The sequence below is a fragment of the Halictus rubicundus genome, unplaced genomic scaffold (genome assembly GCF_050948215.1).
Source record: "Halictus rubicundus isolate RS-2024b unplaced genomic scaffold, iyHalRubi1_principal scaffold0075, whole genome shotgun sequence".
NCBI lineage: Eukaryota > Metazoa > Arthropoda > Insecta > Hymenoptera > Halictidae > Halictus > Halictus rubicundus.
The window spans coordinates 75,769-147,857 of record NW_027488616.1 but is presented as its reverse complement, the minus strand read 5'-3'; positions in this window follow the sequence as shown (position 1 = coordinate 147,857).

The following is a 72,089-nucleotide window of genomic DNA, read 5'->3' as shown; positions in this document are numbered from 1 at the left end:
CCTATGGTATCCTCTCTTTTATCCAATCCTCTATCCCAACCGATCCTCTAACCTATCCTATCCTCTATCCTACCCTATCCTCTATCCTATCCTATCCTCTATCCTATCCTATCCTCTATCCTATCCTCTATCCTATCCTATCCTCTATACTATCCTATTCAATATCCTATCCTATCTTCTATCCTATCCTATCCTCTATCCCATCCTATTCTCTATCCAATCCTATCCTATCCTGTAGCGTATCCTATTCTCTATCCTATCCAATCCTCTATCCTATCCTATCCTCTATCCTATCCTATCCTGTATCCTATCCTATTTTCTAGCCTATCCTATCCTCTATCCTATCCTAACCTCTTTCCTATCCTATCCTGTATCCTATCCTATCCTCTATCCTATCCTATCCTCTATCCTATCCTATCCTTTATCCTATCCTATCCGCTATCCTATCCTATCCTCTATCCTATAATATCCCCTATCCTATCCTATCCTCTATAATATCCTATCCTATCCTCTATCCTATCCTATCCTCTATCCTATCCTCTTTCCTATCCTATCCTGTATCCTATCCTATCCTCTATCCTATCCTATCCTCTATCCTCTCCTATCCTGTATCCTATCCTATCCTCTATCCTATCCTATCCTCTATCCTATCCTATCCTCTATCCTATCCTATCCTCTATCCTATCCTATCCTATCCTCTATCCTATCCTATCCTCTATTCTATCCTATCCTCTATCCTATCCTATCCTCTTTCCTATCCTATTCTATATCATATCCTATCCTCTATCCTATCCTATCCTCTATCCCATCCTATTCTCTATCCAATCCTATCCTATCCAGTAGCGTATCCTATTCTCTATCCTATCCAATCCTATGTCCTGTCCTCTATCCTATCCTATCCTATCCTCTATCCTATCCAATCCTCTATCCTATCCTATCCTCTATTCTATCCTATCCTGTATCCTATCCTATTTTCTAGCCTATCCTATCCTCTATCCTATCCTAACCTCTTTCCTATCCTATCCTGTATCCTATCCTATCCTCTATCCTATCCTATCCTCCATCCTATCCTATCCTATATCCTATTCTATCCTCTATCCTATCCTATCCTCTATCCGATCCTATCCTCTATCCTATCCTATCCCCTATCCTATCCTATCCTCTATCCTATCCTATCCTGTATCCTATCCTATCCTCTATCCTATCCCCTATCCTATCCTATAACTTATCCTATCCTCTATCCTATCCTATCCTCTATCCTATCCTATCCTCTATCCTATCCTATCCTCTATCCTATCCTATCCTCTATCCTATCCTATCCTATCCTCTATCCTATCCTATCCTGTATCCTATCCTATCCTATCCTCTATCCTATCCTATCCTCTATCCTATCCTATCCTCTATCCCATCCAATCATCTATCTTATCCTCTATCCTATCCTATCCTCTGTCCTATCCTATCCTCTATCCTATCCTATCCTCTATCCTATCCTATCCTCCATTCTATCCTATCCTATATCCTATTCTATCCTCTATCCTATCCTATCCTCTATCCTATCCTATCCTCTATCCTATCCTAATCCCCATCCTATCCTATCCTGTATCCTATCCTATCCTCTATCCTATCCCCTATCCTATCCTATAACTTATCCTATCCTCTATCCTATCCTATCCTCTACCCTATCCTATCCTCTATCCTATCCTATCCTCTATCGCCTCGTGTACTCTATCCTATCCAATCCCCTATCCTACCCTCTATCGTCTCCTATCCTCTATCCTATCCAATCCCCTATCCTATCCTCTATGCGATACTATCCTGTATCCTATCCTATCACCTATAATATCGTATCTTGTGTCCTATCCAATCCTCTATCCTATCATATCCTCTATCCTATCCTATCCTGTATCCTATCCTATCCTCTATCCTATCCTATCCTCTATCGCCTCGTGTACTCTATCCTATCCAATCCCCTATCCTACCCTCTATCGTCTCCTATCCTCTATCCTATCCAATCCCCTATCCTATCCTCTAAGCGATACTATCCTCTATCCTATCCTATCACCTATAATATCGTATCCTGTGTCCTATCCTATCCTCTATCCTATCCTATCCTCTATCCTATCCTATCCTCTATCCTATCCTATCCTCTATCCTATCCTATCCTCTATCCTATCCTATCCTCTATCCTATCCTATCCTCTATCCTATCCTCTTTCCTATCCTATCCTGTATCCTATATTATCATCTATCCTATCCTATCCTCTATCCTCTCCTATCCTGTATCCTATCCTATCCTCTATCCTATCCTATCCTCTATCCTATCCTATCCTCTATCCTATCCTATCCTCTATCCTACCCTATCCTCTATCCTATCCTATCCTCTATCCTATCCTATCCTCTATCCTATCCTCTATCCTATCCTATCCTCTATACTATCCTATTCAATATCCTATCCTATCTTCTATCCTATCCTATCCTCTATCCCATCCTATTCTCTATCCAATCCTATCCTATCCTGTAGCGTATCCTATTCTCTATCCTATCCAATCCTCTATCCTATCCTATCCTCTATCCTATCCTATCCTGTATCCTATCCTATTTTCTAGCCTATCCTATCCTCTATCCTATCCTAACCTCTTTCCTATCCTATCCTGTATCCTATCCTATCCTCTATCCTATCCTATCCTCTATCCTATCCTATCCTTTATCCTATCCTATCCGCTATCCTATCCTATCCTCTATCCTATAATATCCCCTATCCTATCCTATCCTCTATAATATCCTATCCTATCCTCTATCCTATCCTATCCTCTATCCTATCCTCTTTCCTATCCTATCCTGTATCCTATCCTATCCTCTATCCTATCCTATCCTCTATCCTCTCCTATCCTGTATCCTATCCTATCCTCTATCCTATCCTATCCTCTATCCTATCCTATCCTCTATCCTATCCTATCCTCTATCCTATCCTATCCTATCCTCTATCCTATCCTATCCTCTATCCTATCCTATCCTCTATCCTATCCTATCCTCTTTCCTATCCTATTCTATATCATATCCTATCCTCTATCCTATCCTATCCTCTATCCCATCCTATTCTCTATCCAATCCTATCCTATCCAGTAGCGTATCCTATTCTCTATCCTATCCAATCCTATGTCCTGTCCTCTATCCTATCCTATCCTATCCTCTATCCTATCCAATCCTCTATCCTATCCTATCCTCTATTCTATCCTATCCTGTATCCTATCCTATTTTCTAGCCTATCCTATCCTCTATCCTATCCTAACCTCTTTCCTATCCTATCCTGTATCCTATCCTATACTCTATCCTATCCTATCCTCTATCCTAACCTATCCTGTATCCTATCCTATCGGCTATCCTATCCTATCCTATCCCCTACCCTATCCTATCCTCTATCCTATCCTATTATCTATCCTATCCTATCCGCTATCCTATCCTATCCTCTATCCTATCCTATCCTCCATCCTATCCTATCCTATATCCTATTCTATCCTCTATCCTATCCTATCCTCTATCCTATCCTATCCTCTATCCTATCCTATCCTCCATCCTATCCTATCCTATATCCATTCTATCCTCTATCCTATCCTATCCTCTATCCTATCCTATCCTCTATCCTATCCTATCCCCTATCCTATCCTATCCTCTATCCTATCCTATCCTGTATCCTATCCTATCCTCTATCCTATCCCCTATCCTATCCTATAACTTATCCTATCCTCTATCCTATCCTATCCTCTATCCTATCCTATCCTCTATCCTATCCTATCCTCTATCCTATCCTATCCTCTATCGCCTCGTGTACTCTATCCTATTCAATCCCCTATCCTACCCTCTATCGTCTCCTATCCTCTATCCTATCCAATCCCCTATCCTATCCTCTATGCGATACTATCCTCTATCCTATCCTATCAACTATAATATCGTATTCTGTGTCCTATCCTATGCTCTATCCTATCCTATCCTCTATAATATCCTATCCTATCCTCTATCCTATCCCATCCTCTATCCTATCCTCTATGCGATACTATCCTCTATCCTATCCTATCCTCTATCCTATCCTATCCTCTATCCTATCCTATCCTCTATCCTATCCTATCCCCTATCCTATCCTATCCTCTATCCTATACTATCCTGTATCCTATCCGATCCTCTATCCTATCCTATCCTCTATAATATCCTATCCTCTATCCTATCCTATCCTCTATCCTATCCTATCCTCTATCCCATCCAATCATCTATCCTATCCTCTATCCTATCCTATCCTCTGTCCTATCCTATTGTCTATCCTATCCACTATCCTATGGTATCCTCTCTTTTATCCAATCCTCTATCCCAACCGATCCTCTAACCTATCCTATCCTCTATCCTACCCTATCCTCTATCCTATCCTATCCTCTATCCTATCCTATCCTCTATCCTATCCTCTATCCTATCCTATCCTCTATACTATCCTATTCAATATCCTATCCTATCTTCTATCCTATCCTATCCTCTATCCCATCCTATTCTCTATCCAATCCTATCCTATCCTGTAGCGTTTCCTATTCTCTATCCTATCCAATCCTCTATCCTATCCTATCCTCTATCCTATCCTATCCTGTATCCTATCCTATTTTCTAGCCTATCCTATCCTCTATCCTATCCTAACCTCTTTCCTATCCTATCCTGTATCCTATCCTATCCTCTATCCTATCCTATCCTCTATCCTATCCTATCCTTTATCCTATCCTATCCGCTATCCTATCCTATCCTCTATCCTATAATATCCCCTATCCTATCCTATCCTCTATAATATCCTATCCTATCCTCTATCCTATCCTATCCTCTATCCTATCCTCTTTCCTATCCTATCCTGTATCCTATCCTATCCTCTATCCTATCCTATCCTCTATCCTCTCCTATCCTGTATCCTATCCTATCCTCTATCCTATCCTATCCTCTATCCTATCCTATCCTCTATCCTATCCTATCCTCTATCCTATCCTATCCTATCCTCTATCCTATCCTATCCTCTATTCTATCCTATCCTCTATCCTATCCTATCCTCTTTCCTATCCTATTCTATATCATATCCTATCCTCTATCCTATCCTATCCTCTATCCCATCCTATTCTCTATCCAATCCTATCCTATCCAGTAGCGTATCCTATTCTCTATCCTATCCAATCCTATGTCCTGTCCTCTATCCTATCCTATCCTATCCTCTATCCTATCCAATCCTCTATCCTATCCTATCCTCTATTCTATCCTATCCTGTATCCTATCCTATTTTCTAGCCTATCCTATCCTCTATCCTATCCTAACCTCTTTCCTATCCTATCCTGTATCCTATCCTATACTCTATCCTATCCTATCCTCTATCCTATCCTATCCTGTATCCTATCCTATCGGCTATCCTATCCTATCCTATCCCCTACCCTATCCTATCCTCTATCCTATCCTATTATCTATCCTATCCTATCCGCTATCCTATCCTATCCTCTATCCTATCCTATCCTCCATCCTATCCTATCCTATATCCTATTCTATCCTCTATCCTATCCTATCCTCTATCCTATCCTATCCTCTATCCTATCCTATCCTCCATCCTATCCTATCCTATATCCATTCTATCCTCTATCCTATCCTATCCTCTATCCTATCCTATCCTCTATCCTATCCTATCCCCTATCCTATCCTATCCTCTATCCTATCCTATCCTGTATCCTATCCTATCCTCTATCCTATCCCCTATCCTATCCTATAACTTATCCTATCCTCTATCCTATCCTATCCTCTATCCTATCCTATCCTCTATCCTATCCTATCCTCTATCCTATCCTATCCTCTATCCTATCCTATCCTCTATCGCCTCGTGTACTCTATCCTATTCAATCCCCTATCCTACCCTCTATCGTCTCCTATCCTCTATCCTATCCAATCCCCTATCCTATCCTCTATGCGATACTATCCTCTATCCTATCCTATCAACTATAATATCGTATTCTGTGTCCTATCCTATGCTCTATCCTATCCTATCCTCTATAATATCCTATCCTATCCTCTATCCTTTCCCATCCTCTATCCTATCCTCTATGCGATACTATCCTCTATCCTATCCTATCCTCTATCCTATCCTATCCTCTATCCTATCCTATCCTCTATCCTATCCTATCCCCTATCCTATCCTATCCTCTATCCTATACTATCCTGTATCCTATCCGATCCTCTATCCTATCCTATCCTCTATAATATCCTATCCTCTATCCTATCCTATCCTCTATCCTATCCTATCCTCTATCCCATCCAATCATCTATCCTATCCTCTATCCTATCCTATCCTCTGTCCTATCCTATTGTCTATCCTATCCACTATCCTATGGTATCCTCTCTTTTATCCAATCCTCTATCCCAACCGATCCTCTAACCTATCCTATCCTCTATCCTATCCTATCCTCTATCCTATCCTAACCTCTATCCTATCCTATCCTCTATCCCATCCTATCTTCTATCCTATCCTATACTCTATCCTATCCTATCCTCTATCCTATCCTATCCCCTATCCTATCCTCTATCCTATCCTATCCTGTATCCTATCATATCCTCTATAATATCGTATCCTCTATCTTATCCTATCCTCTTTCCTATAATATCATCTATCCTATCCTATTCTCTATCCTATCGTATCCTCTATCCTATCCTATCCTCTATCCTATCCTATCCTCTATCCTATCCTATCCTCTATCCTATCCTATCCTCTATCCTATCCTATCCTATCCTCTATCCTATCCTATCCTCTATCCTATCCTATCCTCTATCCTATCCTATCCTCTATCCTATCCTATCCTCTATCCTATCCACTATCCTATCGTATCCTCTCTCCTATCCAATCCTCTATCCTATCCGATCCTCTATCCTATCCTATCCTCTATAATATCGTATCCTCTATCATATCCTATCCTCTTTCCTATAATATCATCTATCCTATCCTATCTTCTATCCTATCCGATCCTCTATCCTATCCTATCCTGTATCCTATCCTATACTCTATCCCATCCTATCCTCTATCCTATCCTGTATCCTATCCTATACTCTATCCTATCCTATCCTGTATCCTATCCGACCCTCTATCCTATCCGACCCTCTATCCTATCCTATCCTCTATCATATCCTATCCTATCCTCTATCCTATCCTATCCTGTATCCTATCCTATCCTCTATCCTATCCTATCCTCTATCCTATCCTATTCTCTATCCTATCCTATCCTCTATCCTATCCTATCTTCTATCCTATCCTATCCTCTATCCTATCCTATACTCTATCCTATCCTATCCTCTATCATATCCTATCCTCTATCCTATCCGATCCTCTATCCTACCCTATCCTCTATCCTATCCTATCCTCTCCCCTATCCTATCCTCTATCCTATTCTATCCTCTATCCTATCCTATCCTCTATCCTATCCTATCCTCTATCCCATCCAATCTTCTATCCTATCCTCTATCCCATCCTATCCTCTGTCCTGTCCTATTCTCTATCCTATCCACTATCCTATCGTTTCCTCTCTCCTATCCAATCCTCTATCCTATCCTATCCTCTATAATATCGTATCCTCTATCATATCCTATCCTCTTTCCTGTAATATCTTTCCTATCCTATCCTAACCTCTATCCTATCCTATCCTCTATCCTATTCTATCCTCTATCCTATCCTATCCTAACCTCTATCCTATCCTATCCCCTATCCTATCCTATCCTCTATCCTATCCTATCCTGTATCCTATCCTATCCTCTATCCTATCCCCTATCCTCTATCCTATCCTATCCTGTATCCTATCCTATTTTCTATCCTATCCTATCCTCTATCCTATCCTATCCTCTATCCTATCCTATCCTGTATCCTATCCTATCCTCTATCCTATCCTATCCTCTATCCTATCCTATTCTATATCCTATCCTATCCTCTATCCTATCCTATCCTCTATCCTATCCTATCCTCTATCCTATCCTATCCTGTATCCTATCCTATCCTATCTTCTATCCTATCCTATGCTCTTTCCTATCCTATCCTCTATCCTATCCTATTCTATATCCTATCCTATCCTCTATCGTCTCCTATCCTCTATCCTATCCAATCCCCTATCCTATCCTGTATGCGATACTATCATGTATCCTATCCTATCCTCTAACCTATCCTATCCTCTATCCTATCCTATCGTCTATCCTATTCTATCCTGTATCCTATCCTATCCTCTATCCTATCCTATCCTCTATCCTATCCTATCCTCTATCCTATCCTATCCTCTATCCTATCCTATCCTCTATCCTATCCTATCCTCTATCCTATCCTATCCTCTATCCTATCCTATCCTCTATCCTATCCTATCCTCTATCCTATCCTATCCCCTATCCTATCCTATCCTCTATCCTATCCTATCCTCTATCCTATCCTATCCTCTATCCTATCCTATCCTGAATCCTATCCGATCCTCTATCCTATCCTATCCTCTATAATATCCTATCCTCTATCCTATCCTATCCTCTATCCTATCCTATCCTCTATCCCATCCAATCATCTATCCTATCCTCTATCCTATCCTATCCTCTGTCCTATCCTATTCTCTATCCTATCCACTATCCTATGGTATATTCTCTTTTATCCAATCCTCTATCCCAACCGATCCTCTAACCTATCCTATCCTCTATCCTATCCTATCCTCTATCCTATCCTAACCTCTATCCTATCCTATCCTCTATCCTATCCTATCTTCTATCCTATCCTATACTCTATCCTATCCTATCCTCTATCCTATCCTATCCCCTATCCTATCCTCTATCCTATCCTATCCTGTATCCTATCCTATCCTCTATCATATTGTATCCTCTATCCTATCCTATCCTCTCCCATATCCTATCCTCTATCCTATTCTATCCTCTATCCTATCCTATCCTCTATCCTATCCTATCCTCTATCCTATCCTATCCTCTATCCCATCCAATCATCTATCCTATCCTCTATCCTATCCTATCCTCTGTCCTATCCTACTCTCTGTCCTATCCACTATCCTATCGTATCCTCTCTCCTATCCATTCCTCTATCCTATCCGATCCTCTAACCTATCCTATCCTCTATAATATCGTATCCTCTATCTTATCCTATCCTGTATCCTATCCTATACTCTATCCTATCCTATCCTGTATCCTATCCGATCCTCTATCCTATCCTATCCTCTATCATATCCTATCCTATCCTCTATCCTATCCTATCCTGTATCCTATCCTATCCTATATCCTATCCTATCCTCTATCCTATCCTATTCTCTATCCTATCCTATCCTCTATCCTATCCTATCTTCTATCCTATCCTATACTCTATCCTATCCTATCCTGTATCCTATCCTATCCTCTATCCTATCCTATCCTCTATCCTATCCTATCCTCTATCCTATTCTATCCTCCATCCTATCCTATCCTCTATCCTATCCTATCCTCTAACATACCCTATCCTCTATCCTATCCGATCCTCTATCCTAACATATCCTCTATCCCATTGTATCCTCTATCCTATCCTATCCTCTCCCCTATCCTATCCTCTATCCTATTCTATCCTCTATCCTATCCTATCCTCTATCCTATCCTATCCTCTATCCTATCCTATCCTCTATCCTATCTTATCCTCTATCCTATCCTATCCTCTATCCTATCCTATCTTCTATCCTATCCTATACTCTATCCTATCCTATCCTGTATCCTATCCTATCCTCTATCCTATCCTATCCTCTATCCTATCCTATCCTCTATCCTATTCTATCCTCCATCCTATCCTATCCTCTATCCTATCCTATCCTCTAACATATCCTATCCTCTATCCTATCCGATCCTCTATCCTAACATATCCTCTATCCTATTGTATCCTCTATCCTATCCTATCCTCTCCCCTATCCTATCCTCTATCCTATTCTATCCTCTATCCTATCCTATCCTCTATCCTATCCTATCCTCTATCCTATCCTATCCTCTATCCTATCTTATCCTCTATCATATCCTATCCTCTATCCTATCCACTATCCTATCGTATCCTCTCTCCTATTCTATCCTCCATCCTATCCTATCCTCTATCCTATCCTATCCTCTAACATACCCTATCCTCTATCCTATCCGATCCTCTATCCTAACATATCCTCTATCCCATTGTATCCTCTATCCTATCCTATCCTCTCCCCTATCCTATCCTCTATCCTATTCTATCCTCTATCCTATCCTATCCTCTATCCTATCCTATCCTCTATCCTATCCTATCCTCTATCCTATCTTATCCTCTATCCTATCCTATCCTCTATCCTATCCTATCTTCTATCCTATCCTATACTCTATCCTATCCTATCCTGTATCCTATCCTATCCTCTATCCTATCCTATCCTCTATCCTATCCTATCCTCTATCCTATTCTATCCTCCATCCTATCCTATCCTCTATCCTATCCTATCCTCTAACATATCCTATCCTCTATCCTATCCGATCCTCTATCCTAACATATCCTCTATCCTATTGTATCCTCTATCCTATCCTATCCTCTCCCCTATCCTATCCTCTATCCTATTCTATCCTCTATCCTATCCTATCCTCTATCCTATCCTATCCTCTATCCTATCCTATCCTCTATCCTATCTTATCCTCTATCATATCCTATCCTCTATCCTATCCACTATCCTATCGTATCCTCTCTCCTATCCAATCCTCTATCCTATTCTATCCTCTATCCTATCCTATCCTCTATCCTATCCTATCCTCTATCCTATCCTATTCTCTATCCTATCCTATCCTCTATCCTATCCTATCTTCTATCCTATCCTATGCTCTATCCTATCCTATCCTATCCTCTATCCTATCCTATCCCCTATCCTATCCTCTATCCTATCCTATCCTGTATCATATCCTATCCTCTATCCTATTGTATCCTCTATCCTATCCTATCCTCTCCCCTATCCTATCCTCCATCCTATTCTATCCTCTATCCTATCCTATCCTCTATCCTATCCTATCCTCTATCCTATCCTATCCTCTATCCCATCCAATCATCTATCCTATCCTCTATCCCATCCTATCCTCTGTCCTATCCTATTCTCTATCCTATCCACTATCCTATCGTTTCCTCTCTCCTATCCAATCCTCTATCCTATCCTATCCTCTATAATATCGTATCCTCTATCATATCCTATCCTCTTTCCTATAATATCATCTATCCAATCCTATTCTCTATCCTATCCTATCCTCTATCCTATTATATCCTCTATCCTATCCTATCCTCTATCCTATCCTATACTCTATCCTATCATATCCTCTATCATATCCTATCCTCTATCCTATCCGATCCTCTATCCTATCCTATCCTCTCCCCTATCCTATCCTCTATCCTATTCTATCCTCTATCCTATCCTATCCTCTATCCTATCCTATCCTCTATCCCATCCAATCCTCTATCCTATCCTCTATCCCATCCTATCCTCTGTCCTATCCTATTCTCTATCCTATCCACTATCCTATCGTTTCCTCTCTCCTATCCAATCCTCTATCCTACCCTATCCTCTATAATATCGTATCCTCTATCATATCCTATCCTCTTTCCTATAATATCTTTCCTATCCTATCCTAACCTCTATCCTATCCTATCCTCTATCCTATTCAATCCTCTATCCTATCCTATCCTCTATCCTATCCTATCCCCTATCCTATCCTATCCTCTATCCTATCCTATCCTGTATCCTATCCTATCCTCTACCCTATCCTATCCTCTATCCTATCCTATCCTCTATCCTATCCTATCCTCCATCCTATCCTATCCTATATCCTATTCTATCCTCTATCCTATCCTATCCTCTATCCGATCCTATCCTCTATCCTATCCTATCCCCTATCCTATCCTATCCTCTATCCTATCCTATCCTGTATCCTATCCTATCCTCTATCCTATCCCCTATCCTATCCTATAACTTATCCTATCCTCTATCCTATCCTATCCTCTATCCTATCCTATCCTCTATCCTATCCTATCCTCTATCCTATCCTATCCTCTATCCTATCCTATCCTCTATCCTATCCTATCCTCTATCCTATCCTCTATCCTATCCTATCCTCTATCCTATCCTATCCTCTATCCTATCCTATCCTATCCTCTATCCTATCCTATCCTCTATCCTATCCTATCCTCTATCCCATCCAATCATCTATCCTATCCTCTATCCTATCCTATCCTCTGTCCTATCCTATCCTCTATCCTATCCTATCCTCTATCCTATCCTATCCTCCATCCTATCCTATCCTATATCCTATTCTATCCTCTATCCTATCCTATCCTCTATCCTATCCTATCCTCTATCCTATCCTAATCCCCATCCTATCCTATCCTGTATCCTATCCTATCCTCTATCCTATCCCCTATCCTATCCTATAACTTATCCTATCCTCTATCCTATCCTATCCTCTACCCTATCCTATTTTTTTTTTTTTTTTTTTTTTTTTTTTCCGAGGAGGTAATCTCGTTACGGATACCCGAACCCCCCCCGGGGGGGGGTGGTCCGGGTTATGTGGGACTCCTCGGCTGGTTGGTGCAACGCCGAGTATACCCACTAACTCCTCCCCGTCCGTCCCTAGACTCCTGGGGGCACCCGTGCTCTGCGCGCGCATGTCAATCCGGTGTGCCCCCGCCTTAGCATACCACCCAGGGGGGGACGCGGCCCCCTCCCGTACCTACTCTATCCGAAGGCACCACGCAACGGACGACGTGGCGCCTTCCCCCCTGTTAGGCCGCCCGATGGGCATCCGAGCCCCCGCTCGAGATGCCCGGCGGCCTCCGGGGACGCCGTTGGTGACCGAGTGTAAGGGGATATCCGATCCCCCGCCTCGAGATCATCAAGGGCGTCCCCGCTCGCGTCAGAGGCGTCGCAACGGGGGTACGCCCCCGGGGCGTACCCTGCGTCGCCTCCCCCCCCTTCGGCCGGGATCGTGATTACGCTCCCGATCCCGTTCCGCAGCCTCCTTCCGCAGCATAACCCGCTCGCAGAAGGAAGCGAACCCCCTCCACGCCTCCTCGCCGCCGGCTGCCGCAGCGACGACAGCCGGGAGCGAGAGGTCGTGGCCCACCGCGCGCCGCAGGGCACGGCGCTCTCCCCCCCATGCCGGACACTCCTCCAGAGTGTGTTGCGCCGTGTCCCGCGGCTCGCCGCAGTGGTGACACGCCTCCTCGGTCTCCCTCCCGATGCGACACAGGTAGTCGCCGAAGCACCCGTGCCCGCTCATCACCTGCGTCACACGGTAGGAGACCCTATGCCCCATCCATCCCCTGTTCCATTGATCGAACACCGGGAGGATGGCCCGAACGGCCCGCCTCTCGCCCTCCCTCGTCCCGGGAAGGCTATCGCGCCACTCCCGGGCTGCGTGCCGCCGAGCATGTCGCCTGAGCTCATCCACCATGAGCCGCGCCTGATCCGGGGCCACCCCCCGGAGCCGGAGTTCCCTGGAGTGCGTATGCACATCCGCCAACACGCGGGCCTCCAGCTCGAGGGGGATCAGCCCCGACATCACCATCGCCGTCGCGTATGAAATGGTGCGGTACCCCCGCACGATGCCTATGGCCAGCCTGCGCTCGATGCGACGCAGCAGCGACCGTGTGCCGCCACTGCGCCCCCTAGCCAAGACATCGCGCGCCCACACAGGGGCTCCGTACAGGACCAAAACTCGCACCACCACCGCGAACAGACGACGCACCCGTCCACAGGGTCCCCCGAGATTCGGGAGAAGGCGACCGAGCGCAGCGGTCGCCCTCTCCGCCCGGGGCGCCAGCGACTCAAGGTGGCGGTCAAAACGCCACCGGCCGTCAAGCTCGAGTCCCAGGTACCGCATCTGGGACCCGACCTTGACCATCCCCTCCCCCACGCAGATCCAGCACTGGGGAGGCGCCGCCAACCGGGCCGAGCGGAGAAACCACATGGCCCTGGTTTTCTCGACGGACACCTCTAGGCCCAGCGACCGGATCGCGCGCACCGCGCGCCACGCGCCGCGCTCCGCCAGGCAGATGGCCTCCTTCGCATACCTCCCGGTGGCCAATACCAGCGTGTCGTCGGCGTAACACGTCAGGCTGACCCCGGGAGGCATCTCCTCCCGCAGGACGCGATCGTACGCAAGATTCCACAGCAACGGGCCCAACACCGAGCCCTGCGGAACCCCGCGCACGACGCCCCTGCGCACCATCCCGTACCGGCCGGGATACTCTATACCCCTGTCGGAGAGATAGCTCCCGATCACCCTTCTGAGATACAGAGGCACCCGGTGGAAGACCAGGGCCTCCATTATCCGATCCCAGGGGACGGTGTTGAACGCGTTAGCGATATCCAAGGATATCGCCAACGCAACACCGCCCCCCCTCGTACAGGCCTCCGAGAGAGCCCTCACCCGCTGAATAGCGTCGACGGTGGAGAGACCCTCCCGGAAGCCGAATTGAACCCCGCTCAGATCGGGGACCCCTCCCGCCGACAGGTGCCGGACGAGGCGTCCAACGAGTACGCGCTCGAACAACTTCCCCGCCTCGTCCAGCAGACAAATTGGCCGGTACCCTGAGGGCGAGTCCCGGGACTTGCCCCCCTTCGGAAGGAGGACCAACCTGCCCGACTTCCACTCCGTGGGGAACACCCCCTCCCTCAGACAGCCGTTATACAGCTGCCGGAGTTCGGCGGCGAGTACCCCCTCCAGGGCCAAGACCAACGCGCGGCCCGGCACCCCGTCCGGGCCCGGGGCCTTGCGGCCCACCCGCCGCGCCCTGGCCATCGCCTCACCCAGCTCGCCGGCCGACACCTCCCACTCTGCGGACCAGGAGAGAGGCTCCTGTTCCCAATGGGAGCGGCGCAGTTGTCCCCCCTCTCGCGGGAAGAGGGACGCCACCACTCCCTCGAGCAGGTGGGGGTCCATCGACTCCGTCACCGGAGGCGCCCACGCGCGCAGCTTGTTCATGACAAGCTTGTACGGGCGCCCCCATGGATCGGAGTCCACCGTGCCGACGAGCTCCGACCACGCGTCGGCCTTGGCCCGCGCGATAGCCCTGCGGAGAACCCCGAGCGCGGCTCGGTACTCCCCGCCGAGCCTCGCCGTCGCCTCCTCGTCGTCGCGCCTCCTACGCGCTCGGCCGTACCGACGCCGCGCGGCATTGCAGGCACGCCGGAGCTCCGCAATGCCGGCGGACCACCAGTACGCCGCCCTCCTGGGGGCGAACCGGCTGCGGGGCATGGCGGTGTCGCACACCGCCGTCATTACCTCCCGCAGCCGCCTCGCCCCTTGCGCAGGCGCCAGCTCGGACAGGGCCGGCCCCGTCCATGTCGCCGCGGCTACCGCGGCCCCGAACGCGTCCGCGTCCAGCCGCTTCAAGGCCCATCGCGGCCGTCGGTCCCCCCGGCCCGGCCGGGAATCCCGCGCGTGGAGGGTGGGCCACACGTCCATGACGATGGGCGTATGGTCTGACGCAATCTCTATCTCCTCGGCCACCCTCCATCCCGACACCCGGCGCACGGCCGAGGGAGTCCCCCATGTCAGGTCGACAATCGAGACCCCCTGCGGACGCACGCACGTCGGCGTGGATCCCCGGTTAATCAACCGGAGATCCAGGCCGGCCGCCCAGGTTAACACCTCGCTACCCCTAGTGGTCGTCCTGGGACTCCCCCACGATACCGCGTGGGCATTGAAGTCTCCCAAAACGAGAACCGGGCGGGCGCTGCACCGCGCGATGCAGCTGTTCAGCCCGCCCAGGAACCCCCGAAATTGATCGAGGCCACAGCTCGGCGAGATGTAGATCCCGACAACCGCGATGTCCCCCCATTGCACCGCCACGAATCCCTCGCCCCGCTCCAGAAGGGAGACCGACGGGGACCCGGGGCGGCTTCCCGCCACTATTACTACGGAGCCGATCTCGTCCCCCACCCAGAAGGGGTGTTCGGGGATTGCGTACGGCTCCGCCGCAACTGCCAGCCCAGCCCCCCACTCGCGCACGGCTTGGACAAACAGGTCCTGTGCCGCGCGCGAGTGGTTGAGGTTCGCCTGCAGAACCGGAGTAGGATTAAAAGTACCTACTCTAACATGGGCTCTGCAGAGTCCCCTCCCTGGGAGGTCCGGGCCCCCGGCGCCGTCTGCGGCCGCTGCGCGGATGCAGCCCCAGACGCGCCCTTCTCTTTCGTCGCCGCGCGGCCCCTCTTGGGAGCCGGGGCACACGCTTTGGCCCCGAATCTATGGCCCGATGGTCTCCCCAGGTCCGCGCAGAGCGGACACCTGGGGGCGGCCTTACAGGCCGAAGCCCGGTGCTCCGCCGCCCCGCAGCGGTAGCACATCGCGCCTCTGTCGACCGCGCTCTTGCATGTCGCCCGCGTGTGCCCCGTCTCCAAACAACGGAAGCATTGGAGGGGCCGCTCCCTCAGCGCCTCGACGCGGGCCGAGGACCAGCCGACCAGCAGCCGGCCTCCCGCCAACACTTTCTTGACGGCCGCGAGGGGGCCCTGGGCCCAACAGGAGCCCAGCGCCTGCTCCGAGGCGGGTCTGCGGATCTCGCCGACCCGGAACTCCGCCGCGGAACACCCCCCCGCCGCCGCCAGCGCCGCCGCTACGTCCCCGGGCGACACCGAGTCGTCCAGGCCCGCCACGCGCACCTCGCCGCGCTTGACCGCCTGGGAGACCTTAACCCCGGTCCCCCCAAGCGCCTCGGCGATCCTCCCGGAGAGGGCCCGTGCCTTCTCCTGGCACCCCGTGCCCCTGACCTCCAGGAGGATCCCGCCGGTTTTCGACCGCCTGGGAAGCACCCCCGACTCGATCCCGATAGCCTTGAGGTCCACCCTCTCTTTTGCCCTGGCCATCACCTCCGAATAAGTGAGCTTGCAGCTCTCGGGGATGGTGATGGCCACTGCTCCCGTTCTGGGGGTGCGTCCCAGGCCACCGTCCCTCCCGGCGGCGGGCTTCGCCGCGCTCGCGCCGCCCTGCACTCGTGCGCCGCCCGCCGCCCTCGGCTCCCACGCAGCCTGCAGCCGTGAAGCGGCGGCAGCTGCCTCGGCCGCGGCTGCTCTCGCCGCAGCCTCCTCCGCGGCCATCTTCTTCTTGGCCCTCTTCGCCGCCTTGCTCGTCACCTCCATCCACGAGGCCGGGACGACCGGTGGCGGAATGATAACGGGGGGCACCACCCTCACGTTGGACACGACCACCGGTCCAGTCCCCTTGGTGACAGACGTCGCCGGCAGAGAAGCCACCGGCGTCGCCTCGCGCGCCGATTTACCCTCCGCCCGGAGGGCCGGGGCCAAACCGGCCAGAATCGTCCGGAACCGCTCCTCCATCCGGGCCTCTAGCTCCCGGTTCCTGGCCGTTATCAGCGCGCCGACCCGGAGAAGCAGGGCTTCGGAGTCCAAAACTCCCGCTCCCTCCCCCGACGGTCCCATCGCCTCCATCCCCCGCGTACGGACCCCCGCTGTCGAGGAGGCGGGGGGCGCTTCCCCTATTGGCGCATGTCCCGCCCGGCGACCGCTGTCGGTGTTCGCCCGCCGCCCGGCCTCCATTGACCGGAGCCTCGCCCGGAGGTCACCCGCCTCCTTCGCGAGGGCCGCGTTCTGCTCGCGGAGGCGGGCCACCTCCTGGCTACCCTGCCACGCCATCCCGGTAAAGCACCGCTGCATCAAGGTGGTGCAGTGGGCCCTGGCGACTGCAGAACAATCCCGCAAGTCTTTAGCCAGGTCCCCCTTGAGGCCCTTTGAGACGGTGGAGACTCTCTCCACCCTCAACATCGCCTCCTCCACCTCCCCTACTAGCTGCGCTGTCGGCATCCTCCCACCCAGCTCGATGAGGTAATCCACCCTCCTCGTCTGACTTCTCTCGGCGCGGCCGCCGAGGGCCAGATCCATGGTGGGCGTCCCCGACGAGCCCTCCCCGGGGTCCGTCCGCGACACCGACCCGCCGCGGGTGTGCTGCCCCCCCTCTAACCGGGCACGCTTGGGGTCAGAGACCCCAGATGTCGCGCCCCGCTTCTCCGCGCCCCCGCGCGTCACGATCGAGCCGACGGAGCTCGATATGGAGATGATTGTTTCATCCCCATCCGAGTCCTCGTCCGCGATGACCACGACCGCGTCCTCCCCGGCAGTAATCGTTGCCATCCCCTCCCCGTCAGTGACCGCTGCCGTCTCTTCCCCCGCCGCAGCTGCTGCCGTATCGGCAGCCTCCCCCACAACATCAAGGTTTTTATTATACGATTCCATATCTGGTCCCACGAGATTGGCAGGAAAAAACACGTCCGCCCGGGCAGAGCCTCCTTGCCCGGGTAAGGCTAATTTCAACTGGAGTTCGCCAGGTATCCAGAGATGGTGCGCTAGTGGCTGATGTACCCCACCAGCCGCGCCCTGTAGCCAGGGCGTACCCTCTCACCGCGCACCTAAGCTTAGGGCATTAGGGATTTTTATAGAGGTTATCATCCTCGCGGCCCGGCCGATTAAGGCAAGACCACCGTTCCGGTAAAACATGACCACCGGTTTACGGCAAGGGCCCTGCGGCGACCTCCCCGGTCGTTATCGCAGGACCCATTCCGCGGTTTTTTATCCCTCCGTGTGAGCCTTACCGGCAAGGGAGGCCCTGCCAGGATCCGAAGATCCCGCCGGCATCGCCTCATACATCATTGGGACTACTTTCCGCGGAATACCCCTCGCTCCGTTAGCAACACACAACTATGTGTGTTCCCAGGGACCACCACGAGGAGGTGGAGCGTAGAGGATTTTAGGGATATGACCGCCACCACTGTGGCATACCTAGTAGTGGATCCGAGTCACCACTACTAAGCCCATATCCCCTCGGTCCCCTCCTCTACCCTATCCTATCCTCTATCCTATCCTATCCTCTATCGCCTCGTGTACTCTATCCTATCCAATCCCCTATCCTACCCTCTATCGTCTCCTATCCTCTATCCTATCCAATCCCCTATCCTATCCTCTATGCGATACTATCCTGTATCCTATCCTATCACCTATAATATCGTATCCTGTGTCCTATCCAATCCTCTATCCTATCATATCCTCTATCCTATCCTATCCTGTATCCTATCCTATCCTCTATCCTATCCTATCCTCTATCGCCTCGTGTACTCTATCCTATCCAATCCCCTATCCTACCCTCTATCGTCTCCTATCCTCTATCCTATCCAATCCCCTATCCTATCCTCTAAGCGATACTATCCTCTATCCTATCCTATCACCTATAATATCGTATCCTGTGTCCTATCCTATCCTCTATCCTATCCTATCCTCTATCCTATCCTATCCTCTATCCTATCCTATCCTCTATCCTATCCTATCCTCTATCCTATCCTATCCTCTATCCTATCCTATCCTCTATAATATCCTATCCTATCCTCTATCCTATCCTCTTTCCTATCCTATCCTGTATCCTATATTATCATCTATCCTATCCTATCCTCTATCCTCTCCTATCCTGTATCCTATCCTATCCTCTATCCTATCCTATCCTCTATCCTATCCTATCCTCTATCCTATCCTATCCTCTATCCTACCCTATCCTCTATCCTATCCTATCCTCTATCCTATCCTATCCTCTATCCTATCCTCTATCCTATCCTATCCTCTATACTATCCTATTCAATATCCTATCCTATCTTCTATCCTATCCTATCCTCTATCCCATCCTATTCTCTATCCAATCCTATCCTATCCTGTAGCGTATCCTATTCTCTATCCTATCCAATCCTCTATCCTATCCTATCCTCTATCCTATCCTATCCTGTATCCTATCCTATTTTCTAGCCTATCCTATCCTCTATCCTATCCTAACCTCTTTCCTATCCTATCCTGTATCCTATCCTATCCTCTATCCTATCCTATCCTCTATCCTATCCTATCCTTTATCCTATCCTATCCGCTATCCTATCCTATCCTCTATCCTATCCTATCCCCTATCCTATCCTATCCTCTATAATATCCTATCCTATCCTCTATCCTATCCTATCCTCTATCCTATCCTCTTTCCTATCCTATCCTGTATCCTATCCTATCCTCTATCCTATCCTATCCTCTATCCTCTCCTATCCTGTATCCTATCCTATCCTCTATCCTATCCTATCCTCTATCCTATCCTATCCTCTATCCTATCCTATCCTCTATCCTATCCTATCCTATCCTCTATCCTATCCTATCCTCTATCCTATCCTATCCTCTATCCTATCCTATCCTCTTTCCTATGCTATTCTATATCATATCCTATCCTCTATCCTATCCTATACTCTATCCCATCCTATTCTCTATCCAATCCTATCCTATCCAGTAGCGTATCCTATTCTCTAACCTATCCAATCCTATGTCCTGTCCTCTATCCTATCCTATCCTATCCTCTATCCTATCCAATCGTCTATCCTATCCTATCCTCTATTCTATCCTATCCTGTATCCTATCCTATTTTCTAGCCTATCCTATCCTCTATCCTATCCTAACCTCTTTCCTATCCTATCCTGTATCCTATCCTATACTCTATCCTATCCTATCCTCTATCCTATCCTATCCTGTATCCTATCCTATCCGCTATCCTATCCTATCCTATCCCCTACCCTATCCTATCCTCTATCCTATCCTATTATCTATCCTATCCTATCCGCTATCCTATCCTATCCTCTATTCTATCCTATCCTCCATCCTATCCTATCTTATATCCTATTCTATCCTCTATCCTATCCTATCCTCTATCCTATCCTATCCTCTATCCTATCCTATCCTCCATCCTATCCTATCCTATATCCTATTCTATCCTCTATCCTATCCTATCCTCTATCCTATCCTATCCTCTATCCTATCCTATCCCCTATCCTATCCTATCCTCTATCCTATCCTATCCTCTATCCTATCCTATCCTCTATCCCATCCAATCATCTATCCTATCCTCTATCCCATCCTATCCTCTGTCCTATCCTATTCTCTATCCTATCCACTATCCTATCGTTTCCTCTCTCCTATCCAATCCTCTATCCTATCCTATCCTCTATAATATCGTATCCTCTATCATATCCTATCCTCTTTCCTATAATATCATCTATCCAATCCTATTCTCTATCCTATCCTATCCTCTATCCTATTCTATCCTCTATCCTATCCTATCCTCTATCCTATCCTATCCTCTATCCTATCCTATCCTCCATCCTATCATATCCTCTATCATATCCTATCCTCTATCCTATCCGATCCTCTATCCTATCCTATCCTCTCCCCTATCCTATCCTCTATCCTATTCTATCCTCTATCCTATCCTATCCTCTATCCTATCCTATCCTCTATCCCATCCAATCCTCTATCCTATCCTCTATCCCATCCTATCCTCTGTCCTATCCTATTCTCTATCCTATCCACTATCCTATCGTTTCCTCTCTCCTATCCAATCCTCTATCCTACCCTATCCTCTATAATATCGTATCCTCTATCATATCCTATCCTCTTTCCTATAATATCTTTCCTATCCTATCCTAACCTCTATCCTATCCTATCCTCTATCCTATTCAATCCTCTATCCTATCCTATCCTCTATCCTATCCTATCCCCTATCCTATCCTATCCTCTATCCTATCCTATCCTGTATCCTATCCTATCCTCTACCCTATCCTATCCTCTATCCTATCCTATCCTCTATCCTATCCTATCCTCCATCCTATCCTATCCTATATCCTATTCTATCCTCTATCCTATCCTATCCTCTATCCGATCCTATCCTCTATCCTATCCTATCCCCTATCCTATCCTATCCTCTATCCTATCCTATCCTGTATCCTATCCTATCCTCTATCCTATCCCCTATCCTATCCTATAACTTATCCTATCCTCTATCCTATCCTATCCTCTATCCTATCCTATCCTCTATCCTATCCTATCCTCTATCCTATCCTATCCTCTATCCTATCCTATCCTCTATCCTATCCTATCCTCTATCCTATCCTATCCTCTATCCTATCCTATCCTCTATCCTATCCTATCCTCTATCCTATCCTATCCTCTATCCTATCCTATCCTATCCTCTATCCTATCCTATCCTCTATCCTATCCTATCCTCTATCCCATCCAATCATCTATCCTATCCTCTATCCTATCATATCCTCTGTCCTATCCTATCCTCTATCCTATCCTATCCTCTATCCTATCCTATCCTCTATCCTATCCTATCCTATATCCTATTCTATCCTCTATCCTATCCTATCCTCTATCCTATCCTATCCTCTATCCTATCCTAATCCCCATCCTATCCTATCCTGTATCCTATCCTATCCTCTATCCTATCCCCTATCCTATCCTATAACTTATCCTATCCTCTATCCTATCCTATCCTCTACCCTATCCTATCCTCTATCCTATCCTATCCTCTATCGCCTCGTGTACTCTATCCTATCCAATCCCCTATCCTACCCTCTATCGTCTCCTATCCTCTATCCTATCCAATCCCCTATCCTATCCTCTATGCGATACTATCCTGTATCCTATCCTATCACCTATAATATCGTATCCTGTGTCCTATCCAATCCTCTATCCTATCATATCCTCTATCCTATCCTATCCTGCATCCTATCCTATCCTCTATCCTATCCTATCCTCTATCGCCTCGTGTACTCTATCCTATCCAATCCCCTATCCTACCCTCTATCGTCTCCTATCCTCTATCCTATCCAATCCCCTATCCTATCCTCTAAGCGATACTATCCTCTATCCTATCCTATCACCTATAATATCGTATCCTGTGTCCTATCCTATCCTGTATCCTATCCGATCCTCTATCCTATCCTATCCTCTATAATATCCTATCCTATCCTCTATCCTATCCTCTTTCCTATCCTATCCTGTATCCTATATTATCATCTATCCTATCCTATCCTCTATCCTCTCCTATCCTGTATCCTATCCTATCCTCTATCCTATCCTATCCTCTATCCTATCCTATCCTCTATCCTATCCTATCCTCTATCCTACCCTATCCTCTATCCTATCCTATCCTCTATCCTATCCTATCCTCTATCCTATCCTCTATCCTATCCTATCCTCTATACTATCCTATTCAATATCCTATCCTATCTTCTATCCTATCCTATCCTCTATCCCATCCTATTCTCTATCCAATCCTATCCTATCCTGTAGCGTATCCTATTCTCTATCCTATCCTATCCTCTATCCTATCCTATCCTCTATCCTATCCTATCCTTTATCCTATCCTATCCGCTATCCTATCCTATCCTCTATCCTATCCTATCCCCTATCCTATCCTATCCTCTATAATATCCTATCCTATCCTCTATCCTATCCTATCCTCTATCCTATCCTCTTTCCTATCCTATCCTGTATCCTATCCTATCCTCTATCCTATCCTATCCTCTATCCTCTCCTATCCTGTATCCTATCCTATCCTCTATCCTATCCTATCCTCTATCCTATCCTATCCTCTATCCTATCCTATCCTCTATCCTATCCTATCCTATCCTATCCTCTATCCTATCCTATCCTCTATCCTATCCTATCCTCTATCCTATCCTATCCTCTTTCCTATCCTATTCTATATCATATCCTATCCTCTATCCTATCCTATACTCTATCCCATCCTATTCTCTATCCAATCCTATCCTATCCAGTAGCGTATCCTATTCTCTATCCTATCCAATCCTATGTCCTGTCCTCTATCCTATCCTATCCTATCCTCTATCCTATCCAATCCTCTATCCTATCCTATCCTCTATTCTATCCTATCCTGTATCCTATCCTATTTTGTAGCCTATCCTATCCTCTATCCTATCCTAACCTCTTTCCTATCCTATCCTGTATCCTATCCTATACTCTATCCTATCCTATCCTCTATCCTATCCTATCCTGTATCCTATCCTATCCGCTATCCTATCCTATCCTATCCTCTATCCTATCCTATCCTCCATCCTATCCTATCCTATATCCTATTCTATCCTCTATCCTATCCTATCCTCTATCCTATCCTATCCTCTATCCTATCCTATCCTCCATCCTATCCTATCCTATATCCTATTCTATCCTCTATCCTATCCTATCCTCTATCCTATCCTATCCTCTATCCTATCCTATCCCCTATCCTATCCTATCCTCTATCCTATCCTATCCTGTATCCTATCCTATCCTCTATCCTATCCCCTATCCTATCCTATAACTTATCCTATCCTCTATCCTATCCTATCCTCTACCCTATCCTATCCTCTATCCTATCCTATCCTCTGTCGCCTCGTGTACTCTATCCTATCCAATCCCCTATCCTACCCTCTATCGTCTCCTATCCTCTATCCTATCCAATCCCCTATCCTATCCTCTATGCGATACTATCCTGTATCCTATCCTATCACCTATAATATCGTATCCTGTGTCCTATCCAATCCTCTATCCTATCATATCCTCTATCCTATCCTATCCTGTATCCTATCCTATCCTCTATCCTATCCTATCCTCTATCGCCTCGTGTACTCTATCCTATCCAATCCCCTATCCTATCCTCTAAGCGATACTATCCTCTATCCTATCCTATCACCTATAATATCGTATCCTGTGTCCTATCCTATCCTCTATCCTATCCTATCCTCTATCCTATCCTATCCTCTATCCTATCCTATCCTCTATCCTATCCTATCCTCTATCCTATCCTATCCTCTATCCTATCCTATCCTCTATCCTATCCTATCCTCTATCCTATCCTATCCTCTATCCTATCCTATCCTCTATCCTATCCTATCCTCTATCCTATCCTATCCTGTATCCTATCCGATCCTCTATCCTATCCTATCCTCTATAATATCCTATCCTATCCTCTATCCTATCCTCTTTCCTATCCTATCCTGTATCCTATATTATCATCTATCCTATCCTATCCTCTATCCTCTCCTATCCTGTATCCTATCCTATCCTCTATCCTATCCTATCCTCTATCCTCTCCTATCCTGTATCCTATCCTATCCTCTATCCTATCCTATCCTCTATCCTATCCTATCCTCTATCCTATCCTATCCTCTATCCTATCCTATCCTATCCTCTATTCTATCCTATCCTCTATCCTATCCTATCCTCTATCCTATCCTATTCTATATCATATCCTATCCCCTATCCTATCCTATCCTCTATCCCATCCTATTCTCTATCCAATCCTATCCTATCCAGTAGCGTATCCTATTCTCTATCCTATCCAATCCTATGTCCTGTCCTCTATCCTATCCTATCCTATCCTCTATCCTATCCAATCCTCTATCCTATCCTATCCTCTATCCTATCCTATCCTGTATCCTATCCTATTTTCTAGCCTATCCTATCCTCTATCCTATCCTAACCTCTTTCCTATCCTATCCTGTATCCTATCCTATACTCTATCCTATCCTATCCTCTATCCTATCCTATCCTTTATCCTATCCTATCCGCTATCCTATCCTATCCTATCCCCTACCCTATCCTATCCTCTATCCTATCCTATTATCTATCCTATCCTATCCGCTATCCTATACTATCCTCTATCCTATCCCATCCTCTATCCTATCCTATCCTCTATCCTATCCTATCCTCTATCCTATCCTATCCTATCCTGTATCCTATCCTATCCTCTATCCTATCCTATCCTGTATCCTATCCTATCCTCTATCCTATCCTATCCTCTATCCTATCCTATCCTCTATCCTATCCTATCCTGTATCCTATCCTATTTTCTATCCTATCCTAGCCTCTATCCTATCCTATCCTCTATCCTATCCTATCCTGTATCCTATCCTATCCTCTATCCTATCCTATCCTCTATCCTATCCTATTCTATATCCTATCCTATCCTCTATCCTATCCTATCCTCTATCCTATCCTATCCTCTATCCTATCCTATCCTATCCTTTATCCTATCCTATCCGCTATCCTATCCTATCCTATCCCCTACCCTATCCTATCCTCTATCCTATCCTATTATCTATCCTATCCTATCCGCTATCCTATACTATCCTCTATCCTATCCCATCCTCTATCCTATCCTATCCTCTATCCTATCCTATCCTCTATCCTATCCTATCCTATCCTGTATCCTATCCTATCCTCTATCCTATCCTATCCTGTATCCTATCCTATTCTCTATCCTATCCTATCCTCTATCCTATCCTATCCTCTATCCTATCCTATCCTGTATCCTATCCTATTTTCTATCCTATCCTAGCCTCTATCCTATCCTATCCTCTATCCTATCCTATCCTGTATCCTATCCTATCCTCTATCCTATCCTATCCTCTATCCTATCCTATTCTATATCCTATCCTATCCTCTATCCTATCCTATCCTCTATCCTATCCTATCCTCTATCCTATCCTATCCTGTATCCTATCCTATCCTATCTTCTATCCTATCCTATGCTCTTTCCTATCCTATCCTCTATCCTATCCTATTCTATATCCTATCCTATCCTCTATCGTCTCCTATCCTCTATCCTATCCAATCCCCTATCCTATCCTGTATGCGATACTATCCTGTATCCTATCCTATCCTGTAACCTATTTTTTTTTTTTTTTTTTTTCTCCGAGGAAGTTATCTCGTTACGGATACCCGAACCCCCCCGGGGGGGGGGGGGTGGTCCAGGTTATGTGGGACTCCTCGGCTGGTTGGTGCAACGCCGAGTATACCCACTAACTCCTCCCCGTCCGTCCCTAGACTCCTGGGGGCACCCGTGCTCTGCGCGCGCATGTCAATCCGGTGTGCCCCCGCCTTAGCATACCACCCAGGGGGGGGGACGCGGCCCCCTCCCGTACCTACTCTATCCGAAGGCACCACGCAACGGACGACGTGGCGCCTTCCCCCCCTGTTAGGCCGCCCGATGAGCTTCCGGGCCCCCGCCCGAGATGCCCGGCGGCCTCCGGGGACGCCGTTGGTGACCGAGTGTAAGGGGATATCCGATCCCCCGCCTCGAGATCATCAAGGGCGTCCCCGCTCGCGTCAGAGGCGTCGCAACGGGGGTACGCCCCCGGGGCGTACCCTGCGCCGCCTCCCCCCCCTTCGGCCGGGATCGTGACTACGCTCCCGATCCCGTTCCGCAGCCTCCTTCCGCAGCATAACCCGCTCGCAGAAGGAAGCGAACCCCCTCCACGCCTCCTCGCCACCGGCTGCCGCAGCGACGACAGCCGGGAGCGAGAGGTCGTGGCCCACCGCGCGCCGCAGGGCACGGCGCTCTCCCCCCCATGCCGGACACTCCGCCAGAGTGTGTTGCGCCGTGTCCCGCGGCTCGCCGCAGTGGTGACACGCCTCCTCGGTCTCCCTCCCGATGCGACACAGGTAGTCGCCGAAGCACCCGTGCCCGCTCAACACCTGCGTCACATGGTAGGAGACCCTGTGCCCCATCCATCCCCTGTTCCATTGATCGAACACCGGGAGGATGGCCCGAACGGCCCGCCTCTCGCCCTCCCTCGTCCCGGGAAGGCTATCGCGCCACTCCCGGGCTGCGTGCCGCCGAGCATGTCGCCTGAGCTCATCCACCATGAGCCGCGCCTGATCCGGGGCCACCCCCCGGAGCCGGAGTTCCCTGGAGTGCGTATGCACATCCGCCAACACGCGGGCCTCCAGCTCGAGGGGGATCAGCCCCGAATCCTATCCTCTAACCTATCCTATCCTCTATCCTATCCTATCGTCTATCCTATTCTATCCTGTATCCTATCCTATCCTCTATCCTATCCTATCCTCTATCCTATCCTATCCTCTATCCTATCCCATCCTCTATCCTATCCTATCGTCTATCCTATCCTATCCTCTATCCTATCCTATCCTGTATCCTATCCTATCCTCTATCCTATCCTATGCTCTATCCTATCCTATCCTCTACCCTATCCTATTTTATATCCTATCCTACCCTCTATCCTATCCTATCCTCTATCCTATCCTATCCTCTATCCTATCCTATCCTCTATCCTATCCTATCCTCTATCCTATCCTATCCTCTATCCTATCCTATCCTCTATCCTATCCTATCCTCTATCGCCTCGTGTACTCTATCCTATTCAATCCCCTATCCTACCCTCTATCGTCTCCTATCCTCTATCCAATCCAATCCCCTATCCTATCCTCTATGCGATACTATCCTCTATCCTATCCTATCAACTATAATATCGTATTCTGTGTCCTATCCTATGCTCTATCCTATCCTATCCTCCATCCTATCCTATCCTCTATCCTATCCTATCCTTTATCCTATCCTATCCGCTATCCTATCCTATCCTCTATCCTATCCTATCCCCTATCCTATCCTATCCTTGATAATATCCTATCCTATCCTCTATCCTATCCTATCCTCTATCCTATCCTCTTTCCTGTCCTATCCTGTATCCTATCCTATCCTCTATCCTATCCTATCCTCTATCCTCTCCTATCCTGTATCCTATCCTATCCTCTATCCTATCCTATCCTCTATCCTATCCTATCCTCTATCCTATCCTATCCTCTATCCTATCCTATCCTATCCTCTATCCTATCCTATCCTCTATCCTATCCTATCCTCTATCCTATCCTATCCTCTATCCTATCCTATCCTCTATCCTATCCTATTCTATATCATATCCTATCCTCTATCCTATCCTATCCTCTATCCCATCCTATTCTCTATCCAATCCTATCCTATCCAGTAGCGTATCCTATTCTCTATCCTATCCAATCCTATGTCCTGTCCTCTATCCTATCCTATCCTATCCTCTATCCTATCCAATCCTCTATCCTATCCTATCCTCTATCCTATCCTATCCTGTATCCTATCCTATTTTCTAGCCTATCCTATCCTCTATCCTATCCTAACCTCTTTCCTATCCTATCCTGTATCCTATCCTATACTCTATCCTATCCTATCCTCTATCCTATCCTATCCTGTATCCTATCCTATCCGCTATCCTATCCTATCCTATCCCCTACCCTATCCTATCCTCTATCCTATCCTATTATCTATCCTATCCTATCCGCTATCGTATACTATCCTCTATCCTATCCCATCCTCTATCCTATCCTATCCTCTATCCTATCCTATCCTCTATCCTATCCTATCCTATCCTGTATCCTATCCTATCCTCTATCCTATCCTATCATCTATCCTATCCTATCCTGTATCCTATCCTATCCTCTATCCTATCCTATCCTCTATCCTATCCTATCCTCTATCCTATCCTATCCTGTATCCTATCCTATTTTCTATCCTATCCTATCCTATCCTATCCTATCCTATCCTATCCTATCCTATCCTCTATCCTATCCTATCCTGTATCCTATCCTATCCTCTATCCTATCCTATCCTCTATCCTATCCTATTCTATATCCTATCCTATCCTCTATCCTATCCTATCCTCTATCCTATTCTATCCTGTATCCTATCCTATCCTCTATCCTATCCTATCCTCTATCCTATCCTATCCTCTATCCTATCCTATCCTCTATCCTATCCTATCCTCTATCCTATCCTATCCCCTATCCTATCCTATCCTCTATCCTATACTATCCTGTATCCTATCCGATCCTCTAGCCTATCCTATCCTCTATAATATCCTATCCTCTATCCTATCCTATCCTCTATCCTATCCTATCCTCTGTCCTATCCTATTGTCTATCCTATCCACTATCCTATGGTATCCTCTCTTTTATCCAATCCTCTATCCCAACCGATCCTCTAACCTATCCTATCCTCTATCCTATCCTATCCTCTATCCTATCCTAACCTCTATCCTATCCTATCCTCTATCCTATCCTATCTTCTATCCTATCCTATACTCTATCCTATCCTATCCTCTATCCTATCCTATCCCCTATCCTATCCTCTATCCTATCCTATCCTGTATCCTATCCTATCCTCTATAATAACGTATCCTCTATCTTATCCTATCCTCTTTCCTATAATATCATCTATCCTATCCTATTCTCTATCCTATCCTATCCTCTATCCTATCCTATCCTCTATCCTATCCTATCCTCTATCCTATCCTATCCTCTATCCTATCCTATCCTATCCTCTATCCTATCCTATCCTCTATCCTATCCTATCCACTATCCTATCCTATCCTCTATCCTATCCACTATCCTATCGTATCCTCTCTCCTATCCAATCCTCTATCCTATCCGATCCTCTATCCTATCCTATCCTCTATAATATCGTATCCTCTATCATATCCTATCCTCTTTCCTATAATATCATCTATCCTATCCTATCTTCTATCCTATCCGATCCTCTATCCTATCCTATCCTGTATCCTATCCTATACTCTATCCCATCCAATCCTCTATCCTATCCTATCCTGTATCCTATCCTATACTCTATCCTATCCTATCCTGTATCCTATCCGACCCTCTATCCTATCCTATCCTCTATTATATCCTATCCTATCCTCTATCCTATCCTATCCTGTATCCTATCCTATCCTCTATCCTATCCTATCCTCTATCCTATTCTATCCTCTATCCTATCCTATCCTCTATCCTATCCTATCCTCTATCCCATCCAATCCTCTATCCTATCCTCTATGCGATCCTATCCTCTGTCCTATCCTATTCTCTATCCTATCCACTATCCTATCGTTTCCTCTCTCCTATCCAATCCTCTATCCTATCCTATCCTCTATAATATCGTATCCTCTATCATATCCTATCCTCTTTCCTATAATATCTTTCCTATCCTATCCTAACCTCTATCCTATCCTATCCTCTATCCTATTCTATCCTCTATCCTATCCTATCCTTACCTCTATCCTATCCTATCCTCCATCCTATCCTATCCTATATCCTATTCTATCCTCTATCCTATCCTATCCTCTAACCTATCCTATCCTCTATCCTATCCTATCCCCTATCCTATCCTATCCTCTATCCTATCCTATCCTGTATCCTATCCTATCCTCTATCCTATCCCCTATCCTATCCTATAACTTATCCTATCCTCTATCCTATCCTATCCTCTATCCTATCCTATCCTCTATCCTATCCTATCCCCTATCCTATCCTATCCTCTATCCTATCCTATCCTATCCTCTATCCTATCCTATCCTCTATCCTATCCTATCCTCTATCCCATCCAATCATCTATCCTATCCTCTATCCTATCCTATCCTCTGTCCTATCCTATCCGCTATCCTATCCTATCCTCTATCCTATCCTATCCTCCATCCTATCCTATCCTATATCCTATTCTATCCTCTATCCTATCCTATCCTCTATCTTATCCTATCCTCTATCCTATCCTATCCCCTATCCTATCCTATCCTCTATCCTATCCTCTATCCTATCCTATCCCCTATCCTATCCTATCCTCTATCCTATCCTATCCTGTATCCTATCCTATCCTCTACCCTATCCTATCCTCTATCCTATCCTATCCTCTATCCTATCCTATCCTCCATCCTATCCTATCCTATATCCTATTCTATCCTCTATCCTATCCTATCCTCTATCCTATCCTATCCTCTATCCTATCCTATCCCCTATCCTATCCTATCCTCTATCCTATCCTATCCTGTATCCTATCCTATCCTCTATCCTATCCCCTATCCTATCCTATAACTTATCCTATCCTCTATCCTATCCTATCCTCTATCCTATCCTATCCTCTATCCTATCCTATCCCCTATCCTATCCTATCCTCTATCCTATCCTATCCTATCCTCTATCCTATCCTATCCTCTATCCTATCCTATCCTCTATCCCATCCAATCATCTATCCTATCCTCTATCCTATCCTATCCTCTGTCCTATCCTATCCTCTATCCTATCCTATCCTCTATCCTATCCTATCCTCCATCCTATCCTATCCTATATCCTATTCTATCCTCTATCCTATACTATCCTCTATCCTATCCTATCCTCTATCCTATCCTATCCCCTATCCTATCCTATCCTCTATCCTATCCTCTATCCTATCCTATCCCCTATCCTATCCTATCCTCTATCCTATCCTATCCTGTATCCTATCCTATCCTCTATCCTATCCCCTATCCTATCCTATAACTTATCCTATCCTGTATCCTATCCTATCCTCTATCCTATCCTATCCTCTATCCTATCCTATCCTCTATCCTATCCTATCCTCTATCCTATCCTATCCTCTATCCTATCCTATCCTCTATCCTATCCTATCCTCTATCCTATCCTATCCTCTATCCTATCCTATCCTCTATCCTATCCTATCCTCTATCCTATCCTATCCTCTATCCTATCCTATCCTCTATCCTATCCTATCCTATCCTATCCTCTATCCTATCCTATCCTCTATCCTACCCTATCCTCTATCCCATCCAATCATCTATCCTATCCTCTATCCTATCCTATCCTCTGTCCTATCCTATTCTCTATCCTATCCACTATCCTATCGTATCCTCTCTTCTATCCAATCCTCTATCCCATCCGATCCTCTAACCTATCCTATCCTCTATCCTATCCTAACCTCTATCCTATCCTATCCTCTATCCTATTCTATCCTCTATCCTATTCTATCCTCTATCCTATCCTATCCTCCATCCTATCCTATGCTATATCCTATTCTATCCTCTATCCTATCCTATCCACTATCCTATCCTATCCTCTATCCTATCCTATCCTCTATCCTATCCTAACCTCTATCCTATCCTATCCTCTATCCTATTCTATCCTCTATCCTATTCTATCCTCTATCCTATCCTATCCTCCATCCTATCCTATGCTATATCCTATTCTATCCTCTATCCTATCCTATCCACTATCCTATCCTATCCTCTATCCTATCCTATCCTGTATCCTATCCTATTTTCTATCCTATCCTAGCCTCTATCCTATCCTATCCTCTATCCTATCCTATCCTGTATCCTATCCTATCCTCTATCCTATCCTATCCTCTATCCTATCCTATTCTATATCCTATCCTATCCTCTATCCTATCCTATCCTCTATCCTATCCTATCCTCTATCCTATCCTATCCTATCCTTTATCCTATCCTATCCGCTATCCTATCCTATCCTATCCCCTACCCTATCCTATCCTCTATCCTATCCTATTATCTATCCTATCCTATCCGCTATCCTATACTATCCTCTATCCTATCCCATCCTCTATCCTATCCTATCCTCTATCCTATCCTATCCTCTATCCTATCCTATCCTATCCTGTATCCTATCCTATCCTCTATCCTATCCTATCCTGTATCCTATCCTATTCTCTATCCTATCCTATCCTCTATCCTATCCTATCCTCTATCCTATCCTATCCTGTATCCTATCCTATTTTCTATCCTATCCTAGCCTCTATCCTATCCTATCCTCTATCCTATCCTATCCTGTATCCTATCCTATCCTCTATCCTATCCTATCCTCTATCCTATCCTATTCTATATCCTATCCTATCCTCTATCCTATCCTATCCTCTATCCTATCCTATCCTCTATCCTATCCTATCCTGTATCCTATCCTATCCTATCTTCTATCCTATCCTATGCTCTTTCCTATCCTATCCTCTATCCTATCCTATTCTATATCCTATCCTATCCTCTATCGTCTCCTATCCTCTATCCTATCCAATCCCCTATCCTATCCTGTATGCGATACTATCCTGTATCCTATCCTATCCTGTAACCTATTTTTTTTTTTTTTTTTTTCTCCGAGGAAGTTATCTCGTTACGGATACCCGAACCCCCCCGGGGGGGGGGGTGGTCCAGGTTATGTGGGACTCCTCGGCTGGTTGGTGCAACGCCGAGTATACCCACTAACTCCTCCCCGTCCGTCCCTAGACTCCTGGGGGCACCCGTGCTCTGCGCGCGCATGTCAATCCGGTGTGCCCCCGCCTTAGCATACCACCCAGGGGGGGGGACGCGGCCCCCTCCCGTACCTACTCTATCCGAAGGCACCACGCAACGGACGACGTGGCGCCTTCCCCCCCTGTTAGGCCGCCCGATGAGCTTCCGGGCCCCCGCCCGAGATGCCCGGCGGCCTCCGGGGACGCCGTTGGTGACCGAGTGTAAGGGGATATCCGATCCCCCGCCTCGAGATCATCAAGGGCGTCCCCGCTCGCGTCAGAGGCGTCGCAACGGGGGTACGCCCCCGGGGCGTACCCTGCGCCGCCTCCCCCCCCTTCGGCCGGGATCGTGACTACGCTCCCGATCCCGTTCCGCAGCCTCCTTCCGCAGCATAACCCGCTCGCAGAAGGAAGCGAACCCCCTCCACGCCTCCTCGCCACCGGCTGCCGCAGCGACGACAGCCGGGAGCGAGAGGTCGTGGCCCACCGCGCGCCGCAGGGCACGGCGCTCTCCCCCCCATGCCGGACACTCCGCCAGAGTGTGTTGCGCCGTGTCCCGCGGCTCGCCGCAGTGGTGACACGCCTCCTCGGTCTCCCTCCCGATGCGACACAGGTAGTCGCCGAAGCACCCGTGCCCGCTCAACACCTGCGTCACATGGTAGGAGACCCTGTGCCCCATCCATCCCCTGTTCCATTGATCGAACACCGGGAGGATGGCCCGAACGGCCCGCCTCTCGCCCTCCCTCGTCCCGGGAAGGCTATCGCGCCACTCCCGGGCTGCGTGCCGCCGAGCATGTCGCCTGAGCTCATCCACCATGAGCCGCGCCTGATCCGGGGCCACCCCCCGGAGCCGGAGTTCCCTGGAGTGCGTATGCACATCCGCCAACACGCGGGCCTCCAGCTCGAGGGGGATCAGCCCCGAATCCTATCCTCTAACCTATCCTATCCTCTATCCTATCCTATCGTCTATCCTATTCTATCCTGTATCCTATCCTATCCTCTATCCTATCCTATCCTCTATCCTATCCTATCCTCTATCCTATCCCATCCTCTATCCTATCCTATCGTCTATCCTATCCTATCCTCTATCCTATCCTATCCTGTATCCTATCCTATCCTCTATCCTATCCTATGCTCTATCCTATCCTATCCTCTACCCTATCCTATTTTATATCCTATCCTACCCTCTATCCTATCCTATCCTCTATCCTATCCTATCCTCTATCCTATCCTATCCTCTATCCTATCCTATCCTCTATCCTATCCTATCCTCTATCCTATCCTATCCTCTATCCTATCCTATCCTCTATCGCCTCGTGTACTCTATCCTATTCAATCCCCTATCCTACCCTCTATCGTCTCCTATCCTCTATCCAATCCAATCCCCTATCCTATCCTCTATGCGATACTATCCTCTATCCTATCCTATCAACTATAATATCGTATTCTGTGTCCTATCCTATGCTCTATCCTATCCTATCCTCCATCCTATCCTATCCTCTATCCTATCCTATCCTTTATCCTATCCTATCCGCTATCCTATCCTATCCTCTATCCTATCCTATCCCCTATCCTATCCTATCCTTGATAATATCCTATCCTATCCTCTATCCTATCCTATCCTCTATCCTATCCTCTTTCCTGTCCTATCCTGTATCCTATCCTATCCTCTATCCTATCCTATCCTCTATCCTCTCCTATCCTGTATCCTATCCTATCCTCTATCCTATCCTATCCTCTATCCTATCCTATCCTCTATCCTATCCTATCCTCTATCCTATCCTATCCTATCCTCTATCCTATCCTATCCTCTATCCTATCCTATCCTCTATCCTATCCTATCCTCTATCCTATCCTATCCTCTATCCTATCCTATTCTATATCATATCCTATCCTCTATCCTATCCTATCCTCTATCCCATCCTATTCTCTATCCAATCCTATCCTATCCAGTAGCGTATCCTATTCTCTATCCTATCCAATCCTATGTCCTGTCCTCTATCCTATCCTATCCTATCCTCTATCCTATCCAATCCTCTATCCTATCCTATCCTCTATCCTATCCTATCCTGTATCCTATCCTATTTTCTAGCCTATCCTATCCTCTATCCTATCCTAACCTCTTTCCTATCCTATCCTGTATCCTATCCTATACTCTATCCTATCCTATCCTCTATCCTATCCTATCCTGTATCCTATCCTATCCGCTATCCTATCCTATCCTATCCCCTACCCTATCCTATCCTCTATCCTATCCTATTATCTATCCTATCCTATCCGCTATCGTATACTATCCTCTATCCTATCCCATCCTCTATCCTATCCTATCCTCTATCCTATCCTATCCTCTATCCTATCCTATCCTATCCTGTATCCTATCCTATCCTCTATCCTATCCTATCCTCTATCCTATCCTATCCTGTATCCTATCCTATCCTCTATCCTATCCTATCCTCTATCCTATCCTATCCTCTATCCTATCCTATCCTGTATCCTATCCTATTTTCTATCCTATCCTATCCTATCCTATCCTATCCTATCCTATCCTATCCTATCCTATCCTCTATCCTATCCTATCCTGTATCCTATCCTATCCTCTATCCTATCCTATCCTCTATCCTATCCTATTCTATATCCTATCCTATCCTCTATCCTATCCTATCCTCTATCCTATTCTATCCTGTATCCTATCCTATCCTCTATCCTATCCTATCCTCTATCCTATCCTATCCTCTATCCTATCCTATCCTCTATCCTATCCTATCCTCTATCCTATCCTATCCCCTATCCTATCCTATCCTCTATCCTATACTATCCTGTATCCTATCCGATCCTCTAGCCTATCCTATCCTCTATAATATCCTATCCTCTATCCTATCCTATCCTCTATCCTATCCTATCCTCTGTCCTATCCTATTGTCTATCCTATCCACTATCCTATGGTATCCTCTCTTTTATCCAATCCTCTATCCCAACCGATCCTCTAACCTATCCTATCCTCTATCCTATCCTATCCTCTATCCTATCCTAACCTCTATCCTATCCTATCCTCTATCCTATCCTATCTTCTATCCTATCCTATACTCTATCCTATCCTATCCTCTATCCTATCCTATCCCCTATCCTATCCTCTATCCTATCCTATCCTGTATCCTATCCTATCCTCTATAATAACGTATCCTCTATCTTATCCTATCCTCTTTCCTATAATATCATCTATCCTATCCTATTCTCTATCCTATCCTATCCTCTATCCTATCCTATCCTCTATCCTATCCTATCCTCTATCCTATCCTATCCTCTATCCTATCCTATCCTATCCTCTATCCTATCCTATCCTCTATCCTATCCTATCCACTATCCTATCCTATCCTCTATCCTATCCACTATCCTATCGTATCCTCTCTCCTATCCAATCCTCTATCCTATCCGATCCTCTATCCTATCCTATCCTCTATAATATCGTATCCTCTATCATATCCTATCCTCTTTCCTATAATATCATCTATCCTATCCTATCTTCTATCCTATCCGATCCTCTATCCTATCCTATCCTGTATCCTATCCTATACTCTATCCCATCCAATCCTCTATCCTATCCTATCCTGTATCCTATCCTATACTCTATCCTATCCTATCCTGTATCCTATCCGACCCTCTATCCTATCCTATCCTCTATCATATCCTATCCTATCCTCTATCCTATCCTATCCTGTATCCTATCCTATCCTCTATCCTATCCTATCCTCTATCCTATTCTATCCTCTATCCTATCCTATCCTCTATCCTATCCTATCCTCTATCCCATCCAATCCTCTATCCTATCCTCTATCCGATCCTATCCTCTGTCCTATCCTATTCTCTATCCTATCCACTATCCTATCGTTTCCTCTCTCCTATCCAATCCTCTATCCTATCCTATCCTCTATAATATCGTATCCTCTATCATATCCTATCCTCTTTCCTATAATATCTTTCCTATCCTATCCTAACCTCTATCCTATCCTATCCTCTATCCTATTCTATCCTCTATCCTATCCTATCCTTACCTCTATCCTATCCTATCCTCCATCCTATCCTATCCTATATCCTATTCTATCCTCTATCCTATCCTATCCTCTAACCTATCCTATCCTCTATCCTATCCTATCCCCTATCCTATCCTATCCTCTATCCTATCCTATCCTGTATCCTATCCTATCCTCTATCCTATCCCCTATCCTATCCTATAACTTATCCTATCCTCTATCCTATCCTATCCTCTATCCTATCCTATCCTCTATCCTATCCTATCCCCTATCCTATCCTATCCTCTATCCTATCCTATCCTATCCTCTATCCTATCCTATCCTCTATCCTATCCTATCCTCTATCCCATCCAATCATCTATCCTATCCTCTATCCTATCCTATCCTCTGTCCTATCCTATCCGCTATCCTATCCTATCCTCTATCCTATCCTATCCTCCATCCTATCCTATCCTATATCCTATTCTATCCTCTATCCTATCCTATCCTCTATCTTATCCTATCCTCTATCCTATCCTATCCCCTATCCTATCCTATCCTCTATCCTATCCTCTATCCTATCCTATCCCCTATCCTATCCTATCCTCTATCCTATCCTATCCTGTATCCTATCCTATCCTCTACCCTATCCTATCCTCTATCCTATCCTATCCTCTATCCTATCCTATCCTCCATCCTATCCTATCCTATATCCTATTCTATCCTCTATCCTATCCTATCCTCTATCCTATCCTATCCTCTATCCTATCCTATCCCCTATCCTATCCTATCCTCTATCCTATCCTATCCTGTATCCTATCCTATCCTCTATCCTATCCCCTATCCTATCCTATAACTTATCCTATCCTCTATCCTATCCTATCCTCTATCCTATCCTATCCTCTATCCTATCCTATCCCCTATCCTATCCTATCCTCTATCCTATCCTATCCTATCCTCTATCCTATCCTATCCTCTATCCTATCCTATCCTCTATCCCATCCAATCATCTATCCTATCCTCTATCCTATCCTATCCTCTGTCCTATCCTATCCTCTATCCTATCCTATCCTCTATCCTATCCTATCCTCCATCCTATCCTATCCTATATCCTATTCTATCCTCTATCCTATACTATCCTCTATCCTATCCTATCCTCTATCCTATCCTATCCCCTATCCTATCCTATCCTCTATCCTATCCTCTATCCTATCCTATCCCCTATCCTATCCTATCCTCTATCCTATCCTATCCTGTATCCTATCCTATCCTCTATCCTATCCCCTATCCTATCCTATAACTTATCCTATCCTGTATCCTATCCTATCCTCTATCCTATCCTATCCTCTATCCTATCCTATCCTCTATCCTATCCTATCCTCTATCCTATCCTATCCTCTATCCTATCCTATCCTCTATCCTATCCTATCCTCTATCCTATCCTATCCTCTATCCTATCCTATCCTCTATCCTATCCTATCCTCTATCCTATCCTATCCTATCCTATCCTCTATCCTATCCTATCCTCTATCCTATCCTATCCTATCCTATCCTCTATCCTATCCTATCCTCTATCCTACCCTATCCTCTATCCCATCCAATCATCTATCCTATCCTCTATCCTATCCTATCCTCTGTCCTATCCTATTCTCTATCCTATCCACTATCCTATCGTATCCTCTCTTCTATCCAATCCTCTATCCCATCCGATCCTCTAACCTATCCTATCCTCTATCCTATCCTAACCTCTATCCTATCCTATCCTCTATCCTATTCTATCCTCTATCCTATTCTATCCTCTATCCTATCCTATCCTCCATCCTATCCTATGCTATATCCTATTCTATCCTCTATCCTATCCTATCCACTATCCTATCCTATCCTCTATCCTATCCTATCCTCTATCCTATCCTAACCTCTATCCTATCCTATCCTCTATCCTATTCTATCCTCTATCCTATTCTATCCTCTATCCTATCCTATCCTCCATCCTATCCTATGCTATATCCTATTCTATCCTCTATCCTATCCTATCCACTATCCTATCCTATCCTCTATCCTATCCTATCCTCTATCCTATCCTATCCTCTCCCCTGTCCTATCCTCTATCATATCCTATCCTCTATCCTATCCTATCCTCTATCCTATCCTATCCTCTATCCTATCCTATCCTCTATCCTATCCTATCCTCTATCCTATCCTATACTCTATCCTATCCTATCCTCTATCATATCCTATCCTCTATCCTATCCGATCTCTATCCTATCCTATCCTCTATCTTATCCTATCCTCTATCCTATCCTATCCTCTCCCCTATCCTATCCTCTATCCTATTCTATCCTCTATCCTATCCTATCCTCTATCCTATCCTATCCTCTATCCCATCCAATCCTCTATCCTATCCTCTATCCCATCCTATCCTCTGTCCTATCCTATTCTCTATCCTATCCACTATCCTATCGTTTCCTCTCTCCTATCCAATCCTCTATCCTATCCTATCCTCTATAATATCGTATCCTCTATCATATCCTATCCTCTTTCCTATAATATCTTTCGTATCCTATCCTAACCTCTATCCTATCCTATCCTCTATCCTATTCTATCCTCTATCCAATCCTATCCTCTATCCTATCCTATCCCCTATCCTATCCTATCCTCTATCCTATCCTATCCTGTATCCTATCCTATCCTCTACCCTATCCTATCCTGTATCCTATCCTATCCTCTATCCTATCCTATCCTCCATCCTATCCTATCCTATATCCTATTCTATCCTCTATCCTATCCTATCCTCTATCCTATCCTATCCTCTATCCTATCCTATCCCCTATCCTATCCTATCCTCTATCCTATCCTATCCTGTATCCTATCCTATCCTCTATCCTATCCCCTATCCTATCCTATAACTTATCCTATCCTCTATCCTATCCTATCCTCTATCCTATCCTATCCTCTATCCTATCCTATCCCCTATCCTATCCTATCCTCTATCCTATCCTATCCTGTATCCTATCCTATCCTCTATCCTATCCCCTATCCTATCCTATAACTTATCCTATCCTCTATCCTATCCTATCCTTTATCCTATCCTATCCGCTATCCTATCCTATCCTCTATCCTATCCTATCCCCTATCCTATCCTATCCTTTATAATATCCTATCCTATCCTCTATCCTATCCTATCCTCTATCCTATCCTCTTTCCTGTCCTATCCTGTATCCTATCCTATCCTCTATTCTATCCTATCCTCTATCCTCTCCTATCCTGTATCCTATCCTATCCTCTATCCTATCCTATCCTCTATCCTATCCTATCCTCTATCCTATCCTATCCTATCCTCTATCCTATCCTATCCTCTATCCTATCCTATCCTCTATCCTATCCTATCCTCTATCCTATCCTATTCTATATCATATCCTAACCTCTATCCTATCCTATCCTCTATCCCATCCTATTCTCTATCCAATCCTATCCTATCCAGTAGCGTATCCTATTCTCTATCCTATCCAATCCTATGTCCTGTCCTCTATCCTATCCTATCCTATCCTCTATCCTATCCAATCCTCTATCCTATCCTATCCTCTATCCTATCCTATCCTGTATCCTATCCTATTTTCTAGCCTATCCTATCCTCTATCCTATCCTAACCTCTTTCCTATCCTATCCTGTATCCTATCCTATACTCTATCCTATCCTATCCTCTATCCTATCCTATCCTGTATCCTATCCTATCGGCTATCCTATCCTATCCTATCCCCTACCCTATCCTATCCTCTATCCTATCCTATTATCTATCCTATCCTATCCGCTATCCTATACTATCCTCTATCCTATCCCATCCTCTATCCTATCCTATCCTCTATCCTATCCTATCCTCTATCCTATCCTATCCTATCCTGTATCCTATCCTATCCTCTATCCTATCCTATCCTCTATCCTATCCTATCCTGTATCCTATCCTATCCTCTATCCTATCCTATCCTCTATCCTATCCTATCCTGTATCCTATCCTATTTTCTATCCTATCCTATCCTCTATCCTATCCTATCCTCTATCCTATCCTATCCTGTATCCTATCCTATCCTCTATCCTATCCTATCCTCTATCCTATCCTATTCTATATCCTATCCTATCCTCTATCCTATCCTATCCTCTATCCTATCCTATCCTGTATCCTATCCTATCCTATCTTCTATCCTATCCTATGCTCTTTCCTATCCTATCCTCTCTCCTATCCTATTCTATATCCTATCCTATCCTCTATCGTCTCCTATCCTCTATCCTATCCTGTTGGGAAGCGAGTAAATTTAGTTCCAATGAGCGGTGTGAGAACCACTGTACGAGTTGAGCGCCACTGAACGGTGCCTGCGCGGCGTGCGATACGTAGATGCGTGTTAGTTGGATTTCGGCGCTCTCTCAAGTAAACACGAGGTGTTCGACAAATTGTTAGATCTCTTCCTGCACACCACCTAATCATCCAATAAGATCCAACATTCAACATGGTAGCAGAGGTCCGTGGTTGGCTGATTATACTGGTGATTGCAACAAATTCGGAAGAGTTCTAGAAGGTTATGGGAACACGTGGAGCTGGAATAGTAGACGAATCTAAAACTAAAGACGAAGTAAGAAAACGGTTTGTAAAGTGTATACAAAAGGTTATAAAGTTAAATAAAGTGGTAAAAGTGCTCAAAGAAACTGAACAGGAAAACATAAAAGTTTTGGAAGAAAGTAAATGGGAAAATAGACAAGTCAACATGGCGGATGAATTCAAGATGACGCTACCTATTTTCGATGGAAAAGATTACAGCACGTGGAAGAAGAGAATTGTGATTTTTCTAAGAATGAAAAAATGTGAAACAGTGATACAACGCGAGAGAGCTGCAACGGAGAATGAAGCCACGTGGAACGAGAAAGATCTAAAGGCAATGAATTACATTTATAGTGCCTTGTCAAACAGACAAATGGAATTAGTCAATGACGAAAATACCAGCTGTGAAATAATCAAGAAATTAGACAAGCTGTACCTACGTGAGTCAACCGCATTACAAATCTGTGTAAGAAATAAACTGGAACGGTTAAAATTAAAAGACTTTACTGAAACAAGTGAATTCTACAGTGAATTTGAAAAATTGACAATTGAGCTGAAAAATGCCGGTGCTACGGTAAATGAACCAGAAAAGTTAAATTATCTTCTGAGAACGCTACCAAGTTCCTTAAGCCATATTGGTGATTTAGTTGATGTGTTGCCCGAGCAAGAAAGAACTGTTGACTATGTTATAAATAAAATAAAGTTATACGAAGAACGTGAAAGGGATGAAAATCAAAGTTCAAAAATTAAAAGTGGCAACTCAAATGTATTTCGAAGTGAAGTAAAAAAGGACAGAACGTGTTACAAATGCGGTAAGCCTGGACATTATCAATATGAGTGTACGAGCCAGAACAACGGTGGAAACTTCTGGAGAGGTTCGAGAGGAGGAAGACAGCAGCAAGCGCCAGGAGGCGCGAGATACCAGCACCAACAGCGGGGAAGAGTCAGCTATAGCAGAGGCAGCAGCGCGTACCAAGGTACAGGTCATCGAGGACGAGGCTGTCAACAACGGCGAGACCGTCAGATCGCAGATCAAGACACGATGACATTCTTGACCGAGACAGAGGGTAGAGTAAGCTACAGTAGCGAGGTAAATAATTGCGAAAATAAATTAGAATGGGTATTAGATAGCGGATGTTCGGACCACATTATAAACAACGATAAATATTTTGTAAAATTAAGCAATTTAGACAATCCGATAAATGTTAAAGTGGGAGATGGCCGAACATTAAAAGCGACTAAAGTAGGAGACGTTAAAACAAAATTTATAACGAATTTTAACGAAAAGGAAATAATATTAAAAGATGTATTCTTCGTTAAAGAGATGGATAGAAATCTAATGAGTTTTGGTAAAATAGCAGAGAAAGCGAAAATAGTTTCAGTTGGAAATAATTCAAAGATTTACGCGGGAAATAAATTGATAGGAGTCGCGAACAAAGCAAATAATGTGTACAAGATAAACACAGTAGTCGAGAGTAAACAGAGTTATATCGCTGAAGATATAAATAACGGCATGACTTTGAAAGAGAAATTCCATAGGATTCTTGGACATGTAAACTTTGGGTATTTGAATATTCTGAGTAAAAATAATTTAGTCGAAGGCTTACCGAGTAATTTAGAGAATGAATATCTGAGATGCGGTACATGTATACAAAATAAAATGACTAACACTACTTTCGAAAATAATAGATATAGAGCGAAGGAGATAGGAGAAATTATACATGCAGATGTAAACGGACCGCATAGCACAGTAGGGTGTATGGGAGAAAGATACTTTTTAGTCTTGATTGATGATTTTAGTAAAGCTGGAAAAGTTTACACAATGAAAAATAAAAATGAAGTATGCCATTGGATTATAACTTATGTTAACTTAATAGAAAATTTAACAGAGAAAAAAATTAAACGGTTTAGATGCGATAACGGTAAAGAATTTTTGAATAAAGACATTTACGAATTTGCGAAGGGAAAAGGAATTTTCATTGAACCATGTCCTCCGTATGTTCACGAATTGAACGGAACTGCTGAACGATATAATAGGTCAATAATGGAAACAGCAAGATGTTTACTAGCAGACGCGAGAATACACAATAGATTTTGGCCAGAAGTAGTTAAAACAGCAGCATACTTAAAAAACAGAACGTTAGCAAATACCTTGGAAAAAAAGACTCCATATGAAATTATGATGGGAAGGAAGCCCGATATTAAAAATTTGAAACTGTACGGGAGTAGAGTTTTTGTTAAAGTTCCGGAGATAAAAAGAAAAAACTAAATTTAAGGAGGCGTGTTGGGAAGCGAGTAAATTTAGTTCCAATGAGCGGTGTGAGAACCACTGTACGAGTTGAGCGCCACTGAACGGTGCCTGCGCGGCGTGCGATACGTAGATGCGTGTTAGTTGGATTTCGGCGCTCTCTCAAGTAAACACGAGGTGTTCGACAAATTGTTAGATCTCTTCCTGCACACCACCTAATCATCCAATAAGATCCAACATTCAACATATCCAATACCCTATCCTATCCTGTATGCGATACTATCCTGTATCCTATCCTATCCTCTAACCTATCCTATCCTCTATCCTATCCTATCGTCTATCCTATTCTATCCTGTATCCTATCCTATCCTCTATCCTATCCTATCCTCTATCCTATCCTATCCTCTATCCTATCCTATCCTCTATCCTATCCTATCCCCTATCCTATCCTATCCTCTATCCTATACTATCCTGTATCCTATCCGATCCTCTATCCTATCCTATCCTCTATAATATCCTATCCTCTATCCTATCCTATCCTCTATCCTATCCTATCCTCTATCCCATCCAATCATCTATCCTATCCTCTATCCTATCCTATCCTCTGTCCTATCCTATTGTCTATCCTATCCACTATCCTATGGTATCCTCTCTTTTATCCAATCCTCTATCCCAACCGATCCTCTAACCTATCCTATCCTCTATCCTATCCTATCCTCTATCCTATCCTAACCTCTATCCTATCCTATCCTCTATCCTATCCTATCTTCTATCCTATCCTATACTCTATCCTATCCTATCCTCTATCCTATCCTATCCCCTATCCTATCCTCTATCCTATCCTATCCTGTATCCTATCCTATCCTCTATAATAACGTATCCTCTATCTTATCCTATCCTCTTTCCTATAATATCATCTATCCTATCCTATTCTCTATCCTATCCTATCCTCTATCCTATCCTATCCTCTATCCTATCCTATCCTCTATCCTATCCTATCCTCTATCCTATCCTATCCTATCCTCTATCCTATCCTATCCTATCCTCTATCCTATCCTATCCTCTATCCTATCCTGATCCCCCACTATCCTATCCTATCCTCTATCCTATCCACTATCCTATCGTATCCTCTCTCCTATCCAATCCTCTATCCTATCCGATCCTCTATCCTATCCTATCCTCTATAATATCGTATCCTCTATCATATCCTATCCTCTTTCCTATAATATCATCTATCCTATCCTATCTTCTATCCTATCCGATCCTCTATCCTATCCTATCCTGTATCCTATCCTATACTCTATCCCATCCAATCCTCTATCCTATCCTATCCTGTATCCTATCCTATACTCTATCCTATCCTATCCTGTATCCTATCCGACCCTCTATCCTATCCTATCCTCTATCATATCCTATCCTATCCTCTATCCTATCCTATCCTGTATCCTATCCTATCCTCTATCCTATCCTATCCTCTATCCTATTCTATCCTCTATCCTATCCTATCCTCTATCCTATCCTATCCTCTATCCCATCCAATCCTCTATCCTATCCTCTATCCTATCCTATCCTCTGTCCTATCCTATTCTCTATCCTATCCACTATCCTATCGTTTCCTCTCTCCTATCCAATCCTCTATCCTATCCTATCCTCTATAATATCGTATCCTCTATCATATCCTATCCTCTTTCCTATAATATCTTTCCTATCCTATCCTAACCTCTATCCTATCCTATCCTCTATCCTATTCTATCCTCTATCCTATCCTATCCTAACCTCTATCCTATCCTATCCTCCATCCTATCCTATCCTATATCCTATTCTATCCTCTATCCTATCCTATCCTCTATCCTATCCTATCCTCTATCCTATCCTATCCCCTATCCTATCCTATCCTCTATCCTATCCTATCCTGTATCCTATCCTATCCTCTATCCTATCCCCTATCCTATCCTATAACTTATCCTATCCTCTATCCTATCCTATCCTCTATCCTATCCTATCCTCTATCCTATCCTATCCCCTATCCTATCCTATCCTCTATCCTATCCTATCCTATCCTCTATCCTATCCTATCCTCTATCCTATCCTATCCTCTATCCCATCCAATCATCTATCCTATCCTCTATCCTATCCTATCCTCTGTCCTATCCTATCCGCTATCCTATCCTATCCTCTATCCTATCCTATCCTCCATCCTATCCTATCCTATATCCTATTCTATCCTCTATCCTATCCTATCATCTATCCTATCCTATCCTCTATCCTATCCTATCCCCTATCCTATCCTATCCTCTATCCTATCCTCTATCCTATCCTATCCCCTATCCTATCCTATCCTCTATCCTATCCTATCCTGTATCCTATCCTATCCTCTACCCTATCCTATCCTCTATCCTATCCTATCCTCTATCCTATCCTATCCTCCATCCTATCCTATCCTATATCCTATTCTATCCTCTATCCTATCCTATCCTCTATCCTATCCTATCCTCTATCCTATCCTATCCCCTATCCTATCCTATCCTCTATCCTATCCTATCCTGTATCCTATCCTATCCTCTATCCTATCCCCTAATCTATCCTATAACTTATCCTATCCTCTATCCTATCCTATCCTCTATCCTATCCTATCCTCTATCCTATCCTATCCCCTATCCTATCCTATCCTCTATCCTATCCTATCCTCTATCCCATCCAATCATCTATCCTATCCTCTATCCTATCCTATCCTCTGTCCTATCCTATCCTCTATCCTATCCTATCCTCTATCCTATCCTATCCTCCATCCTATCCTATCCTATATCCTATTCTATCCTCTATCCTATACTATCCTCTATCCTATCCTATCCTCTATCCTATCCTATCCCCTATCCTATCCTATCCTCTATCCTATCCTCTATCCTATCCTATCCCCTATCCTATCCTATCCTCTATCCTATCCTATCCTGTATCATATCCTATCCTCTATCCTATCCCCTATCCTATCCTATAACTTATCCTATCCTGTATCCTATCCTATCCTCTATCCTATCCTATCCTCTATCCTATCCTATCCTCTATCCTATCCTATCCTCTATCCTATCCTATCCTCTATCCTATCCTATCCTCTATCCTATCCTATCCTCTATCCTATCCTATCCTCTATCCTATCCTATCCTCTATCCTATCCTATCCTCTATCCTATCCTATCCTCTATCCTATCCTATCCTCTATCCTATCCTATCCTATCCTATCCTCTATCCTATCCTATCCTCTATCCTACCCTATCCTCTATCCCATCCAATCATCTATCCTATCCTCTATCCTATCCTATCCTCTGTCCTATCCTATTCTCTATCCTATCCACTATCCTATCGTATCCTCTCTTCTATCCAATCTTCTATCCCATCCGATCCTCTAACCTATCCTATCCTCTATCCTATCCTAACCTCTATCCTATCCTATCCTCTATCCTATTCTATCCTCTATCCTATTCTATCCTCTATCCTATCCTATCCTCCATCCTATCCTATGCTATATCCTATTCTATCCTCTATCCTATCCTATCCACTATCCTATCCTATCCTCTATCCTATCCTATCCTCTATCCTATCCTATCCTCTCCCCTATCCTATCCTCTATCATATCCTATCCTCTATCCTATCCTATCCTCTATCCTATCCTATCCCCTATCCTATCCTATCCTCTATCCTATCCTATCCTGTATCCTATCCTATCCTCTATCCTATCCCCTATCCTATCCTATAACTTATCCTATCCTCTATCCTATCCTATCCTCTATCCTATTCTATCCTCTATCCTATCCTATCCTCTATCCTATCCTATCCTCTATCCTATCCTATCCTCTATCCTATCCTATCCTCTATCCTATCCTATACTCTATCCTATCCTATCCTCTATCATATCCTATCCTCTATCCTATCCGATCTCTATCCTATCCTATCCTCTATCTTATCCTATCCTCTATCCTATCCTATCCTCTCCCCTATCCTATCCTCTATCCTATTCTATCCTCTATCCTATCCTATCCTCTATCCTATCCTATCCTCTATCCCACCCAATCCTCTATCCTATCCTCTATCCCATCCTATCCTCTGTCCTATCCTATTCTCTATCCTATCCACTATCCTATCGTTTCCTCTCTCCTATCCAATCCTCTATCCTATCCTATCCTCTATAATATCGTATCCTCTATCATATCCTATCCTCTTTCGTATAATATCTTTCCTATCCTATCCTAACCTCTATCCTATCCTATCCTCTATCCTATTCTATCCTCTATCCAATCCTATCCTCTATCCTATCCTATCCCCTATCCTATCCTATCCTCTATCCTATCCTATCCTGTATCCTATCCTATCCTCTACCCTATCCTATCCTGTATCCTATCCTATCCTCTATCCTATCCTATCCTCCATCCTATCCTATCCTATATCCTATTCTATCCTCTATCCTATCCTATCCTCTATCCTATCCTATCCTCTATCCTATCCTATCCCCTATCCTATCCTATCCTCTATCCTATCCTATCCAGTATCCTATCCTATCCTCTATCCTATCCCCTATCCTATCCTATAACTTATCCTATCCTCTATCCTATCCTATCCTCTATCCTATCCTATCCTCTATCCTATCCTATCCTCTATCCTATCCTATCCTATCCTCTATCCTATCCTATCCTCTATCCTATCCTATCCTCTATAATATCCTATCCTCTATCCTATCCTATCCTCTGTCCTATCCTATCCTCTATAATATCGTATCCTCTATCATATCCTATCCTCTTTCCTTTAATATCATCTATCCTATCCTATCCTCTATCCTATCCTATCCTCTAACCTATCCTATCCCCTATAATATTGTATCCTCTATCTTATCCTATCCTCTTTCCTATAATATCATCTATCCTATCCTATCCTCTATCCCATCCTATCCTCTGTCCTATCCTATTCTCTATCCTATCCACTATCCTATCGTTTCCTCTCTCCTATCCAATCCTCTATCCTATCCTATCCTCTATAATATCGTATCCTCTATCATATCCTATCCTCTTTCCTATAATATCTTTCCTATCCTATCCTAACCTCTATCCTATCCTATCCTCTATCCTATTCTATCCTCTATCCAATCCTATCCTCTATCCTATCCTATCCCCTATCCTATCCTATCCTCTATCCTATCCTATCCTGTATCCTATCCTATCCTCTACCCTATCCTATCCTGTATCCTATCCTATCCTCTATCCTATCCTATCCTCCATCCTATCCTATCCTATATCCTATTCTATCCTCTATCCTATCCTATCCTCTATCCTATCCTATCCTCTATCCTATCCTATCCCCTATCCTATCCTATCCTCTATCCTATCCTATCCTGTATCCTATCCTATCCTCTATCCTATCCCCTATCCTATCCTATAACTTATCCTATCCTCTATCCTATCCTATCCTCTATCCTATCCTATCCTCTATCCTATCCTATCCTCTATCCTATCCTATCCTATCCTATCCTCTATCCTATCCTATCCTCTATCCTATCCTATCCTCTATCCTATCCTATCCTCTATCCCATCCAATCATCTATCCTATCCTCTATCCTATCCTATCCTCTGTCCTATCCTATCCTCTATAATATCGTATCCTCTATCATATCCTATCCTCTTTCCTTTAATATCATCTATCCTATCCTATCCTCTATCCTATCCTATCCTCTAACCTATCATATCCCCTATAATATTGTATCCTCTATCCTATCCTATCCTCTTTCCTATAATATCATCTATCCTATCCTATTCTCTATCCTATCCTATCCTCTATCCTATCCTATCCTCTATCCTATCCTATACTCTATCCTATCCTATCCTCTATCCTATCCTATCCTCTACCCTATCCTATCCTCTATCCCATCCAATCCTCTATCCTATCCTATTCTCTATCCTATCCTATCCTCTATCCTATCCTATCCTCTATCCTATCCTATCCCCCATCGTATCCTATCCTCTATCCTATCATATCCTGTATCCTATCCTATCCTCTATCCTCTCCCCTATCCTATCCTATAACTTATCCTATCCTCTATCCTATCCTATCCTCTATCCTATCCACTATCCTATCGTATCCTCTCTCCTATCCAATCCTCTATCCTATCCGATCCTCTATCCTATCCTATCCTCTATAATATCGTATCCTCTATCATATCCTATCCTCCATCCTATCCTATCCTCTATCCTATCCTATCCTGTATCCTATCCTGTATCCTATCCTATACTCTATCCTATCCTATCCACTATCCAATCCGATCCTCTATCCTATCCTATCCCCTATAATATAGTATACTCTATCATATCCTATCCTCTTTCCTATAATATCATCTATCCTATCCTATCCTCTGTCCTATCCTATTCTCTATCCTATCCACTATCCTATCGTTTCCTCTGTCCTATCCAATCCTCTATCCTATCCTATCCTCTATAATATCGTATCCTCTATCATATCCTATCCTCTTTCCTATAATATCATCTATCCAATCCTATTCTCTATCCTATCCTATCCTCTATCCTATTGTATCATCTATCCTATCCTATCCTCTATCCTATCCTATGCTCTATCCTATCCTATCCTCTATCCTATCCTATCCTCTACCCTATCCTATCCTCTATCCCATCCAATCCTCTATCCTATCCTATACTCTATCATACCCTATCCTCCATCCTATCCTATCCTCTATCCTATCCTATCCTCTATCCTATCCTATCCTCTATCCTATCCTATCCTCTATCCTATCCTATCCTCTATCCTATCCTATCCTCTATCCTATCCTATCCTGTATCCTATCCTATCCTCTACCCTATCCTATCCTCTATCCTATCCTATCCTCTATCCTATCCTATCCTCCATCCTATCCTCTATCCTATCCTATCCTCCATCCTATCCTATCCTATATCCTATTCTATCCTCTATCCTATCCTATCCTCTATCCTATCCTATCCTCTATCCTATCCTATCCCCTATCCTATCCTATCCTCTATCCTATCCTATCCTCTATCCTATCCTATCCCCCATCGTATCCTATCCTCTATCCTATCCTATCCTGTATCCTATCCTATCCTCTACCCTATCCTATCCTCTATCCTATCCTATCCTCTATCCTATCCTATCCTCCATCCTATCCTATGCTATATCCTATTCTATCCTCTATCCTATCCTATCCCCTATCCTATCCTATCCTATCCTCTATCCTATCATATCCTGTATCCTATCCTATCCTCTATCCTATCCCCTATCCTATCCTATAACTTATCCTATCCTCTATCCTATCCTATCCTCTATCCTATCCACTATCCTATCGTATCCTCTCTCCTATCCAATCCTCTATCCTATCCTATCCTCTATCCTATCCTATCCACTATCCAATCCGATCCTCTATCCTATCCTATCCCCTATAATATAGTATACTCTATCATATCCTATCCTCTTTCCTATAATATCATCTATCCTATCCTATCCTCTGTCCTATCCTATTCTCTATCCTATCCACTATCCTATCGTTTCCTCTCTCCTATCCAATCCTCTATCCTATCCTATCCTCTATAATATCGTATCCTCTATCATATCCTATCCTCTTTCCTATAATATCATGTATCCAATCCTATTCTCTATCCTATCCTATCCTCTATCCTATTGTATCATCTATCCTATCCTATCCTCTATCCTATCCTATCCTCTATCCTATCCTATCCCTCATCGTATCCTATCCTCTATCCTATCCTATCCTGTATCCTATCCTATCCTCTACCCTATCCTATCCTCTATCCTATCCTATCCTCTATCCTATCCTATCCTCCATGCTATCCTATGCTATATCCTATTCTATCCTCTATCCTATCCTATCCCCTATCCTATCCTATCCTGTCCTCTATCCTATCATATCCTGTATCCTATCCTATCCTCTATCCTCTCCCCTATCCTATCCTATAACTTATCCTATCCTCTATCCTATCCTATCCTCTATCCTATCCACTATCCTATCGTATCCTCTCCCCTATCCAATCCTCTATCCTATCCGATCCTCTATCCTATCCTATCCTCTATAATATCGTATCCTCTATCATATCCTATCCTCCATCCTATCCTATCCTCTATCCTATCCTATCCTGTATCCTATCCTGTATCCTATCCTATACTCTATCCTATCCTATCCACTATCCAATCCGATCCTCTATCCTATCCTATCCCCTATAATATAGTATCCTCTATCCCATCCAATCCTCTATCCTATCCTATACTCTATCATACCCTATCCTCCATCCTATCCTATCCTCTATCCTACCCTATCCTCTATCCTATCCTATCCTCTATCCTATCCTATCCTCTATCCTATCCTATCCTCTATCCTATCCTATCCTCTATCCTATCCTATCCTCTATCCTATCCTATCCTGTATCCTCTCCTATCCTCTACCCTATCCTATCCTCTATCCTATCCTATCCTCTATCCTATCCTATCCTCCATCCTATCCTATCCTATATCCTATTCTATCCTCTATCCTATCCTATCCTCTATCCTATCCTATCCTCTATCCTATCCTATCCCCTATCCTATCCTATCCTCTATCCTATCCTATCCTCTATCCTATCCTATCCCCCATCGTATCCTATCCTCTATCCTATCCTATCCTGTATCCTATCCTATTCTCTACCCTATCCTATCCTCTATCCTATCCTATCCTCTATCCTATCCTATCCTCCATCCTATCCTATGCTATATCCTATTCTATCCTCTATCCTATCCTATCCCCTATCCTATCCTATCCTATCCTCTATCCTATCATATCCTGTATCCTATCCTATCCTCTATCCTATCCCCTATCCTATCCTATAACTTATCCTATCCTCTATCCTATCCTATCCTCTATCCTATCCACTATCCTATCGTATCCTCTCTCCTATCCAATCCTCTATCCTATCCGATCCTCTATCCTATCCTATCCTCTATAATATCGTATCCTCTATCATATCCTATCCTCCATCCTATCCTATCCTCTATCCTATCCTATCCTGTATCCTATCCTGTATCCTATCCTATACTCTATCCTATCCTATCCACTATCCAATCCGATCCTCTATCCTATCCTATCCCCTATAATATAGTATACTCTATCATATCCTATCCTCTTTCCTATAATATCATCTATCCTATCCTATCCTCTGTCCTATCCTATTCTCTATCCTATCCACTATCCTATCGTTTCCTCTCTCCTATCCAATCCTCTATCCTATCCTATACTCTATCATACCCTATCCTCCATCCTATCCTATCCTCTATCCTACCCTATCCTCTATCCTATCCTATCCTCTATCCTATCCTATCCTCTATCCTATCCTATCCTCCATCCTATCCTATGCTATATCCTATTCTATCCTCTATCCTATCCTATCCCCTATCCTATCCTATCCTATCCTCTATCCTATCATATCCTGTATCCTATCCTATCCTCTATCCTATCCCCTATCCTATCCTATAACTTATCCTATCCTCTATCCTATCCTATCCTCTATCCTATCCTATCCTCTATCCTATCCACTATCCTATCGTATCCTCTCTCCTATCCAATCCTCTATCCTATCAGATCCTCTATCCTATCCTATCCTCTATAATATCGTATCCTCTATCATATCCTATCCTCCATCCTATCCTATCCTCTATCCTATCCTATCCTCTATCCTATCCACTATCCTATCGTATCCTCTCTCCTATCCAATCCTCTATCCTATCCGATCCTCTATCCTATCCTATCCTCTATAATATCGTATCCTCTATCATATCCTATCCTCTTTCCTATAATATCATCTATCCTATCCTATATTCTATCCTATCCTATCCTCTATCCTATCCTATCCCCTATCCTATCCTCTATCCTATCCTATCCTGTATCCTATCCTATCCTCTATCCTATCCTATCCTCTATCCTATCCTATCCTCTATCCTATCCTATCCTCCATCCTATCCTATCCTCTATCCTATCCTATCCTGTATCCTATCCGGTATCCTATCCTGTATCCTATCCTATACTCTATCCTATCCTATCCACTATCCTATCCGATCCTCTATCCTATCCTATCCCCTATAATATAGTATAGTCTATCATATCCTATCCTCTTTCCTATAATATCATCTATCCTATCCTATCCTCTATCCTATCCTATACTCTATCCTATCCTATCCTCTATCCTATCCTATCCTCTACCCTATCCTATCCTCTATCCCATCCAATCATCTATCCTATCCTATACTCTACCATACCCTATCCTCTATCCTATCCTATCCTCTATCCTATCCTATCCTCTATCCTATCCTATCCTCTATCCTATCCTATCCTCTATCCTATCCTATCCCCTATCCTATCCTCTATCCTATCCTATCCTCTATCCTATCCTATACTCTATCCTATCCTATCCTCTATCATATCCTATCCTCTATCCTATCCGATCCTCTATCCTATCCTCTATCCTATCCTATCCTCTATCCTATCCTATCCTCTATCCTATCCTAACCTCTATCCTATCCTATCCTCTATCCTATTCTATCCTCTATCCTATCCTATCCTCTATCCTATCCTATCCTCTATCCTATCCTATTCTATCCTCTATCCTATCCTATCCTGTATCCTATCCTATCCTCTATCCTATCCCCTATCCTATCCTATAACTTATCCTATCCTCTATCCTATCCTATCCTCTATCCTATCCCATCCTCTATCCTATCCTATCCTCTATCCTATCCTATCCTCTATCCTATCCTATCCTTTATCCCATCATATCCTCTATCCTATCCACTATCCTATCGTATCCTCTCTCCCATCCAATCCTCTATCCTATCCGATCCTCTATCCTATCCTATCTTCTATAATATCGTATCCTCTATCATATCCTATCCTCTTTCATATAATATCATCTATCCTATCCTATCCTCTATCCTATCCGATCCTCTATCCTATCCTATCCTGTATCATATCCTATACTCTATCCCATCCTATCCTCTATCCTATCCTATCCTCTATCCTATCCTATCCTCTATCCTATCCTATCCTCTATCCTATCCTTTCCTCTATCCCATCCTATTCTCTATCCAATCCTATCCAATCCTCTATCGTATCCTATTCTCTATCCTATCCAATCCTATATCGTATCCTCTATCCTATCCTATCCTCTGTCCTATCCTGTCCTCTATCCTATCCTATCCTCTATCCTATCCTATCCTCCATCCTATCCTATCTTCTATCCTATCCTATACTCTATCCTATCCTATCCTCTAACCTATCCGATCCTCTATAATATCGTATCCTCTATCTTATCCAACCCTCTTTCCTATAATATCATCTATCCTATCCTATTCTCTATCCTATCCTATCCTCTATCCTATCCTATCCTCTATCCTATCCTATCCCCCATCGTATCCTATCCTCTATCCTATCCTATCCTGTATCCTATCCTATCCTCTACCCTATCCTATCCTCTATCCTATCCTATCCTCTATCCTATCCTATCCTCCATCCTATCCTATGCTATATCCTATTCTATCCTCTATCCTATCCTATCCCCTATCCTATCCCATCCTATCCTCTATCCTATCATATCCTGTATCCTATCCTATCCTCTATCCTATCCTCTATCCTATCCCCTATCCTATCCTATAACTTATCCTATCCTCTATCCTATCCTATCCTCTATCCTATCCTATCCTCTATAATATCGTATCCTCTATCATATCCTATCCTCTTTCCTATAATATCATCTATCCTATCCTATCCTCTATCCTATCCTATCCTCTAACCTATCCTATCCTCTATAATATCGTATCCTCTATCTTATCCTACCCTCTTTCCTATAATATCATCTATCCTATCCTATTCTCTATCCTATCCTATCCTCTATCCTATCCTATCCTCTATCCTATCCTATCCCCCATCGTATCCTATCCTCTATCCTATCCTATGCTGTATCCTATCCTATCCTCTACCCTATCCTATCCTCTATCCTATCCTATCCTCTATCCTATCCTATCCTCCATCCTATCCTATGCTATATCCTATTCTATCCTCTATCCTACCCTATCCCCTATCCTATCCTATCCTATCCTCTATCCTATCATATCCTGTATCCTATCCTATCCTCTATCCTATCCCCTATCCTATCCTATAACTTATCCTATCCTCTATCCTATCCTATCCTCTATCCTATCCTATCCTCTATCCTATCCACTATCCTATCGTATCCTCTCTCCTATCCAATCCTCTATCCTATCCGATCCTCTATCCTATCCTATCCTCTATAATATCGTATCCTCTATCATATCCTATCCTCCATCCTATCCTATCCTCTATCCTATCCTATCCTCTATCCTATCCACTATCCTATCGTATCCTCTCTCCTATCCAATCCTCTATCCTATCCGATCCTCTATCCTATCCTATCCTCTATAATATCGTATCCTCTATCATATCCTATCCTCTTTCCTATAATATCATCTATCCTATCCTATATTCTATCCTATCCTATCCTCTATCCTATCCTATTCTCCATCCTATCCTATCCTCTATCCTATCCTATCCTGTATCCTATCCTATACTCTATCCTATCCTATCCACTATCCTATCCGATCCTCTATCCTATCCTATCCCCTATAATATAGTATACTCTATCATATCCTATCCTCTTTCCTATAATATCATCTATCCTATCCTATTCTCTATCCTATCCTATACTCTATCCTATCCTATCCTCTATCCTATCCTATCCTCTATCCTATCCTATACTCTATCCTATCCTATCCTCTATCATATCCTATCCTCTATCCTATCCGATCCTCTATCCTATCCTCTATCCTATCCTATCCTCTATCCTATCCTATCCTCTATCCTATCCTAACCTCTATCCTATCCTATCCTCTATCCTATTCTATCCTCTATCCTATCCTATCCTCTATCCTATCCTATCCTCTATCCTATCCTATCCTATCCTCTATCCTATCCTATCCTGTATCCTATCCTATCCTCTATCCTATCCCCTATCCTATCCTATAACTTATCCTATCCTCTATCCTATCCTATCCTCTATCCTATCCTATCCTCTATCCTATCCTATCCTCTATCCTATCCTATCCTGTATCCTATCCTATCCTCTACCCTATCCTATCCTCTATCCTATCCTATCCTCTATCCTATCCTATCCTCCATCCTATCCTATCCTATATCCTATTCTATCCTCTATCCTATCCTATCCTCTATCCTATCCTATCCTCTATCCTATCCTATCCCCTATCCTATCCTATCCTCTATCCTATCCTATCCTCTATCCTATCCTATCCCCCATCGTATCCTATCCTATCCTCTACCCTATCCTATCCTCTATCCTATCCTATCCTCTATCCTATCCTATCCTCCATCCTATCCTATGCTATATCCTATTCTATCCTCTATCCTATCCTATCCCCTATCCTATCCTATCCTATCCTCTATCCTATCATATCCTGTATCCTATCCTATCCTCTATCCTATCCCCTATCCTATCCTATAACTTATCCTATCCTCTATCCTATCCTATCCTCTATCCTATCCTATCCTCTATCCTATCCTATCCTCTATCCTATCCACTGTCCTATCGTATCCTCTCTCCTATCCAATCCTCTATCCTATCCGATCCTCTATCCTATCCTATCCTCTATAATATCGTATCCTCTATCATATCCTATCCTCCATCCTATCCTATCCTCTATCCTATCCTATCCTGTATCCTATCCTGTATCCTATCCTATACTCTATCCTATCCTATCCACTATCCAATCCGATCCTCTATCCTATCCTATCCCCTATAATATAGTATACTCTATCATATCCTATCCTCTTTCCTATAATATCATTTATCCTATCCTATCCTCTGTCCTATCCTATTCTCTATCCTATCCACTATCCTATCGTTTCCTCTCTCCTATCCAATCCTCTATCCTATCCTATCCTCTATAATATCGTATCCTCTATCATATCCTAACCTCTTTCCTATAATATCATCTATCCAATCCTATTCTCTATCCTATCCTATCCTCTATCCTATTGTATCATCTATCCTATCCTATCCTCTATCCTATCCTATCCTCTATCCTATCCTATCCTCTATCCTATCCTATAACCCATCGTATCCTATCCTCTATCCTATCCTATCCTGTATCCTATCCTATCCTCTACCCTATCCTATCCTCTATCCTATCCTATCCTCTATCCTATCCTATCCTCCATCCTATCCTATGCTATATCCTATTCTATCCTCTATCCTATCCTATCCCCTATCCTATCCTATCCTATCCTCTATCCTATCATATCCTGTATCCTATCCTATCCTCTATCCTATCCCCTATCCTATCCTATAACTTATCCTATCCTCTATCCTATCCTATCCTCTATCCTATCCTATCCTCTATCCTATCCACTATCCTATCGTATCCTCTCACCTATCCAATCCTCTATCCTATCCGATCCTCTATCCTATCCTATCTTCTATAATATCGTATCCTCTATCATATCCTATCCTCTTTCATATAATATCATCTATCCTATCCTATCCTCTATCCTATCCGATCCTCTATCCTATCCTATCCTGTATCATATCCTATGCTCTATCCCATCCTATCCTCTATCCTATCCTATCCTCTATCCTATCCTATCCTCTATCCTATCCTATCCTCTATCCTATCCTTTCCTCTATCCCATCCTATTCTCTATCCAATCCTATCCAATCCTCTATCGTATCCTATTCTCTATCCTATCCAATCCTATATTGTATCCTCTATCCTATCCTATCCTCTGTCCTATCCTGTCCTCTATCCTATCCTATCCTCTATCCTATCCTATCCTCCATCCTATCCTATCTTCTATCCTATCCTATACTCTATCCTATCCTATCCTCTAACCTATCCTATCCTCTATAATATCGTATCCTCTATCTTATCCAACCCTCTTTCCTATAATATCATCTATCCTATCCTATTCTCTATCCTATCCTATCCTCTATCCTATCCTATCCTCTATCCTATCCTATCCCCCATCGTATCCTATCCTCTATCCTATCCTATCCTGTATCCTATCCTATCCTCTACCCTATCCTATCCTCTATCCTATCCTATCCTCTATCCTATCCTATCCTGTATCATATCCTATGCTCTATCCCATCCTATCCTCTATCCTATCCTATCCTCTATCCTATCCTATCCTCTATCCTATCCTATCCTGTATCCTATCCTATCCTCTATCCTATCCCCTATCCTATCCTATAACTTATCCTATCCTCTATCCTATACTATCCTCTATCCTATCCTATCCTCTATCCTATCCTATCCTCTATCCTATCCTATCCTCTATCCCATCCTATCCTCTATCCTATCCACTATCCTATCGTATCCTCTCACCTATCCAATCCTCTATCCTATCCGATCCTCTATCCTATCCTATCTTCTATAATATCGTATCCTCTATCATATCCTATCCTCTTTCATATAATATCATCTATCCTATCCTATCCTCTATCCTATCCGATCCTCTATCCTATCCTATCCTCTATAATATCGTATCCTCTATCTTATCCAACCCTCTTTCCTATAATATCATCTATCCTATCCTATTCTCTATCCTATCCTATCCTCTATCCTATCCTATCCTCTATCCTATCCTATCCCCCATCGTATCCTATCCTCTATCCTATCCTATCCTGTATCCTATCCTATCCTCTACCCTATCCTATCCTCTATCCTATCCTATCCTCTATCCTATCCTATCCTGTATCATATCCTATGCTCTATCCCATCCTATCCTCTATCCTATCCTATCCTCTATCCTATCCTATCCTCTATCCTATCCTATCCTGTATCCTATCCTATCCTCTATCCTATCCCCTATCCTATCCTATAACTTATCCTATCCTCTATCCTATACTATCCTCTATCCTATCCTATCCTCTATCCTATCCTATCCTCTATCCTATCCTATCCTCTATCCCATCCTATCCTCTATCCTATCCACTATCCTATCGTATCCTCTCACCTATCCAATCCTCTATCCTATCCGATCCTCTATCCTATCCTATCTTCTATAATATCGTATCCTCTATCATATCCTATCCTCTTTCATATAATATCATCTATCCTATCCTATCCTCTATCCTATCCGATCCTCTATCCTATCCTATCCTGTATCATATCCTATGCTCTATCCCATCCTATCCTCTATCCTATCCTATCCTCTATCCTATCCTATCCTCTATCCTATCCTATCCTCTATCCTATCCTTTCCTCTATCCCATCCTATTCTCTATCCAATCCTATCCAATCCTCTATCGTATCCTATTCTCTATCCTATCCAATCCTATATCGTATCCTCTATCCTATCCTATCCTCTGTCCTATCCTGTCCTCTATCCTATCCTATCCTCTATCCTATCCTATCCTCCATCCTATCCTATCTTCTATCCTATCCTATACTCTATCCTATCCTATCCTCTAACCTATCCTATCCTCTATAATATCGTATCCTCTATCTTATCCAACCCTCTTTCCTATAATATCATCTATCCTATCCTATTCTCTATCCTATCCTATCCTCTATCCTATCCTATCCTCTATCCTATCCTATCCCCCATCGTATCCTATCCTCTATCCTATCCTATCCTGTATCCTATCCTATCCTCTACCCTATCCTATCCTCTATCCTATCCTATCCTCTATCCTATCCTATCCTCCAACCTATCCTATGCTATATCCTATTCTATCCTCTATCCTATCCTATCCCCTATCCTATCCTATCCTATCCTCTATCCTATCATATCCTGTATCCTATCCTATCCTCTATCCTATCCCCTATCCTATCCTATAACTTATCCTATCCTCTATCCTATCCTATCCTCTATCCTATCCTATCCTCTAACCTATCCTATCCTCTATAATATCGTATCCTCTATCTTATCCTACCCTCTTTCCTATAATATCATCTATCCTATCCTATTCTCTATCCTATCCTATCCTCTATCCTATCCTATCCTCTATCCTATCCTATCCCCCATCGTATCCTATCCTCTATCCTATCCTATCCTGTATCCTATCCTATCCTCTACCCTATCCTATCCTCTATCCTATCCTATCCTCTATCCTATCCTATCCTCCATCCTATCCTATGTTATTTCCTATTCTATCCTCTATCCTACCCTATCCCCTATCCTATCCTATCCTATCCTCTATCCTATCATATCCTGTATCCTATCCTATCCCCTATCCTATCCCCTATCCTATCCTATAACTTATCCTATCCTCTATCCTATACTATCCTCTATCCTATCCTATCCTCTATCCTATCCTATCCTCTATCCTATCCTATCCTCTATCCCATCCTATCCTCTATCCTATCCACTATCCTATCGTATCCTCTCACCTATCCAATCCTCTATCCTATCCGATCCTCTATCCTATCCTATCTTCTATAATATCGTATCCTCTATCATATCCTATCCTCTTTCATATAATATCATCTATCCTATCCTATCCTCTATCCTATCCGATCCTCTATCCTATCCTATCCTGTATCATATCCTATGCTCTATCCCATCCTATCCTCTATCCTATCCTATCCTCTATCCTATCCTATCCTCTATCCTATCCTATCCTCTATCCTATCCTTTCCTCTATCCCATCCTATTCTCTATCCAATCCTATCCAATCCTCTATCGTATCCTATTCTCTATCCTATCCAATCCTATATCGTATCCTCTATCCTATCCTATCCTCTGTCCTATCCTGTCCTCTATCCTATCCTATCCTCTATCCTATCCTATCCTCCATCCTATCCTATCTTCTATCCTATCCTATACTCTATCCTATCCTATCCTCTAACCTATCCTATCCTCTATAATATCGTATCCTCTATCTTATCCAACCCTCTTTCCTATAATATCATCTATCCTATCCTATTCTCTATCCTATCCTATCCTCTATCCTATCCTATCCTCTATCCTATCCTATCCCCCATCGTATCCTATCCTCTATCCTATCCTATCCTGTATCCTATCCTATCCTCTACCCTATCCTATCCTCTATCCTATCCTATCCTCTATCCTATCCTATCCTCCAACCTATCCTATGCTATATCCTATTCTATCCTCTATCCTATCCTATCCCCTATCCTATCCTATCCTATCCTCTATCCTATCATATCCTGTATCCTATCCTATCCTCTATCCTATCCCCTATCCTATCCTATAACTTATCCTATCCTCTATCCTATCCTATCCTCTATCCTATCCTATCCTCTAACCTATCCTATCCTCTATAATATCGTATCCTCTATCTTATCCTACCCTCTTTCCTATAATATCATCTATCCTATCCTATTCTCTATCCTATCCTATCCTCTATCCTATCCTATCCTCTATCCTATCCTATCCCCCATCGTATCCTATCCTCTATCCTATCCTATCCTGTATCCTATCCTATCCTCTACCCTATCCTATCCTCTATCCTATCCTATCCTCTATCCTATCCTATCCTCCATCCTATCCTATGTTATTTCCTATTCTATCCTCTATCCTACCCTATCCCCTATCCTATCCTATCCTATCCTCTATCCTATCATATCCTGTATCCTATCCTATCCCCTATCCTATCCCCTATCCTATCCTATAACTTATCCTATCCTCTATCCTATCCTATCCTCTATCCTATCCTATCCTCTATCCTATCCACTATCCTATCGTATCCTCTCTCCTATACAATCCTCTATCCTATCCGATCCTCTATCCTATCCTATCCTCTATAATATCGTATCCTCTATCATATCCTATCCTCCATCCTACCCTATCCTCTATCCTATCCTATCCTCTATCCTATCCACTATCCTATCGTATCCTCTCCCCTATCCAATCCTCTATCCTATCCGATCCTCTATCCTATCCTATCCTCTATAATATCGTATCCTCTATCATATCCTATCCTCTTTCCTATAATATCATCTATCCTATCCTATATTCTATCCTATCCTATCCTCTATCCTATCCTATCCCCTATCCTATCCTCTATCCTATCCTATCCTGTATCCTATCCTATCCTCTATCCTATCCTATCCTCTATCCTATCCTATCCTCTATCCTATCCTATCCCCTATAATATAGTATACTCTATCATATCCTATCCTCTTTCCTATAATATCATCTATCCTATCCTATCCTCTGTCCTATCCTATTCTCTATCCTATCCACTATCCTATCGTTTCCTCTCTCCTATCCAATCCTCTATCCTATCCTATACTCTATCATACCCTATCCTCCATCCTATCCTATCCTCTATCCTACCCTATCCTCTATCCTATCCTATCCTCTATCCTATCCTATCCTCTATCCTATCCTATCCTCTATCCTATCCTATCCTCTATCCTATCCTATCCTGTATCCTATCCTATCCTCTACCCTATCCTATCCTCTATCCTATCCTATCCTCTATCCTATCCTATCCTCCATCCTATCCTATCCTATATCCTATTCTATCCTCTATCCTATCCTATCCTCTATCCTATCCTATCCTCTATCCTATCCTATCCCCTATCCTATCCTATCCTCTATCCTATCCTATCCTCTATCCTATCCTATCCCCCATCGTATCCTATCCTCTATCCTATCCTATCCTGTATCCTATCCTATCCTCTACCCTATCCTATCCTCTATCCTATCCTATCCTCTATCCTATCCTATCCTCTATCCTATCCTATCCTCCATCCTATCCTATGCTATATCCTATTCTATCCTCTATCCTATCCTATCCCCTATCCTATCCTATCCTATCCTCTATCCTATCATATCCTGTATCCTATCCTGTCCTCTATCCTATCCCCTATCCTATCCTATAACTTATCCTATCCTCTATCCTATCCTATCCTCTATCCTATCCTATCCTCTATCCTATCCACTATCCTATCGTATCCTCTCTCCTATCCAATCCTCTATCCTATCCGATCCTCTATCCTATCCTATCCTCTATAATATCGTATCCTCTATCATATCCTATCCTCCATCCTATCCTATCCTCTATCCTATCCTATCCTGTATCCTATCCTGTATCCTATCCTATACTCTATCCTATCCTATCCACTATCCAATCCGATCCTCTATCCTATCCTATCCCCTATAATATAGTATACTCTATCATATCCTATCCTCTTTCCTATAATATCATCTATCCTTTCCTATCCTCTGTCCTATCCTATTCTCTATCCTATCCACTATCCTATCGTTTCCTCTCTCCTATCCAATCCTCTATCCTATCCTATCCTCTATAATATCGTATCCTCTATCATATCCTATCCTCTTTCCTATAATATCATCTATCCAATCCTATTCTCTATCCTATCCTATCCTCTATCCTATTGTATCATCTATCCTATCCTATCCTCTATCCTATCCTATCCTCCATCCTATCCTATGCTATATCCTATTCTATCCTCTATCCTATCCTATCCCCTATCCTATCCTATCCTATCCTCTATCCTATCATATCCTGTATCCTATCCTATCCTCTATCCTATCCCCTATCCTATCCTATAACTTATCCTATCCTCTATCCTATCCTATCCTCTATCCTATCCTATCCTCTATCCTATCCACTATCCTATCGTATCCTCTCTCCTATCCAATCCTCTATCCTATCAGATCCTCTATCCTATCCTATCCTCTATAATATCGTATCCTCTATCATATCCTATCCTCCATCCTATCCTATCCTCTATCCTATCCTATCCTCTATCCTATCCACTATCCTATCGTATCCTCTCTCCTATCCAATCCTCTATCCTATCCGATCCTCTATCCTATCCTATCCTCTATAATATCGTATCCTCTATCATATCCTATCCTCTTTCCTATAATATCATCTATCCTATCCTATATTCTATCCTATCCTATCCTCTATCCTATCCTATCCCCTATCCTATCCTCTATCCTATCCTATCCTGTATCCTATCCTATCCTCTATCCTATCCTATCCTCTATCCTATCCTATCCTCTATCCTATCCTATCCTCCATCCTATCCTATCCTCTATCCTATCCTATCCTGTATCCTATCCGGTATCCTATCCTGTATCCTATCCTATACTCTATCCTATCCTATCCACTATCCTATCCGATCCTCTATCCTATCCTATCCCCTATAATATAGTATAGTCTATCATATCCTATCCTCTTTCCTATAATATCATCTATCCTATCCTATCCTCTATCCTATCCTATACTCTATCCTATCCTATCCTCTATCCTATCCTATCCTCTACCCTATCCTATCCTCTATCCCATCCAATCATCTATCCTATCCTATACTCTACCATACCCTATCCTCTATCCTATCCTATCCTCTATCCTATCCTATCCTCTACCCTATCCTATCCTCTATCCTATCCTATCCTCTATCCTATCCTATCCCCTATCCTATCCTCTATCCTATCCTATCCTCTATCCTATCCTATACTCTATCCTATCCTATCCTCTATCATATCCTATCCTCTATCCTATCCGATCCTCTATCCTATCCTCTATCCTATCCTATCCTCTATCCTATCCTATCCTCTATCCTATCCTAACCTCTATCCTATCCTATCCTCTATCCTATTCTATCCTCTATCCTATCCTATCCTCTATCCTATCCTATCCTCTATCCTATCCTATTCTATCCTCTATCCTATCCTATCCTGTATCCTATCCTATCCTCTATCCTATCCCCTATCCTATCCTATAACTTATCCTATCCTCTATCCTATCCTATCCTCTATCCTATCCTATCCTCTATCCTATCCTATCCTCTATCCTATCCTATCCTCTATCCTATCCTATCCTCTATCCTATCCTATCCTTTATCCCATCATATCCTCTATCCTATCCACTATCCTATCGTATCCTCTCTCCCATCCAATCCTCTATCCTATCCGATCCTCTATCCTATCCTATCTTCTATAATATCGTATCCTCTATCATATCCTATCCTCTTTCATATAATATCATCTATCCTATCCTATCCTCTATCCTATCCGATCCTCTATCCTATCCTATCCTGTATCATATCCTATACTCTATCCCATCCTATCCTCTATCCTATCCTATCCTCTATCCTATCCTATCCTCTATCCTATCCTATCCTCTATCCTATCCTTTCCTCTATCCCATCCTATTCTCTATCCAATCCTATCCAATCCTCTATCGTATCCTATTCTCTATCCTATCCAATCCTATATCGTATCCTCTATCATATCTTATCCTCTGTCCTATCCTGTCCTCTATCCTATCCTATCCTCTATCCTATCCTATCCTCCATCCTATCCTATCTTCTATCCTATCCTATACTCTATCCTATCCTATCCTCTAACCTATCCGATCCTCTATAATATCGTATCCTCTATCTTATCCAACCCTCTTTCCTATAATATCATCTATCCTATCCTATTCTCTATCCTATCCTATCCTCTATCCTATCCTATCCTCTATCCTATCCTATCCCCCATCGTATCCTATCCTCTATCCTATCCTATCCTGTATCCTATCCTATCCTCTACCCTATCCTATCCTCTATCCTATCCTATCCTCTATCCTATCCTATCCTCCATCCTATCCTATGCTATATCCTATTCTATCCTCTATCCTATCCTATCCCCTATCCTATCCCATCCTATCCTCTATCCTATCATATCCTGTATCCTATCCTATCCTCTATCCTATCCTCTATCCTATCCCCTATCCTATCCTATAACTTATCCTATCCTCTATCCTATCCTATCCTCTATCCTATCCTATCCTCTATAATATCGTATCCTCTATCATATCCTATCCTCTTTCCTATAATATCATCTATCCTATCCTATCCTCTATCCTATCCTATCCTCTAACCTATCCTATCCTCTATAATATCGTATCCTCTATCTTATCCTACCCTCTTTCCTATAATATCATCTATCCTATCCTATTCTCTATCCTATCCTATCCTCTATCCTATCCTATCCTCTATCCTATCCTATCCCCCATCGTATCCTATCCTCTATCCTATCCTATCCTGTATCCTATCCTATCCTCTACCCTATCCTATCCTCTATCCTATCCTATCCTCTATCCTATCCTATCCTCCATCCTATCCTATGCTATATCCTATTCTATCCTCTATCCTACCCTATCCCCTATCCTATCCTATCCTATCCTCTATCCTATCATATCCTGTATCCTATCCTATCCTCTATCCTATCCCCTATCCTATCCTATAACTTATCCTATCCTCTATCCTATCCTATCCTCTATCCTATCCTATCCTCTATCCTATCCACTATCCTATCGTATCCTCTCTCCTATCCAATCCTCTATCCTATCCGATCCTCTATCCTATCCTATCCTCTATAATATCGTATCCTCTATCATATCCTATCCTCCATCCTATCCTATCCTCTATCCTATCCTATCCTCTATCCTATCCACTATCCTATCGTATCCTCTCTCCTATCCAATCCTCTATCCTATCCGATCCTCTATCCTATCCTATCCTCTATAATATCGTATCCTCTATCATATCCTATCCTCTTTCCTATAATATCATCTATCCTATCCTATATTCTATCCTATCCTATCCTCTATCCTATCCTATTCTCCATCCTATCCTATCCTCTATCCTATCCTATCCTGTATCCTATCCTATACTCTATCCTATCCTATCCACTATCCTATCCGATCCTCTATCCTATCCTATCCCCTATAATATAGTATACTCTATCATATCCTATCCTCTTTCCTATAATATCATCTATCCTATCCTATTCTCTATCCTATCCTATACTCTATCCTATCCTATCCTCTATCCTATCCTATCCTCTATCCTATCCTATACTCTATCCTATCCTATCCTCTATCATATCCTATCCTCTATCCTATCCGATCCTCTATCCTATCCTCTATCCTATCCTATCCTCTATCCTATCCTATCCTCTATCCTATCCTAACCTCTATCCTATCCTATCCTCTATCCTATTCTATCCTCTATCCTATCCTATCCTCTATCCTATCCTATCCTCTATCCTATCCTATCCTATCCTCTATCCTATCCTATCCTGTATCCTATCCTATCCTCTATCCTATCCCCTATCCTATCCTATAACTTATCCTATCCTCTATCCTATCCTATCCTCTATCCTATCCTATCCTCTATCCTATCCTATCCTCTATCCTATCCTATCCTGTATCCTATCCTATCCTCTACCCTATCCTATCCTCTATCCTATCCTATCCTCTATCCTATCCTATCCTCCATCCTATCCTATCCTATATCCTATTCTATCCTCTATCCTATCCTATCCTCTATCCTATCCTATCCTCTATCCTATCCTATCCCCTATCCTATCCTATCCTCTATCCTATCCTATCCTCTATCCTATCCTATCCCCCATCGTATCCTATCCTATCCTCTACCCTATCCTATCCTCTATCCTATCCTATCCTCTATCCTATCCTATCCTCCATCCTATCCTATGCTATATCCTATTCTATCCTCTATCCTATCCTATCCCCTATCCTATCCTATCCTATCCTCTATCCTATCATATCCTGTATCCTATCCTATCCTCTATCCTATCCCCTATCCTATCCTATAACTTATCCTATCCTCTATCCTATCCTATCCTCTATCCTATCCTATCCTCTATCCTATCCTATCCTCTATCCTATCCACTGTCCTATCGTATCCTCTCTCCTATCCAATCCTCTATCCTATCCGATCCTCTATCCTATCCTATCCTCTATAATATCGTATCCTCTATCATATCCTATCCTCCATCCTATCCTATCCTCTATCCTATCCTATCCTGTATCCTATCCTGTATCCTATCCTATACTCTATCCTATCCTATCCACTATCCAATCCGATCCTCTATCCTATCCTATCCCCTATAATATAGTATACTCTATCATATCCTATCCTCTTTCCTATAATATCATTTATCCTATCCTATCCTCTGTCCTATCCTATTCTCTATCCTATCCACTATCCTATCGTTTCCTCTCTCCTATCCAATCCTCTATCCTATCCTATCCTCTATAATATCGTATCCTCTATCATATCCTAACCTCTTTCCTATAATATCATCTATCCAATCCTATTCTCTATCCTATCCTATCCTCTATCCTATTGTATCATCTATCCTATCCTATCCTCTATCCTATCCTATCCTCTATCCTATCCTATCCTCTATCCTATCCTATAACCCATCGTATCCTATCCTCTATCCTATCCTATCCTGTATCCTATCCTATCCTCTACCCTATCCTATCCTCTATCCTATCCTATCCTCTATCCTATCCTATCCTCCATCCTATCCTATGCTATATCCTATTCTATCCTCTATCCTATCCTATCCCCTATCCTATCCTATCCTATCCTCTATCCTATCATATCCTGTATCCTATCCTATCCTCTATCCTATCCCCTATCCTATCCTATAACTTATCCTATCCTCTATCCTATCCTATCCTCTATCCTATCCTATCCTCTATCCTATCCACTATCCTATCGTATCCTCTCACCTATCCAATCCTCTATCCTATCCGATCCTCTATCCTATCCTATCTTCTATAATATCGTATCCTCTATCATATCCTATCCTCTTTCATATAATATCATCTATCCTATCCTATCCTCTATCCTATCCGATCCTCTATCCTATCCTATCCTGTATCATATCCTATGCTCTATCCCATCCTATCCTCTATCCTATCCTATCCTCTATCCTATCCTATCCTCTATCCTATCCTATCCTCTATCCTATCCTTTCCTCTATCCCATCCTATTCTCTATCCAATCCTATCCAATCCTCTATCGTATCCTATTCTCTATCCTATCCAATCCTATATTGTATCCTCTATCCTATCCTATCCTCTGTCCTATCCTGTCCTCTATCCTATCCTATCCTCTATCCTATCCTATCCTCCATCCTATCCTATCTTCTATCCTATCCTATACTCTATCCTATCCTATCCTCTAACCTATCCTATCCTCTATAATATCGTATCCTCTATCTTATCCAACCCTCTTTCCTATAATATCATCTATCCTATCCTATTCTCTATCCTATCCTATCCTCTATCCTATCCTATCCTCTATCCTATCCTATCCCCCATCGTATCCTATCCTCTATCCTATCCTATCCTGTATCCTATCCTATCCTCTACCCTATCCTATCCTCTATCCTATCCTATCCTCTATCCTATCCTATCCTCCAACCTATCCTATGCTATATCCTATTCTATCCTCTATCCTATCCTATCCCCTATCCTATCCTATCCTATCCTCTATCCTATCCTATCCTGTATCATATCCTATGCTCTATCCCATCCTATCCTCTATCCTATCCTATCCTCTATCCTATCCTATCCTCTATCCTATCCTATCCTGTATCCTATCCTATCCTCTATCCTATCCCCTATCCTATCCTATAACTTATCCTATCCTCTATCCTATACTATCCTCTATCCTATCCTATCCTCTATCCTATCCTATCCTCTATCCTATCCTATCCTCTATCCCATCCTATCCTCTATCCTATCCACTATCCTATCGTATCCTCTCACCTATCCAATCCTCTATCCTATCCGATCCTCTATCCTATCCTATCTTCTATAATATCGTATCCTCTATCATATCCTATCCTCTTTCATATAATATCATCTATCCTATCCTATCCTCTATCCTATCCGATCCTCTATCCTATCCTATCCTGTATCATATCCTATGCTCTATCCCATCCTATCCTCTATCCTATCCTATCCTCTATCCTATCCTATCCTCTATCCTATCCTATCCTCTATCCTATCCTTTCCTCTATCCCATCCTATTCTCTATCCAATCCTATCCAATCCTCTATCGTATCCTATTCTCTATCCTATCCAATCCTATATCGTATCCTCTATCCTATCCTATCCTCTGTCCTATCCTGTCCTCTATCCTATCCTATCCTCTATCCTATCCTATCCTCCATCCTATCCTATCTTCTATCCTATCCTATACTCTATCCTATCCTATCCTCTAACCTATCCTATCCTCTATAATATCGTATCCTCTATCTTATCCAACCCTCTTTCGTATAATATCATCTATCCTATCCTATTCTCTATCCTATCCTATCCTCTATCCTATCCTATCCTCTATCCTATCCTATCCCCCATCGTATCCTATCCTCTATCCTATCCTATCCTGTATCCTATCCTATCCTCTACCCTATCCTATCCTCTATCCTATCCTATCCTCTATCCTATCCTATCCTCCAACCTATCCTATGCTATATCCTATTCTATCCTCTATCCTATCCTATCCCCTATCCTATCCTATCCTATCCTCTATCCTATCATATCCTGTATCCTATCCTATCCT